A 72,089-nucleotide genomic window follows, 5' to 3' on the forward strand; every position below is an offset into this window, starting at 1 on the left:
CCATTTTTCGCCCTCTCCAGGCTCTAGAGGCTTTCTTGGAGCCTGGGGAGGGTGAAAACAGCCTTCCCCAACCCCCAGAGGCCCTCCAGAGGCTGGAAATGGCCTATTTCCCAACTTCCAGTGGGCTCGGAATGCCCGAAAATCAACTGGCCGATGCACGCTGGAGCTGAGCTAGGGCAATACTCGGGTGGCCACAGATACGGCTCCACTTGCCACCATCACAGGTCTAGCCCATATACTCTTCAGATGTTCTTGTACACAATGCCAGCTGCTTGTGCTATTCCGTATGTTGTTCCTGCATCTTATACCCTGCCACTATGTGTTAAACTCTTTCTGAGGCCTCCCTGCACAGTCTGCATTTCAGATCCTGTCTAGTGTGATAGATACTTGTTTCTACGGAATTTAGTGCCTGTTCTTATAACTTCTATGATCAGTGCCTCAATGCTGTTGTTTAGTCTAGCCACTTCCAGGCATTGGTAGGATTTCACAATGTCAGCCAAACTCAGCTATCTGTCAATATCAATTATATTACAACTAATTTGACATTTAGGTAGTAAGGACAAGAAACACTTCACTCAAAAAACTTCAAGGCCCATTGCCAGTTACAATAGAGAATGCTGCATTAGAATGGAGAAAGACTTGGAGCAGTTTCAGTTGTCCATATGCTTATGTTATAGTGAGGATCAGTTGCAACACAATAAACTAAACCATTATATTTAATCCTGTATAGGTCCAGAAAAAGGTCAATATACTGGATGTATTCTCATAACATGCTAAACTAAAAAAAGTTCGATTATATCACAGGTGGATTTTTAATGTTGCTTAAATGATCATTATTCTAGATTTTGACAAATTGGGGTTTTATTTACAGTTTGTCACAAGTTACAAATGCCTATTTCTACAAACTCAGAATGGTATCCATTTCAAGATCTAAAATGTGATAAATTATAAACATTGATTAAACAGCCATATATGATGGGGAAAGGTAGAAAATGGCAACATATTATCTGAACTTATTTTAGAGGATATTGTACAAACATAGTCATTATTTTATTAGAATTTCCATCATACAAAATTTTTTGAACAATCTATAATTCATCTAGCTGTAAATAGTAAGAAAATAAGATGTTATCAAAAGAGCTTTAATCTAATTTTAGTCCATCTTTTTGTCAAGATATGTGCCCTTGAGATGACCAAATTTACAAAACCCAAATTTGCAAGCTTGGTAAAAATAACCATTTCACTGGTTACTGAGATAGTTGAAGACTTTTTTTAAAAGGTAAAATTGATTCTAACTAGATAATACTATATATTCTTTCCCATTGCTTGATCTTAGACAGATGTCAGTATAATTTTTTTTAAAAAGCATGTAGCTGACAAAAACTATCTTCTAGTCAGGTCTGCTATTCTCATCATCTGTTTTGAGTTAAACATCAAACAGAGCTACGTCATTCTTTGTTACATTCAAATCTTTAACAGTGAGCCCTTGTTCAAGAAGAGGCAAACTATTGCTGCCAAAGCATGCTGGGGTGAATAAGTAAATTATTATATTTATGCACTATATACTTATTTAGAAAATAAAACATAAGAATAATAGGGTTGGAAGGGACCTTGGAAGTCTTCTAGTCCAATTTCCTGCCCATGGGAGGAGACCCTATATTCTTCCAGACAAATGGCTGTCTAGTCTCTTCTTGAAAAACTCCAGTTTTTCCACAACTTCTGGAAGCAAAACCATTCCACTGATTAATTGTTCCCACTGTCAGGAAATTTTGTCTTAGTTGTAGGTTGGATCTCTCTTTGATAAGTTTCCATCTGTCCTGCCCTCAGGTGCTTTGGAGAATAGGTTGACCCCCTATTCTCTTTGACAGCCCCTCAATTACCGTATATACTCGAGTATAAGCCGAGTTTTTCAGCACGTTTTTTGTGCTGAAAAACGCCCCCTCGGCTTATACTCGAGTCTACCCTTGCAGAGCCGACCCAGGGAGAGGGTTTTTTGCCCTCGGGAACAGCTGGGCTGGCAGGACGAGCCCAAATGCTGCCGGCATGCTTTGCCAGCTCGGCCGGCTCGTTTTGGGGCGGCGGCTGGCCTCCGGCGTTTTCTTCCGCCGCTTTTTGATGGCGGCGGCGGTGGTCGGCGGAGGGGCGGGCGGAGGGGCGTTGTCACGAATACATCCCAATAAAATGCAAAGGTTTCAAAGCATGTTTTGGAAAAGCAGCGAGGGATGGGGGGAGAATGCTGCCTTGAATGTGAAAGAAACGTGGAAAACTCCAACTACAGTATAAAAAAAAAACATTTGCACTCAGTACTTTTTATTTTATTTTATTTTTTGCCAAGTTTTCCCCAGGGTTTTTTTTCCCCCCTATGGAAATTGGGGAGGTGGGGAGAAAGAGGTGAAAAAGAAAAGCCTCTTGGAAAGCGGAGAAATACGGCAAGAACAAACGATTTCTCCCCCCCGCCCCTGTCCTTCTCTCCCGCCAGTCACACGGTTCAGTTTTTTTTCAGGCTAACTATACTTTGCGTTTCACTCCCCCGAGTGAACATTGTAACCCGAGACTTGCTCGTAAACAGTGAGCAAAATTACGGTAATCTCCTCTGCCAAATCTATTCCCAAACCCTCCCACCCCCAACACCTCCGCTCCAGGCAAGAAATGAGCGCGAATCCGAGAGGGGGGCAGGAGGAGGAGGAGGAGGAGAGATGGGGGCATTGCAAGCTAGGGTGGGAAGAAGGAGGAGGAAGAAGAAGGGAGGCAAAAGAAACCGACCCTCGCGCAGATCAGCAAATTATAGCTTTCCTTCTCCAAACCAATTTTTTAAAAGGTAAAATTGATTCTAACTAGATAATACTATATATTCTTTCCCATTGCTTGATCTTAGACAGATGTCAGTATAATTTTTTTTAAAAAGCATGTAGCTGACAAAAACTATCTTCTAGTCAGGTCTGCTATTCTCATCATCTGTTTTGAGTTAAACATCAAACAGAGCTACGTCATTCTTTGTTACATTCAAATCTTTAACAGTGAGCCCTTGTTCAAGAAGAGGCAAACTATTGCTGCCAAAGCATGCTGGGGTGAATAAGTAAATTATTATATTTATGCACTATATACTTATTTAGAAAATAAAACATAAGAATAATAGGGTTGGAAGGGACCTTGGAAGTCTTCTAGTCCAATTTCCTGCCCATGGGAGGAGACCCTATATTCTTCCAGACAAATGGCTGTCTAGTCTCTTCTTGAAAAACTCCAGTTTTTCCACAACTTCTGGAAGCAAAACCATTCCACTGATTAATTGTTCCCACTGTCAGGAAATTTTGTCTTAGTTGTAGGTTGGATCTCTCTTTGATAAGTTTCCATCTGTCCTGCCCTCAGGTGCTTTGGAGAATAGGTTGACCCCCTATTCTCTTTGACAGCCCCTCAATTACCGTATATACTCGAGTATAAGCGAGTTTTCAGCACGTTTTTGTGCTGAAAAACGCCCCCTCGGCTTATACTCGAGTCTACCCTTGCAGAGCCGACCCAGGGAGAGGGTTTTTTGCCCTCGGGAACAGCTGGGCTGGCAGGACGAGCCCAAATGCTGCCGGCATGCTTTGCCAGCTCGGCCGGCCCGTTTTGGGGTGGCGGCTGGCCTCCGGCTTTTTCTTCCGCCGTTTTTGGTTGGCGGCGGCGGCGGTGGTCGGCAGGGGGGGCGGGGGGCGGAGGGGGCGTTTGTCACGAATACATCCCAATAAAATGCAAAGGTTTCAAAGCATGTTTTGGAAAAGCAGCGAGGATGGGGGAGAATGCTGCCTTGAATGTGAAAGAAAGCGTGGAAAACTCCAACTACAGTATAAAAAAACATTTGCACTCAGTACTTTTTATTTTATTTTATTTTTGCCAAGTTTTCCCCAGGGTTTTCCCCTATGGAAATTGGGGAGGTGGGGAGAAAGAGGTGAAAAGAAAAGCCTCTTGGAAAGCGGAGAAATACGGCAAGAACAAACGATTTCTCCCCGCCCCTCCCGGCGCGTCCTTCTCTCCCGCCAGTCACACGGTTCAGTTTTTTCAGGCTAACTATACTTTGCGTTTCACTCCCCAGTGAACATTGTAACCGAGACTTGCTCGTAAACAGTGAGCAAAATTACGGTAATCTCCTCTGTCAAATCTATTCCCAAACCCTCCCCCAACACCTCCGCTCCGCAAAGGCAAGAAATGAGCGCCGAATCCGAGAGGGGCAGGAGGAGGAGGAGGAGGAGAGATGGGGCATTGCAAGCTAGGGTGGGAAGAAGGAGGAGGAAGAAGAAGGAGGCAAAAGAAACCGACCCTCGCGCAGATCAGCAAATTAGCTTTCCTTCTCCAAACCAATTTTTTAAAAAAACCCGTTCTACCAGAGCAAATGGCAAATAAGCAGCCCGTTTTGAGTCTGATTATTGTTTCATGTGGTTGCCCTCTCTGATCTCCTTGTACATGACAAGGCACCTCTAACCCAGCGCTTTGTGTTTGTTATTGGTAATTCTCCTCTCCTTCTTCCATTGGAGTCCTCTCCCTTCCTTTCGAGCAGGCGGGCGATTTACCTTCTCTGCCTCTTTTATTTTCCTGGAGGTGGAGGTGTATTCCTAAGGATGCCTTCAGTGCTGGGGAAGGAGCCGATCCATGGAGGGAGGCGGCGCTGCCGAGCCGCTGCTTACAGAGGCGAAAGAGCCAGGAGACCTTGGCATGGGTGGGCGGCTGGTGTAAGGCAGGGCAGAACCTTGACCCGCAAGGATCCCGGGAGGTGGGGGCGAAGAGAGGCAGAGAAGGAGGAGGAGGAAGGAAAAGAAAGAAAGGGGAGTGAAAATAAGAGCAGTCCGAGCAATAAATAAATATTGCTGGGCTGCTTTCCAAAATCCTCAGCACGGAACTAAAAGTTGCAAGTGTTTTGTGAGTTCAAACAGTCCTTCAGACTAACACGTTTCATTAAAAGATACAAAGTTTGGTAAACTGAAGCTCGCTCTGTCAATGCAAAAAATCATCATCATCATATAATAATAATAATAATAATGATAATAATAATAATAATAATGATGATGATGATGATGATGATAATGATAATAATGATAATGATAATAATAATAATAATGATGATGATGATGATAATGATAATAATGATAATAATAATAATAATAATAATGATGATGATGATGATGATAATGATAATAATGATAATGATAATAATAATAATAATAATGATGATGATGATAATGATAATAATGATAATGATAATAATAATAATGATAATAATAATAATAATAATAATGATGATGATGATGATGATGATAATAATGATAATGATAATAATAATAATAATAATAATAATAATAATAATAATAATAATGATGATGATGATAATGATAATAATGATAATAATAATAATAATAATAATGATGATGATTATGATAATGATAATGATAATGATAATGATAATGATAATAATAATAATAATAATAATAATAATGATGATAATGATGATAATGATAATGATAATAATAATAATAATAATAATAATAATGATGATGATGATGATGATGATGATGATAATGATGATAATGATAATGATAATAATAATAATAATAATAATAATAATAATAATAATAATAATAATAATATTCAGCCGTGCTTTGATGGCAGCCTGACGTAAAATGGGGGCAGGGGATACATACAGTTAGGGAAAAATAACAAAACAACGTTTTGGGCTCAATTGCAGTCTTAAATTGAGGACTACCGGTACTTGCAATTTGAACCTTATTGGACACTTCATTCCTGGAGGGTTTTTAAAGAACAGACTGGACAATCCTTTGTCTGAAACAGTATAGGATCTCTTGCTTGAGGAGTGGGGACTGGACTAGAAGATCACTGTTAGTTTGGGATATGTTCAGAGCCCACACATCTGATGACATAAAAAAATTGGCAAAGTCATCTCAAGTCACTTTGGCCGTTATTCCAGGTGGGCTTACATCTGTATTGCAGCCCCTAGATGTCAGTTTAAATAAACCTTTCAAGGACCGTGTGCGAAGGATGTGGCATGAATGGATGACATCTGGTCAAGCTCGTCTGACAAAAGTTGGAAATCTGAGAAAGCCAGACATAGAACTAATAGCACAGTGGGTTCGTGATGCATGGGAAGATATTCCAGAGGACATGGTGCAACGTGCCTTCAAGAAATGTGGCATTAGTAATGCTATGGATGGCAGTGAAGACAGCGCATTGTATGAGAGTGACAGCAGTGATGATGGCGACTGTGAACTCAGTGATGACGACAACGTATATCGGATAACATCACAGAAGCTGAAGTAGCTGAAGCTCTGTTTGGACAAACAGATGATGAGGAGGAGAACTCCAGTTTTGAGGGATTTTAGCTCTCGTTAGCTTGGTTGCTGTTACTTTTAAAGATACTGTATTTTTGATACCATATTCTTTTTGGGGACCCCCTTTTGCACTTTTATTGTTTTTCGTTCAAATAAATATTCATGTTATTTTACTTGGCTCTATCTTTATTTTTTACATTGACCAGTAGCTGCCTCATTTCCCATCCTCGGCTTATACTCGAGTCAATAGTTTTTCCCAGTTTTTGTGGTAAAATTAGGTACCTCGGCTGATATTCGGATCGGCTTATACTCGAGTATATACGGTACTTCTCTTCTCTGTAGCAACAACTGAAGGCTGCTATCATATCACCCCTAGTCATTTTCTTCATTAGATTAGACATACTTGTTTCCCTCAATTGCTCATCATATGGTTAGCCTCTAGAATTCTTATTATCTTTGTTGCTCTTTGCTGCACTCTTTCTAGGGTCTCAACATCTTTTTTTGTATCATGGTGAACAGTATTGGATGCAGTCTTCCAACTGTGGTCTAACTAAATCATGATGTAACCTAGAAAATGAAAGTAGACTGCTATTATATAATGGGGGGAAGAAGAAAGCTGCCCCAGTAGAGAAGATTTTGGAAAGCATTCAAATGTCTAAATTTAGAATGGGATGAATCTTCTCAGGAATCACCAGAAGCAAACAATTCCAGAGGACCAGTTTCCCTCTGAGAAGAAATAATGGCTATTTATATATCACCTTAATTAATGGGGAAATGTGCAGATTTATTCCACGCATTTTAATGATAATTTGTAGTGAATGCAACATTATTTTCTTATAATCAGTCATAATGTAGTACTACAAGTAAAATATCAGCTGGTTTATTGAAATCTCCCCATTACAGCACCTCTTCACCCTGCCTCAACCTCTAATTACATTCAAAATTATTGCAGTGAAGGTCTAGCAGTATTAAGGATTCCAAAACCCTTTAATATGTCTTGATATGGCTGGTATTTGAGGTTAAAGACTAAATTACACATTTCCCATAATCTCTAACAGTCATCACCTTTGTTAGTAAATGTTAAAAGTATTTCCATGTGGCTGGCAAAATTGGCTTATATGCCATAAAATGCCTTCTCAATTGATACAAGGCTACAAATTACATTTCCACATTGTACAGCTTAAGTGGTCCTTTCATTTAATTGACTTTACAAGCAATTATATTTTCATTTCAAGATTGGAGATTGTTTAAAAATGAAAGTGTTTTTAAACTTTACTGGGGTGGAGTCGCCATTTCTAGAGATCTAAGGAAATATAAAATTTTTCTGCACTAAAATCAAGTAGTTCATGAAGATAGGGGAAATTTTCCAAAACCCTTTAGCAAAATGACTATTTTAAGTTGAATTATCTGCATTTTCATTGGCTTCAACGTGACAGTTCAAAAAAATCCCAGTGGCAATTCAAAACACAAAATATAACTTTGTGAATTGGGGGATATTACAATTCACAAATACATATTTTTTTTCTGGGAGATCTTTTGTTCTGTATCAGAAAACCTGGATAATCTTCCATAACTTTTTCTTTTCTAGATAGTGAACTATAGATCCATCAAACTCCAGACAGCTAGTCACTGAATCGAATGTTAAACATCACTAGCTGTGATGAACACTTGAGCTTCCAGGAACACTTTCTGCAAAGAGAAGATCAAAACAGGCAAAATGGTGGCAACATAGGAGCAGGGGCTTCATTTGCAATGCAATGGCTGATATTTTGCCCTTTTTCAAACATATTCTAATCCCCTCTCCCCATGAATGATGGTGGCCTCTAGGCAAAACCCAGAGAGGAAATGTACTTCTAATCCACAACAGTATACATCCGAATTGCTTTTTTTCCCATGAATTTTTGTATAAACTGTAATTTCCTGAGCTTGGTTAAATTGTTGAACTATCATTTGGTTTTTATGAGAATGCATCTTCTGCAGTTTGAATTCATAAAGCATAGCTTGCGCAGCACGGTGCTTACATTCCTACAACATCAAAATCTAACACATCATATTACAATTCAATTGTCTATAACAAAAGAAGACAGGAATGTTGGGATTCCCTTTGCTTTTTCAGAGAAATAGAATTGTTTTGTAATTAATTGTTCAGTTCTGTTCCATAATGGGCAGAAATGATCAAATGTTGAATGACCTACACATAATGCTGAACCATAAAATTTGTTTTGTTTTACTGTTGTTTGAACAAGGCCATATAGCTTGTTCCATATAACCAGTGGTGGGATTCAGCCAGTTCGCACCACTTTGGGAGAACTGGTTGTTAACTTTCTGAACAGTTTGGCAGACTGGTTGTTGGAAGAAATCATTAGGGCAGAGAACCGGTTGTTAAATTACTTTAATCCCACCACTGCATATAACGTAGTTTATAATTACATTATCTGAGAATTTGGCCAGTGGATCAAATCATAGAAGCCCACTATGTTTTGCAGAAGACCCCCCCAAAGAATGAGTGGCTTCTTCACTAAGTTTGGAAAGGACAACTTCTCAATGAACCAAGGTTTAAAGTTTTCCCTTAAATTGTTCATTTTATACATCTTTTGCTCAACCCAACAGAATAACTGCAAACTGAATTAAGAACTAAAAAAGCTATCAGAATGCCAGCATTTGGTGTATTGTACTAAGCTACAAGCCACCACATAGATTCCAAGGAACTTTGACTCTCCTATAAAGGAATTATTTGTTGGATAACTGAAAACACCTGGGTGCATGGAATTTCCTGCTGCAGCTCAGCTTTAATTTCCTCATAGTTAAAAAAAACAAAAAACAAAGGTGGAAGAAAGCACCAATCAATCAAAATAAATTGCCAATGCACTGTAGCAATGGTAGTATTTTCAGTAATTAAATTCTAATCTCCACATGATTTGTTCTAAGTTACTTTTATTCAAACCATTCATCTGCCCCACCTTTGTGTTTTCAAAGTTTTTGTGTAGAACCTCGTAATTATTAACACCAGTTTCCCAGGCCATGATATTTTGTGCCAATTGCAACCATTCCTGGATCAAAAGGCCTTGCTCACCATGACTCACATCTTAGTCAGTTCCAGTCAGTGGTGGAATTCAATTTTTTTTACTATTGGTTCTGTGGGCATGGCTTGGTGGGTGTGGTGTGGTGGGTGTGGCAGGGGAAGGATATTGCAAAATCTCCATTCCCACCCCACTCCAGGGCAAGGATATTGCAAAATCTCCATTCCCACCCCATTATGGGGCCAGCCAGAGGTGGTATTTGCTGGTTCTCAGAACTACTCAAAAGTTCTGCTATTGGTTCTCCAGAACCTTTTAGAACCTGCTGAATTTCACCCCTGGTTCCAGTTAGATTACAGTTCCATACAGGCTTTCCTTTGAAAACCACTCACAAGTATTAACTGATGCAGAACACAGTCATACACACATTTTTTCTTTTAGAAAGAATGTTCAATTTAATAGCAATGCTCACGTTACAGTTTTTAAATTTTGTTCCAACAGTCTCTTCAATATCTTTTCCATTTCATCACCTGGACACAAATGAGAAACTGAACTTACTGTGAAGGGTTTCTTCAGTCGGTGATAAATGAAATGCATCAGTCAGTGTCAGCCACAGAAATTGGAACAACCAGATCATGATGCGTGATTCGAGTACCGTACACAACAGCTTTCAGTTAGTGATGTATTTGGCTGTTAAAGCAAGTTGTATCCTGAACTCAAGTACTATAACTGAAAAATTCCTCATATCCACTTAATTTTTGTTTCAGATGCTGTTTTGTACAAGAAGAGTTAACATAATAATGAACCTTTTACTTATATGTTTTCTTCTTCATCACAACATAGTTGTGTCATTTTAAATGCAAAGGAATGCCCTTTTATTTGTTACACCAACACCAAAATTTTGGCAGTTTATGGAAAAATCTAGAGAAAATTAATCTAATGTCAAAATATTGAAGCACTTTAAGAAAATCCATACAGTGCATGAAACCTAGCAAGTAATTGTTGAAAGTCTTATTATATTTCTAATACTCAATTAATCTGGATTATGAATTTCTTTTGTGGGCAATATTACACTCTAGTTTATTATATGTATTTAAAAAATTGTTGTATTTTTAAAATTTGTATTTTGTTATACTTGTCGGAATTGTGTAGGTGTCAGCGTTCCAGAAAAGCCCCCCTCTTCAACTAAAGACTCCATGTCCATAGCTGTGGACAGTAGGATCTTCTGCTTGAGCAGGGGCTGGACTAGAAGACCTCCAAAGTCGGCTGTCTTTTGATGAACACCTGGCGGCCGTCGCCAGGAGGGCCTTTTACCAGGTTCGCCTGGTTCGCCAGTTGCGTCCCTTCCTTGATCGGGATGCCTTATGCACGGTCACTCACGCTCTGGTTACGTCTAGGCTGGATTATTGCAATGCTCTCTACATGGGGCTGCCCTTGAGGTGCACCCGGAGGCTGCAGTTAGTCCAGAATGCGGCTGCGCGAGTAGTAACGGGAGCCGCTCGTGGCTCCCACGTGACATCGCTGCTCCGTAGCTTGCACTGGCTTCCTGTGGTCTTTCGGGTGCGCTTCAAGATTTTGGTAACTATCTTTAAAGCGCTCCATGGCTTAGGACCCGGGTACTTACGAGACCGCCTGCTGTTACCTTTTGCCTCCCACCGACCCGTACGCTCGCACAGAGAGGGTCTCCTCAGGGTGCCGTCCGCCAAACAGTGTCGGCTGGCGGCCCCCAGGAGTAGGGCCTTCTCTGTGGGGGCAGTGGCGCTCTGGAATGAACTTCCCCCCGGTCTGCGTCAAGTGCCCGATCTTCGGACCTTCCGTCGTGAGCTCAAAACATATTTATTCATTAAAGCGGGACTGGCATAATTAGTGATGTATTTTAATTGGGGTTTTAATATTTTTTAACTTTTTAATTTAAATTTTAATAATCGGCCTTTAAAATTTGCTCTTTTTAATTGTTGTTTTAAACTGTATATATCTTTGTTTTTACTTTGGCTGTACACCGCCCTGAGTCCTTCGGGAGAAGGGCGGTATAAAAATTTAATAAAATAAATAAAAAATAAATAAAGTCCTTTCCAACTCTGTTATTCTTTTATTTGAGGGGGGGGGAAAACATTTTCTAATAATATATGCAAGAGTGCACAGTGTCCTCTACTGGTTGAAAATAATAACTGCACTAGCACTATTTCTGCTAGCATTTCCCTTTTCAAGATAAAGGAGTCTTTTACATAGCGTATTGTGTACAGGTAAACTTCAACTTAGTTACAACGGCACTGAAAAAAACTAATTTATGACCATTTTTCACATTTACAACTATTGCAACATCCCCATGGTCATGTAATCAAAATTCAGACACTTGGCAGCTGACTCATATTATGCAGTGTCCTAGTCATGTGACCATTTTGCAATCTTCTGACAAGCAAAGTCAATGGGGAAGCCAGCTTCACTTAACAACTGTGTTACTAACATAACAACTGTGGAGGTTCATTTAACACTCATGGCAAGAAATATTGTAAAATGGGGTAAAATTCACTTAACAACTGTCTCATTTAGCAGCCAAAATTTTGGGCTCAATTGTGGTCATAAATTGAAGACTGCCTGTATTTATATTCATTTTGAAACACATATTGTTACTTTATATAGATGTAATATTCAATTGACATTTAGTATTGGCTCTTTTTTATCCTATATATCCTGCATCTTTTATTTTGATGTAGTTGGTGATTCATTTAGATTCTGCATATTCCCAGTCTGCAAGCTGGCCCATAGTGGGTAACAACAGAATAAGTTACATAATTAAAAAAGAAAAAATAACATAATTTTATGATGTTTATTATTCTATCTAATACTATAAGCAAGCACAATAAAGTCAAAAGACAATACAAGGCATCCTTCTTAAAACATAATAAAGAGCCTGACTGTTCTCTATGCCCCTTAATATGTTAATAACATAAAAAAGATGAAGTGTATGTTTGACTAGGCACAAAAAGCACATCAGAGGCTGGGGAAGCTATCAGAATTGGCAGAACCCCAGTACCATCTTCTTTAATTGCATGGAATCTACATTGGGGATTAAGACATGGGCTGGAGGGGTATGTCTCACTTCTAAACATATCATGCCCCATCCATGCTTTCATCTCTTTATTTGGAATATCCACACCTTTTTTATTTATTTATTTATTTACATTTATATCCCGCCCTTCTCCGAAGACTCAGGGCGGCTTACACTATGTTAGCAATAGTCTTCATTCTATTTGTATATTTATATACAAAGTCAACTTATTGCCCCCAACAATCTGGGTCCTCATTTTACCTACCTTATAAAGGATGGAAGGCTGAGTCCACCTTGGGCCTGGTGGGACTAGAACCTGCAGTAATTGCAGGCTGCTGCTGTTAATAATAGACTGCATTAGCAGCCTGAGCCACAGAGGCCCCTTTCATCTCTTTTCACCAGGCATAATAAATTTGTTCTAGAGCGTTATTATCACATCCAAATCCCCTCAGGACTCTATTCAAAACTTTCTTCTTTAGCTTCTAATCGGCTAACACTTCCAGTACAGGATGTTTTTTTTACCTTAAATGGTGGTTGTTGTTTTTTTGAACCCCTGATTTGCTTGGCCTTTGTTCTGATGATGCTAATGCTTGCTCCTCCAAGTCTATCAATAAATAAATAAACTCTTAATGGACTTTATTCTTTGTCACAAGGTACTATAAATGAAATCCTGAAAGTAGCCATGGATCCACATTGTAAGGTTTTTAGTTCTTGAATATTATTATTTCCTGCATTCTCACTCAATAACATGAGCTGCTGCTGCATGTGGAAAAATGCAGTCGTATCATAAAAGCACCTGAAGATCTTACCACATTAGAAACATTTGTATTTAAAACAAAACATTCATAGTTTATACATATATACATATATTTCAGCTAGATAGGTATAAAATGGATTTTTAAACTATGTACAATTTAATATTGAGACGACTTTAGGATATGTTCATTTGTTGCAATAGTAGCAATGTAAATCTAAACTCAGAATCTTCCTCAGGATTTTGCAAATGTTACATCGGCTAAATAAGTCAGGATCATTTATTTTGTTTCTGAATTTCTATTGCTGATCCCAAAAACACCCATGGTTTGGTAAGAAGAAACCCTAAGAGGAATGTAATCATATCAGTCAAATGGGATGAAACAAATTGCTTCTACAAAATATCACTGCAACTAAACATGGCTCTTATGAATCAATCCTAATGCCCTGAAAGTTTGACAGCTGTTCAAGAGGTCCAATTCTGAAACAGAACTCAGAGCCAAGAAGGGCTGGAACCAATTAAGAATCTGAGAAACAGAATCAGAAAACAGCCTAGATCGCTCAGGAAATAAAAGATTCACGAAAATCTGCAGCAGAGGGAAAATGTGTATTTTGCTTTCCCTCTCAGACTTCAACCTTTTCCCCAGTGATATACTCTAAACATCTAGATGGGCACTCCCTCCTCTGCCAGGGCATTATTGGCAGGCGGCCATGAGGGCCAGAGAGGTGCCAGCAGGCTTCATTGCAGGGGATTTAACTGCAGTCCCCTCAGCGTGGAGGCCTGACACCAGCGTCCCCCTCACCACTGGCTGCAATGCATTCCCCTGCTGGCTCTGAGAGTGTCCACTGTTATTCATGATCCAAGAGAGGGCAAGTGGTGGAGGGGGTCCCAGGTGGGAGAAAGGCAGGTGAAGGAGGAGGGAGCAGTGCTGCCCAGCAAGACTGCAGTGCTCAAAACGTCAGGGAACGGAGAGCCAGAGAAAGAAAGATAGGAGGAAGAAGGAAGGAAGGAAGGAAGGAAGGAAGGAAGGAAGGAAGGAAGGAAGGAAGGAAGGAAGGAAGGAAAGAAATAAAGAGAGGAAGGATGGAGGAAGGGAATGAGGGAGGAAGGAAAGAAGATGGGAATGAAGGAAGGAGGGAGGAAGGGAATGAGAGGGAGGAAGATGGGAATGAATGGGGGAGGGAGGGAGGAAGATGGGAAGGAGGAAAGGAGAAAAGAAGGAAGATGGGAATGAATGAATGAATGAAGGAGGGAGGGAGGGAATGAGGAAGGAAAGAAGATGGGAATGAAGGGGGGAGGGAGGAAGATGGAATGAGAAGAGGAAGGAAGGAAGGAAGGAAGGAGCTGCGCAGCCGAGACCGCCGCCGAACCACCGACTGAGCGCACCAAGGCCCCTGAGGCGGAGGAGGAGGAGGAGGAGGAGGAGGAGGGGATGTGACGAGCTCTGCGCGCTATGCATTGTGGGAGCGCTTGCACGTTCGCCCGAGTCGTTCCAGTTCACGCGCGACGGAGCTCAGAGGGGAGCGGGAGACGCCGGGGGAGGGGGGGGACGTACTGCTGCTGCCGCTGCCGACCCCGCTGCGCCGTAAGTGACCCACGCCGCGTTTCTTCCCCGGAGCCTCTAGGACGCGAACGCTGCCGGGCGGCGGGGCTCGTCCTTTGTATGCTCGCCGCTCTTCTCTCTCGCTCTCTCTTGGGAAGGTGGGGTTGGGAACGGCTGGCTCTTCGCTCTCTTGCCGTTGCAGTCCCGAGGGTGGCTGTTTTGCAGGAGGCGGCACCTGTCTTGCCTGCCCGGGAGTCGCTGTCAAGTTCGGCTCTTGGGCGACCTTTGGGAGAGCCCAGCCGCGACTTTCTTTTTGGGCAGCTGGGATCTGTGTAGGGGGGTGGGGCATAGGAGAAAGATCCCTTTCTCGATCCGCCCGAGAACGGGATCGACAGGGTTAAGGGAGAGCTGGAAGACTTCCCCGCTTTGCCCTTAAAAGAGAACCAGGAAACAAACTCTTCCTTCCATCCTAAGATCGTTGGATCTGCTCTCATTTTGACTTCAGCTCGAGCAGGGTCGGATTAGGAAGCGATCCGCAAATCCTGAAGGAAACAGCTCCTCCGTTGCACCAAAATGTTAAAACATTTTTTTTTAAAAAATGGTTTGGCTTGCTCCGGTTACGTTTCTCATCCCTCCCTCCAACCGTCCTTCACTTTCCTCTTTCATCTCACTTCGGGTCATTGGACAGATAACGAAAAGGGGTTGCAAATAGAAATGTTGGGGGGGGGAGTTAATGGGGGTCATGTTCCCTGTTTCAGGGCAAAGGATGCTCTGTCCTGGCCCAAAATTCTTTGCTCAAAAATAGCTTTTTAAACAGTATTATCAAAGGGATGGATGAAATAATGTGGAAGAAAATACCATTTCAGGAAAGAGGGGGGAAAAATAACCCCAAAATTTTGAGGGTATTTTAGAAATCTGAACCAAAGCCGAGATGCTGAAGGGGCAACATTTACCCTGCCTTCTGAAGCAGGCAGCCATAATAAAATGAATAATAAATGTGTTAGAAGAGCTGATTCTTGAATTGTGATATTCAGTTTATAAAAAGACTTTAAAAGAAGGCGAATTGTGGAAAGAAAAATTAAGTATCAAAGCCACTCATAGCCCATCCAAAAGAATAAAGTCCAAATTGTGGTAGTTCTGTTTGTTTAGGTATGATCTCCTGATATTAGTACTATGCAGTTTGAATCTGTTCAAAGTATGAAGTACACTTCTTACTGATTTGTATATTTCTCTGAAGTGTACATGCATGAAATTTTAAATTTACTTCTTGGCAAACGTATGTTGTCATTTTATATTTTAGGGACCAAATTGTACCCTGACTTAATTCATAACTCCATATGTAGATTTTTGCGATCTGAGCTTTTGTTCATTCTCACTAGAGTATTAATATTTATGCTTTACGCCTATTGGGAGAATGTCACTTAGCAACAGGTGTATGGGGACTACTGTAGTTTACATGCTTCTTCTGTTTCTTAGGGTTTGAAAAGAACAAGCCCCAAAGTCAGTCATTCTTTCAATCAGGCAAGAATTGCCTGAGTAGGTGAAGAGAAATCTTTAGTAGGACTCTAGATACTTTAGATTTGATTTCAAAATAGCCATTTGGAGCATACAGAGGAATAAATATAGCATCTGTGCTCAACTTTCTGAAGCAGCTGCATTTTCTACTGGTATTGCATGGCTGTTCTCTGTAACTGCTATATGAACCCTGGGAAAGATGTGACTGCTTTAAAGAGTTGTAATATTCATGCATCCTAATAATCCAACACAGTTTTTTGGAATTATATCCAAAACATGGCATAACCCTAATGTTTAGGACAGTCAGAAACTAGAATAGTAGTTACTGATGTCTAATAATACATTAATCTAGTAAGAAATTTCTGTTGTGGATTTGGACTATATTTTATTCTTGACACATATTCACCCATTATTTGACTAAATCTTTCTTTAGATTTACCTAAAACTATACTTTTCTTTCTCTCTCTAAGCAGATTCTATAAATAGGAAATGTGCAGTAATGCCTATACTTTGTGTATAATTAAATTTTTAATTGTAAGTATTGATTATTATCAACTACCCTATATATTCAACTGTTTATACTGTAGCTTTACATGTGTGTAATTGAGAACAGAATCTGAATAACTTGGTTCAAGTGACAGTGACAGATTTGGAGTTTGCATCTGAATGTGGTCTGTACATAGTCTTTGATTAGGAAATATAGCAGCAGTTGTAGAGTCATTGGAATTTAAGACATACAGTTTGGAATTCCGCCAGTCACATTAGTAGACTTTAAAAGAAGATAATTGGAAATAAAAGAGGTGTACTATTTAAAAATTAAAATAAATGTGTGTATGAAAGCACCATCCCAGAATATCAAAATGATTTAATAAAAACTACTTTATAAACTGAAGGAGGAGGATGAATAGATATAGAATAACTGTCATTGTGCTAAGCTTTTCCCTGCATTCTATGTATTTATGTTGTCTCGTGCTGAGAGTATATGTAAGCAAAATCTCACATTAAAAGAAGTGCATACATAAGTAGGCAAGTAGCCAACATATATCTTCAGCTAGAGCAGTTTTATGACACGGTTACAGAAAAATACAAAAGCATTGCAGAATGAGGAAGTACATAGCATATATATTTCAACCATAAATATTGCCAACAACAGCAACATTTTCTTTCCCTTTGCTACCCTGATTATACTTGGTTATGTTTATTAGCATAATATGTTTTCACTTCGGCAGAAAGCAATAAAATGGAAAGGCCCAGTTCCGCTTGTCTATATTGTAAGCCAAACCTTTGTTATTCTACCAAATATGCTTTCCGTCCTCCATGTGTGTATGTTGTTAATGCTTCGTTAATAGCTTCAAAAAGGCAGATTTATACTAAGCTCAAAAAAAAGATTGTGAAACTATAAGTACTTTACACATTCATTCTTTTTTAAAAAAAGTTTGCCTAAGAGCTATACACTGTAACAATCAATGGCTAGGTTGAGTATCAAATGTAAGTCTCTTCAACTGTGGTTTATTGATTTTAAGGGAAATTAAGATGAGGGTATTTAAACAGATTTGTTTTTGGTTCAATTTTTTTTAACAAAAAGAATTTATGTTCCATCAGGAGACTATGAAGAACAGGAATTAAAGTTGAGGTTGAGAGAGCCAGGGGTAGAGAATGTTTCTTTTGAATGTATTTAAATCTCAGTGCATCCTAGGATACTGAAGGAATGTTGATAGTCTGGCTGAAATAGCAATATCAGTAGCACTTAGACTTATATACCGCTTCACAGTGCTTTACAGCCCTCTCTAAGCGGCTTACAGAGTCAGCATATTGCCCCCAACAGTCTGGGTCCAATGTTACATATTACCTTTCAGAAATCTGCAGAAGTGGTTAGTACCAAATAAATGGAAAAATATAAAGCTCTCTATCTTCAAAGTCAGGAAAAAGGAGGAATTATAATGTGTGTCGTTTACAGGCACATACATACTTTTCTTTCAATTCTTAAATGGTGTGCCACTTTCCTTTCCAATTGTCTTTTAAAACGTAATGCTATTGATAGAATTCCAAACTGTATGCCACAAATTGAAGAAAATATGTGGGAAGAAGTAAGAAAAATAAAAGACAACTCAGTTCTGGAAAATGGGAAAGTGTGAGAAAGAAGCTCAAAATAACCCTACTTTGATTCTGTTAGGTATAAGATAGGGGAAGAGGGAAACTGCCAAAGTCTCAAGATTCAGTAGAATTCCTCTAATCTTTGCACTGTTTCATGACTTGGCCTACCTCAAAATATAGGCTCACATGAATACTGGGGAAGATTCTAGAACAGATTACGAAAAGATTTAAAAGCATTGCAAATTAACAAATTTGCAGATGACACCAAATTAGGGTATGTGTGTGTATTAGAAGGCAGAAGTACATTTTGGGTTATTTTGATGGGGTAGAGAAATGGGCTGAAATTGCAAAATACTTAACAGAGACTTATGTTTAGTTGTTTACATTTTTTTTAAATCAAATTCTCAGATGTAAGTTACTCAGCTTGGAAATAATACTAAGGAAAGATTTCTTGAAATATGTAGTGCAGCTGAATGTTTACTGAATATGAGTCAGCAGTATAATGTGGCTACACGAAAGCAAATGCAACGTGGGTGGCATTAAGAGAACGCTTGATCAGATCTCAACTTGAATATTGATTGAATATTGACAATCTCCAATTGCTTGGAGAAGTTGTGGAATCCCCGTCATTACTTAAGTTCAAGAAGAAGCTTAATGCCTGTATGGTAGGGATGTTTTAATTAAGATTCTTGCTAAACTAAACAAAGGATTGGACTTGATGGCCTAAGGCATGGGTCTCCAACCTTGGCAACTTTAAGACTTGTGGACTTCAACTCCCAGAGTTCCTGAGCCAGCTTTGCTTTGCTGGCTGAGGAATTCTGGGAGTTGAAGTCCACAAGTCTTAAAGTTGCCAAGGTTGGAGTCCCCTGGCCTAAGGGACCCTGGACTTTTTTCAGTTGACCTGAATCAGTGATTTTACACAAACCCTAAGCTAAATCCAAACCTTATTGTGAAGTACAGTGTGTGAAACAAGTCTCCACCGAACTAGGAAACTTTAAAAAGAAAATAGAGAATTTATGAAAAATATGCCAGTGCTTGGTTATCATTCCTGGTTATATTTTATATATCTTCTTGTTAGTGACTTGGGACTGAGGGCCTGCTATTGTACTCAGTTTGTGACCTACAACTTGGTGTCTAGATGGTCACCAAGATTCCTAATAAAATAACTCTTTTGTTTGACCGTGTGTTCTTAAAGCTTGTTCTTACTTGATTTTCTCAACGACACGTAAAAAGATGTCAGCAGTGGTGATTACTTTTTGTCAGCATTTAAACAGTTTAAGGAGAAAAATTGAGATTCTTTCATGTATGGGTAGTTCCAAAGAGATCTGCATCTTCTTTTGAAATTGCTAATTTATGATGGTCAGACAAAGTTTTCCTGTGTCATAATAATTAGTTGGGGCCAAATATACTGATTCTATAAATAATTTGAATATTCAGGGTTTAAAGGCTTTAAAGTTGCTTTGCTCTCACTGCCTTAAATATACAAATGATTCTGCATAGAGTTGGAAGTAGAACTTTCTTGAACAGTCTCCATAGTAGGAAGCTGAGCGTATATCTATCAAAATATTTCAAGTTCCACAATTCTTGGGTAGAACGACAGCTTCTAACATAGCCTCTGTAGCAAGCACTGTGTTTTAAGTGCTGAATAAAGAGGAAGGAAACAGTGAATGGTATTTACATTTTTTAAACACAGCTCCACTTTACTTTGAGTAATTTTCTTGATGCTGTTACACAACTATAGTGCAGTGTTAATCTGGGATTCTACCTTATCTGTCAGTAAGAGTGCAGGAGATAGCATTGCACTGTGGAGAAAAAACAGGAAATTCTGAACAGCAAAATCTGATTGGCAGTAACATATTGTTAAGGAACATAGTTCAGCTGAATAAAACAGAGAAATCAATGTGGTATCATAGATAGGTACACTGTTCTACACAGTGGAAGCTTGAATCTAAATCTTAACTTTTAGTTTGCAGAAATATTTTCTTTCCATAGTCAACTTCACATGGTTCTTGTGAAGATATCATGTGGTGGTTGCATCCCCTTCATTTCATTTCATTTCATTTCACACTACTAATATGGAGAGCCAATTAAATGAATAAGGTTGAAATGGTAGCCATTGGATGTCTATGAATTCATAGTCTGCTAGCTGTTCAAGAAGATGTAAATGTAGTTCTAGTTCAGCTTGGCTTTTATTGAGCCTTAGGATCTGATTAGCTAGTAGCAATGTCGTATGTAACAAAATCTGATATGTGTATGCAAGGAGTCATTGTCCAAATGCATCTCTGAAGAAACAAGCCACAATGCGACATAGACATTGAAAATGAACTCAGCAGAAAGATACCCAGCTTCTGAGGGTCAGCTGTCAGTCTGTTATTAAATTAACTTCCTTGCCAAATATGCTTCAAAAGCTAGTTTTGTCAATATGGAATATGTGACCCAAGTTGCTCATTGGTACAGTCTTCATTTGTTAAGACCATGAAGTGACATAGTGATATATGGAAGTGCCTTGGGAGAGGGGTGGGAAGGCTGCAGGTTGGACAATCAGTGTGTAAAAACTACATCAGCCCAAAGGAAGAGAAGGATGGGAAACGTTTCAGAAGGGACCCACCTTAGTTTTCTGGAGAATTTTATTTATTTATTATTTTTTTTATTTTATTATTTAGATTTTTATACCGCCCTTCTCCCGAAGGACTCAGGGCGGTGTACAGCCAGATTAAAACAGAACAATATACAGATTAAAACCATAGTTAAAATAACGTATTCTATAAATGGCCGAAAATTAAAACCGTCAAATTTGACCCATAAATAAAATACACCAGTTAAAATTATTAAAAATTTAAAAATTTAGAATATTAAAATTAAGCCAGTCCCGCTTGAATAAACAAGTAAGTTTTCAATTCACGGCGAAAGATCCGAAGGTCAGGTAGTTGACGCAAACCAGGGGGAAGTTCGTTCCAGAGGGTAGTGTCGTGTCCCACTCCTCCGCTGACGGCCGGGTCAGGGAAATCTGAATCAGGCGTGCCTCTGCAGCTCTGCCAAAGTCCTAGCAAAGTCCTCAGGGCAGGCAGGAGACCAGAAAGTGACTTCAGCAAGATATGTTTAGACTTTGCCTGACTCAGAGAATGCCAGAAAGCAGGTCCTTTATATAGGCCATGGGGTGTGGCTCCATGACTCAGCACTTATCCAGGCCTGCCCCTCCCTTCCTTCTGTTGCCTCCGTCTATCAAGTCTTCTGACGCGAGGGTCACTCCAGTCTGCAGCTGTTGGCAATTGACCTCCCTCAGGCTCACATGCTGTGGAGGAGGGGGAGGGGTCTAGTTGCTCCGTTTGCCTGGGCATGGAGCCAGAGCTGGGGGCTGGAGATACTTCCTCCTCTTCAGCCTGTCTGGGCATGGAGCCAGAGCTGGGGCCGGGAGGCATACTAGGACATTCCTCCGTGTTCGGAAGCAGATAAGAAGGCCCCGGCTGTGGTGAGATCGGACGAGACACAACAGGTAGGTGCTCCAACAGAGAAGGCCCTTCCCCTGGGGGCCGGCAACCGACATTGCTTGGCGGACGGCACCCTGAGAAGACCCTCTCTGTGTGAGCGTACGGGTCGGTGGGAGGCATAAGGTAACAGCAGGCGGTCCCGTAAGTACCCGGGCTCTAAGCCATGGAGCGCTTTAAAGGTGGTAACCAACACCTTGAAGCGCACCCGAAAGACCACAGGTAGCCAGTGCAGACTGCGCAGGAGTGGTGTTACCCGGGAGCAACATGTGGCTCCCTGAATCACCCGCGCAGCTGCATTCTGGACCAACTGAAGCCTCCGAGTGCACTTCAGGGGTAGCCCCATGTAGAGAGCATTGCAATAATCTAGACGAGAAGTGACAAGAGCGTGAGTGACCGTGCATAAGGCATCCCGGTCAAGGAAGGGGCGCAACTGGCGAACCAGGTGGACCTGGTAAAAAGCTCTCCTGGAGACGGCCGCCAAATGATCTTCAAACGACAGCCGTCCATCCAGGAGAACGCCCAAGTTGCACACCCTTTCTGTTGGGGTCAATGACTCGCCCCCAACAGCCAGCTGCGGTTGCAGCTGACTGTACCGGGGTGCCGGCATCCACAGCCACTCCGTCTTGGATGGATTGAGCCTGAGTCTGTTTCTCCCCATCCAGACCCCATCCAGAATAAAAGCAAAGGAGGAAAGAAATAACATTTTTTTTGGCATGATTTTGTTAATATAACCTTAAAATAAACATAGAGCTACTATTTCTGGTCTAGACTTCCTTGCAGAGCTGATATCCTTCTAGTTGAGCTTGATTTCTGGTGACTTCATGCTCTTGCCATTTAGTTTTGTGGCAATAATAATGCTTTCTTCAACATTTTTTTCCCCATCTGACTGGTAGTCTCAGTAATTCATGAGGTATTCAAATTCTAACCTAGTTCAATTCTGCTTGGTTTTTTTAAGATCCGTTGCATGCTATCGCTGATGTGGATACAATATTGTAGCACACCCAGTGAAATTAGATCTGATAAGATATGACTTTTTTTCAACTTTCAATCTTCTGTCTTCATTTCTGAGCTAGCAACAGAAGTTTAGCATTTTAAGGCTAAGATTATGTAGTCATGGCTCATTCTCTAAGAATATTATTTGAATTTAGTTGACCAAAACGGCTTGTTCCAATTCTGTGATTCTTTTGGAAAATGACAGATTGGACAGTTTTTTGAAAAATGACACATTACAGCGAGATATGTGTGTGTGTGTGTGTGTGTGTGTGTGTGTGTGTGTGTGTGTAAACTTTTAAGAAAATGTGTTAAATAATTTAACTTCAGGTGGCATCTCAATTTGTAATTGTTCTTAATAAACCAACCTCTTCTCAATAACTGGTATTTAAAATTCAATAGATGTAGCTTTAAAGTTGTTTTAAATGGTTTAGATTGAAATTTCAAAACAAAATATTAAAAATATCCATTACTACCGGTATTATTTTATTTAACGGTGAATGGTTTTATAATGCTCAATTTCCAGATTGACTGAGGCCTCTATTGTTTTTAAAGATTGGTAGAAGAGCCAGAATTAACCAGATGTTTTGTTAAGTTACATGTCAGTTTTCATTTTTATTTTAATTCCAAAATAAAAAGAATAATGGGATGGGGTGAAGCTTTTTAACTTTTTTTACAGTGTTTCTTTAAGTTTCTGAACAATTGTTGCTGTGATAAGATAGTATATTCAGTTAGGACTTTCATGATAGCCTCAGTTGAAATAGTACATCTGTTCTGAAATATAGATAAATTTCCATATATGGAGTAATTAAAAGTTTAACTACAATCTGTCTGACATTTCAACCTTGTAGGAAAACATTCATAGAAATGTTTAACTCAATCTGAGTAAACTATTCTATTTGGACATGCCTGTACTTGTGTTTTGATAGATGTTGGCTGCAAATACACAAAACACACAGTGAGTGAAATTTAACCACTCATTATGGGGACAAAAAAGAATGAAGAGCAAGCAAATCAAAAATTCAAAATAGAGATACCATTATTTAATAATACGGAAGAGAAAAGAAAGAGTCAGAAGAACTACTGTGAAATAATTTCATTTGATGTCAGATCAATTTTGCCTGAGGAGGAGTTTTCTTAAGGCCAATAAATGCCAACAGGTTTTCCTTTGGTTTATAAAATTTTGTTTATGGAACTGTCTATCTCCACACCAGTAAAGGAAAAAAGCCACAACTCGAAATCAAAAGTTTTAGTCTTTGGAAAGATTTTTTCTTTTAAACCACCATTTCCCAGCAGAGCCACAGTTTTTGAGCTTGTAAACTACTCCTCCCCATGGAGCTTTTTAGCATTTTATGGTAATGCCTATACTCTTAGAAAAATGCAAGGTAAAAATTACAGGCACTCCGCAGAATTATCCATAAAAAGGTTGTGCATGGTAGTAAATTAACTTGCAGGTTTTGGCCATCCTTCATGGGTGTCAAGTGCAATTACGTTTGTGGAAAGTAGTTGTCAGACTGAAGTTTATGAAACTCCATCTGGGGAATGGCATAAAAGTCTGGTTGGTGAGGAGATGAATTCCACCATTCCACATTCCAGGAATTTAATTGCAACTCTTTATCCTTTCAAAAAAGATAAAAGAACTATATATTGTATATGCAAGTGTTGTTTACAGGGCTTAGTAGGAAGTAGGCCTTGCTAGCCTTGGAATTTGCTTTAAAGGTCAGTCCAAAAACTTAAAAGATATATTGAAGACTAGTGTACTTTCATGTGAAAAGTGCCTATAGCAAACTAACCAGAGCCATACTATATATTCTACCTTTCTCCCTCCCTATTTCTTGCATCAATTGGAAGTTTCCATGTCTTTATAAAAACAGGAAGCAAAATTACCCATTTCTAGAAACAACTAATAGGTGGAAATATAGGCTACAGAAAATTAGTGTTGTATCAACAGGCTTTTCTGATCTGGAAATTAGTTGGGAATGTTATTGGCACATTGTCCAAACCCCAGACAAGTTTTATGTATTTGATACCATGTCTACACATATGTATAAGTTCGTCTTTTGAGAATTTTGAATTAAAATTTACTTTTGCTTTAGAGATTTTATCAGGCTTTTTTAAAATCTGTCTTCTATTGCATCTTTGTCACATAAACTAAAAAATCTACTATCCATCATGCAGTGAAATATTGATTATTTTGGAAGCTTTTTTTTGCTTACATACTAACAATGCTTAATTCCATTACTATTGTTGAAATACACTAAATATCCTGTATTTATGATAATGTGGCAATTGAATTTGCACAGTGCACTTAGAAACCACGGACCTTATTTAGCTGTTAATATTTTGTAATATTCAGGTCTTATTTATTATTTGGAATGAATATTATGGAACCTTTGGGTAGTCTTACTTTCTTCTTTATTTTTAGTGTGCTGATCCAGACCCCCTTGAAAAAAAATGTCCAGCAGGGGTGGAAAGAAAAAGTCAACCAAAACATCTCGCTCAGCAAAAGCTGGGGTCATATTCCCTGTTGGACGAATGCTTCGTTATATAAAGAAAGGTCATCCAAAATACAGAATTGGGGTCGGAGCTCCAGTATATATGGCAGCAGTACTTGAATATTTGACTGGTAAGTTCATTTGAATAAGACAATAGTGAAAAGCAATAAAAATATAAAATAATCATAAAAGGAATTCATGAAGAAAGTGAGGAGAAGGCCTGCTATAGAAATTGTGTGGGATACACACAATCCAGTTTGTCAAGTTTTAATCCAGGTTTCTTTTTTCCTAATTCTTGGAAGTACCATACCATAAAATTTGAGCAGTTGTAAAAAAAAAATTTTATTTGAATTTACAATAGATTTCTCTGAACATTTGCAGCTTTTGAATAATTGTTTGTAATGTTTAAATACCCATGCACCCATACTGCATGTAAACTTCTAATAAGAATCAAGGTCAGAGTGTGACAGTGATGTATTTAATGCGTATAAAGTTTCTGCTCATAATTTGATTTTACAAAAGAAAAAGACCACAAATAGAAATTTAAGTTAACTTTTTAAAATAGCAGCAACTATGGTAATATTTAAAAAACATTATTGTTTTAAAATGTACAGTAGTGAAAAAAAATTATTGTAAGTATCTTTAATCAAATTTTGTTCATTTCACTTGGGCTAAATTCTTCTGAGGTGTAGGTAGCTAGGATTAACAGGATTCAGCTTCGTTGTTCTTTGTAAGATTTTAAAAGTTAAACATACAACTTTTAAGAAAACTGAATTATGTTTATTTTTAAAACGATGTAGTACTGAGCTGCTTTTAAATATGAAGTAGATTAACATTAAATAATATAAATATAAAGCTAAAGTATTTCTACTATTCAATTTATGTGTCCTTAAGTTAACTCGATTACTGATTACATGGTTGCATTCATATTATTTCTTGATAAAATATGCAAATGGCTCTCCATTATTGCCTCTGGGATGGTTTTTTCCCTAACCTTTTCAGACCTAAGTCTTTCATCCAATTACTAACCAGGTTTGATCTTGCTTAACTTTTCAAAACCAACTACAGTCATCTAGAAATTGCGTCTTGTTAAGGTTGCCAGGTCTTCTGTTAGTCTCTAAATATGTCATTTGAGATCAAAATAATGTATTCTTGAGTTAGTATATTATTGTGATCTAAATATATAAATTAGTATCATTAGGCATTTTTCTTGGGAGTAAAAGGAACAATATCAGACATGAAATATAAATCAAAATATTCAAAACTGCATGTCCTTTTCCAAAATAATCTTCACCGTGTGTCTTATTTAAAAGAACAACTTGCAACAACATGTATTGCCAGAAATGTTTGTGAGCAACACATGCCTCCAATTATGTAACTGTTTTCCTCACTTCTGTCAGCTGAAGTATCTTGAGCAGAGAAATAAAATGAAGCATGAAGATCAAATTTGGGGAGGGGGGTTTGGAAAGGATGGGGGGGTGGGCAGAAAAATCCAGCAACTTGGGAATTTGTAAACATGGTCTGCAATCACTAAGGAAGGTATTACAGAAAGAACTGAGAAAAAGGCATTGTCTATTTCTAATTAGTTCCATTATATGGAACTGTGATTACTCTGTGCTTGTATTTGTGCACATGTTTTCTTTTAATTGCCTGCATAGTTTTTCTGTTCGACTAATTTTTTAAAGAAGCAAAGTTCAGAAAAAGACACTTTTATTTGACTGATTACTCTGATGGCTGTGCCCATCTAAAATTCATTATGATCAGAAGTTAAGATGTTTATTTGCAGTGGGAATGTGTTGTTTGCTTTTACAAAACAAACAAACAAGAAATACTCCATTTCATGGTCTTTTGAAATGTCAGTCTAGAGCATTGTGTTTCAATCTTAACAAATTTAAGATGCATGGACTTCAATTCCCAGAATTAATGCCCAGTTGAATGCTGGCTAGGGAATTCTGGGAGTTGAAGTCCACACATCTTAAAGTTGTCAAGGTTGAGAAACTAGTCTAAATGATCAAGTAAAAGTCATCCATTGTACAGCTTCTGTTCACTGTAAATAATCAGTAAGCTAGCAGTAAGTAAGCAAGCAAGCAAGCATTCTCTGTTGCAGCATGTGTCTTCTGCAACAGCAGCCCCTCAGAGGTTTACAGGCCTGCTCTAGATGATATCTTTTGAGTTCTTAAGGGTAGTGCTCAACTTATGGCCACAGTTTGGTACCAGAATTTTGGTTGTAGTCATAAAGCAAAATATCAGCTGACAGGATGACTTAGCCACTGCAATCTAGGGAATTCCCACCGCAGTCATTAAAGGAGAATTACTGGTTTTTAGTCAAGAACCATCCCAATCTAAGGCACTCCAAGTTTAGTCCCTCCCAGTCTTAAGCCTGTTGTGACCTAGGCCCAAGTAGTTATTACCAGACACAATCAGTCCTAAACAAACGTATTTTATTAGAACAGCTGAGAATTACTTCATTCTCAGTTTAGTCCAAATGAATTCCAAAACAAATCCTTCAGAAAAAGTCCTTCAGCTTTCTTACAAACCTTTGTCTTTTTTGGCACCCTGCCAAAGGCTTTTCTTGGCAAAGCTTCACGAAGTTCAGAAATGAGATGCTGACTAGAAACAAATGTAGCAACGTTACTTTCCTAAAAAGAGCCCAAGAACTGTTGCTGCTCTTTTAAGCCTTATGAGAGGGACCAGTCATCTCCTGGCCTTGCTCCTGAGTCATCCTTTTTGCTTTACCTGCTCTTGCCTTCTGGCAGCTCTTTGCATGCATACACTAGGAACAGTTTCCTCCTGTTCCTCTGCCTCTCTGCTGTCCACCTCTGGAGGCTCCAGAGTCCACGCATTGCTCCCAAATGGCCCTGGCCCCATCTCTGCCTCCGATGCAGAACTATTGTCCGGGCTTTCCCCAACTCCAGGACTGGCCCATTGTCCTCCCCAGCCTCCTCACTGTCCGACTCCGCTGCTAGTTCCGTGGGCTGCTGGCAGACCACAACAAAGTCTCAGTAAGGTAAAGAACTGTCTCCAACTCCCCCAACCCACCTATCTCTGTCCTTTGGCCACTCTGAGAACTATCTGGCTCTGAGGCTGCTTGTCATGCCCTGGAAGCTGCAGCAACCCAGCCAGTCCCAATCACCCTTGTCACCCTATGCTATGGGACCCCTACCACTCTGTACTCTTGTTGCCCCAGTTCACCTTTGTTTTTGTTTTTTGTTTTTTGCTCCTATAGCTGCTGAGGCAGGCCTAGCCTGGTCACTGGGTCATCAGTTGTCCTTTTATCTCTGAGAATAAATAGGAATCTGCCTTTCTCTACTCCTAGTCCAGCACCTTAACCAAAGCTGCTAATTTTAATGAACATGTTAAGATGCTTGTAAATTTAAGATTTTTAAGATTTTTAAAAATTCAAAACATTGAAAGAATTCAAGAAATGAGGTGATTGTAAATATCTTCTATATATTTCTTTGACATGAGAACTCATGACAGTTACAGAGTTTTTAAGTTTTGTTCAAAGAAGAGCTTCAAAATAGTCTTGGTCTATTTGTTTCTTAAATTCCAATGCCTTTTTCTGTTTCTTCTAAGATTATTGTAATTCTAGAACATTAACAAAATGTAGAGGCCCTTAGAGCCATTAGTTCATGATGAATAGATTTGTGACATACTATATTCATGAATAAGTCAAACATGATGCTGTTTTGTTTTTTTCTTTGAACTAAAATTATTTTACAGGAGTTTTAGAATGCTGTACTATATTAATGTAGTTCCATTTATGGTGACACCCTCCCTCCAATGTGTTTGTAAAACATTTTTTTTTAAAAATGCAGACAGAAAGTAGAAAAAACTTGTAGAGAAAGTTTAAAGACAACAGAAATGAACTTTATGGAAATTTCCATTAATTTATTGCTGTACTGAGCTGAAGAAAACTACAACAAAGAAAGAATGAAGTTTATAAAACTGCAGGTGATATATATACAAAACATACATTTCTCTAATATACTTGGATGTAGTTTGCTAGAAAAGTGCAGTAGGAAGAATCCTGGAACTGTCTGCTTTCCTCATTAACATTTTCCTCCATTGGAAATGACTTGCTAGTACATGCGTTTTATAAATTTAAAACAAACAAAGCAAAAAAAAAATCCCAGTATTGTAACTTCTTGGAATTGTTGATTTTGAAGTTTTGTTCTTGTGTGTTATTGCATCACCAAAATCCTTAAGAAGTTTCAGATAGCCTTAGTAGTAAAAAATCAGATTTCTGTTGAATCATAATTCATTAATAGGATGGAGACTTATGCTAAGTCATTGAATGCTTGAACAATAAAGCTCTCTCCTGCCAGTTTGTTTTACTTGTCATTTTAAGTCCTTATTATGTTGGTTGTCAGAAGTCATTATCTTAAACTCACTTAACCCACAATGTTACTTTTTTCCTTCTCTGGAAAAATTGAAGTAATTTAAAAACATGGGGTAATTGTATCCGAGTCATAAAACATAATTTTTAAAGGATGTTTATTGCAATCTCTGTGATGTGTAAAACTAATTTGATTTGATGAATAACATTTAAATGTTTTGCTTATTACTTAAAATGCATCATAAGAGGGAATAAAAAGTTTTCAGTGAAAAATGATGGTATCCTTTTGAATACATGTCATTCTGCATATGTTGTGTGTATGATTTCTATTTATGTTATGCGTGTCTGAGTTAAATGGATCAACTAAAACTGAAAACAAAATATACTTACTTGAAACATTCTCAGATTGGTACAGCCAACGAATCCCTTCATAAGTAGCAAGGATATTTTTCTGATAACAAAAGTCTAAAGTGGGCTCCATGTTATATGTGATGGAATGTTGTTGAAGGACTGAAATCTCTGAGCTCAGAATTGCTGACCGCCATCCAGAAGGCTTTCCACTGTAGTCAGATGATCCACCTGTTTTGAAGGAAATGACATAAATCAAGCAGGCACCAGAGAGCAGAACAGGAAGAGAAATTAGGAGGAAATGACAGAAGGTGATGAAGAAGTGAAATTGGGATGAGGAAATGCAGGGCTTCTAGGCAAGGATTGCCTTTGTGGAATTGTTGGCTCTGTGTGCTGTTCTCTAATGTGGCAAGAATAAGCAAAACATTTTTATAGTTAAAATTTTTGAAGTTGATTTGTTGCTGTCTTTGAAAAAGGAGTCATGTACCTGGTCTTTGAAGACCATTGTAGGTAATCTTTGATTTACAATCGTTTGTTTAGTGGATGAGAAGCAAAATATTTTCAAGAAAAAAAACCAAGAAAGCCCAGTTGCCTTTTGGAAAAGCACCCTTGGGTCATTTAGTAACCATTCAAAGTTACAGCAGCACTGAAAACAGTGATTTAAGACCATTTTTCACATGTATGACTGCTGCAGCATCCCCATAACATGCGAACAAAATTCAAATGCTTGACAATGGATTCATATTTATGACAGTTGCCCAGGATCATGTGACCACCTTTTGCTACCTTCTTACAAGCCAAGTCAATGGGGAAACGAGATTCACTTCACAATTATATTACTAACTTAGCAACTGCAATGATTCACTTAATAACTGTGCTGAGAAAAGTCTTAAAATGGAGCAAAAGTCACTTAACTACTGTCTCACTTAGCAATGGAAATTTTGGGTTCAATTGGGGTCGTAAGTTGAAGACTACCTGTATTCTATTATTGTTCTTTTGAAGTGAAAGCCAGTGGGGAAGTATTGGTTAGGTGCATTTACAGCTTTAAAAACGCACAAAACGAAGAGCTTTAGTTTGTTTTAATAATTACTTTTCTATCTCCTGACTATCTTGTTTGGTTTTCAGTTCTAATTCTTGTATTTTTATTTTATTTTATTTTGTCACAACAGTATACACAAACAATTATCATAGATAAAACAACATGTATTGAAGAAAATATATAAGTAAAAATATGCATCAATAATATTAATTTGATATAATGAAGGGAAGAATAGGACAGGAACGGTAGGCACTATTGTGCTCTTATGCACGCCCCTTATAGTCCTTTTAGGAATGGAGTGAGGTCAATAGTAGACAGTTTTTGGTTGAAGATTTTGGGATTTTGAGTAGAGACTATGGAGTCAGGTAGTGAGTTCCAAGCATTAACAACTCTGTTACAGAAGTCATATTTTCTGCAATCAAGTTTGAAGCGGTTGACATTTAGCTTGAATCTGTTTTTTTCTCTTGTAATATTGCGATTGAAGCTGAAGTAGTCTTTTATAGGAAGGATATTGCTATAGGTGATTTTGTGTGTTAAACACAGGTCATGTCGAAGTCGACGGAGTTGTAAGTTTTCTAATCCCAGGATTTCAAGTCTGTTGGTATAAGGTATTTTGTGGTTTTCGGAGGAGTGAAGAACTCTTCTAGTAAAATATTTCTGGACGCGTTCGATAGTATTAATGTCAGAGATGTGGTATGGGTTCCAGACGGATGAGCTGTATTCAAGAATAGGTCTGGCAAAAGTTTTGTATGCTTTGGTTAGTAGTGTAGAGTTTTTGGAAAAGAAGCTGCATAGAATTAGGTTTACAACTCTTAGGGCCTTTTTTGCTATGTAGTTGCAGTGGGCTTTGGCATTAAGGTCATTTGATATGAGAACTCCAAGATCTTTGACAGGGTGGGGGTCGTCAGTTAGGTAATGTCCATTAAGTTTGTACTTGATGTTAGGGTTCTTTTTTCCAATATGTAAGACTGAGCATTTGCTGGTTGAGATTTGGAGTTGCCAAGTTTTAGACCAATCGGAAATTAAGTCGAGATCTTCTTGAAGGGTAGAAGTATTATTAGTGGTATTAAATAGTTTGACATCATCAGCAAAGAGAACACAATAACTTGAGATGAGGTCACAGAGATCATTTATGTATAGTATGAAGAGTGTTGGTCCAAGAACACTACCTTGGGGAACGCCACTTTTGACAGGAACAGGATTTGATATAGCGTTGCCAATTTTGACCACTTCTTGTCTATTTAACAGGAAGGCATTTATCCAATTGTGAAGAGGTTTGTTTTCATCTTTTCCCTAACTTTTGTCCTGACTTTTCAACAACTACCGTATATACTCGAGTATAAGCCGAGTTTTTCAGCACATTTTTTGTGCTGAAAAACGTCCCCTCGGCTTATACTCGGGTCTATACGGCTTATACTCGAGTTTTTTTTTTTAAGCCCTCGCTTATACCGAGTATATACGGCTTATACCGAGTTGTTTTTTCTTTTTCACATTTTACCGGACGGAAGCCCTGCCGGTGCAGTGAGAGGCGGGCGGGGAGCCGCCAGCCTTCTCAGCTGAGGGAGGGAGGGTTTCCCCAACCGGTAGGTGCCTCATTTCCCACCCTCGGCTTATACTCGAGTCCCCAGTTTACCCCAGTTTTTGGGGTAAAATTGGGGACCTCGGCTTATACTCGGATCGGCTTATATTCGAGTATATACGGTATTTATCCCATCTAAAATTAGCAGTATTTCTGTGTTTGAAACATATAAATGCTGATGGATGCTGCATTGAGGTGTTTGAAAAACATAACAGCTTGCCAATGTCTCATGGTCACCTTGGTAGCAGGGTTAATAGATAATATAAATATTTGAGATTAGAATGTTCCCTGCTATCTAAACTAGTAACACTTTGCATTCAGTATCAGAATGTCTCTATTGCTAAATGTTAGATTCCTTCCTTTATATTCATCATATTACAAAAAAGTCTATCTTGCAAAAACAGATATATAAAAGCCTTATTTATAAGACTGATTTCAATTTGATTATTTTTTTCCTGATTTGATATTTCACTACTATGCTTCGATTTAATAACAGACTCTTGGGTCTTTTGGCAATGCATTACTATTGATTATTAAAATAAACTTTTATTTGAAAACTAAAATATTCTATATTTTTAGTGGTATATTTCATGTTGTCATTGTTTTTTCTTCGTTTTTGAAAAATTGTGTAGGCTGTGAGACAATCTCTCTCTCTCCCTCCCTCTCTCTCTCTCTCTCTCTTTCACACACACACACACACACACACACACACACAGAGGAATCTGCCTGATAGCTACACATTTCAATGTTCTGTTTCTGCTGCTTTTGAATTAACCTGGATCCTTAAGGTAAGGGAATCACTCTTTAGCCCTATTCCTGTGAAATACTTTATTAGGTCCATGAGGTTAGAAGTGGATAAGGTTCCCCTAGATCTTCCTGTGGTGCCAGCAACATAATTGTGCCACTGGTAACTTCTTTTTCAATTTTAATTGGGAGAAAAAAAGAAAGTGAAGCTCAAAGACTAGCTTTCTTTACAAGGCATAGATTATTGAAAAGTCTTGCCATTGGTAGTACAAATCCAGTTATTCCCAATTGTGTGATGGCAAATCTGTTACTGAGAGATTTGTTAATTTGTTCAAATCATGAAATAAGCACATAATAGGAACGAATGACTGTGGCTGTGGCTAAAGTTTCACTTTCTTTTCTACCTGTAATGTCCCCTTAAGCAAGTGTGAAAGAGGTAACCCTCTGCTACAAGGACTTGTTCAGCGTTGTTTCCAAAGAAATTAGTACTTTGTAATCATTGATGTTAATGCATACGGGGACACACATGCACTGTGATTGGTGTCTAATTTGTGTAATTACTAGTTTATAACAAATGCCCTTGGAACTTAAGGATGTAAACCAAGAGCAAATTTAAGAGCACAAGACCTGTCTTGAGTTGTAAACCAGTTGAGCCAAAATTCGCATACTGCTTTCACTCAAGCAACATCTGGCAGTTCTTAGTCTAATCATGTTTAGATGTATTTAAAAGGGGGGAAAGGCATGTGTAAACTGTTAAAGAGTAACAATGAAGTGTAAACTGGTAGGCAAAGGAAACACCATTTTACAGACTAATTGAGAGAAGGAAAAAGAAAGAATGGGGCCATTATGAACGGATGAAGATTTTGACTTCCTTCTATTAAGGTCTATAAAAAATAGCTTCTTCTTAAAATCATAGAATCATAGAGCTGAAAGGCACCTTGGAGGTCTTTTAGTCCAATCCCCTGCCCAAGGCAGGAGTCCTTATCCATCATGGATAAATGGCCATCCAATCCTTTGTTGAAAATCTCCAATAAGGGAGCACTCACAACTCTAGGAGGCAAGCTATTCCATTGATCAATTGTTCTTACTGTTAGAAAGTTCCTCCTTATTTCCAGGTTGAATCCAATGAGCTTCCACCCATTGCTTTTTGTCCTGCCTTTAGGTACAGTGGAGAATAAACGGGCACTGTTTTCTCTATGATAGCCCTTCAAGTATTGGAAGACTGCTATCATGTCTCTTATGAGACTTTTCTTCATTAAGTTAAACCTCCTAGTTCCCTTAGCTCAGGAGTGTCAAACTTGCGTGGATGCATCACATGCCGGCCCTGCCCCCGCCTGGTTTAGCAAAGGGGGAAAAAGTCCAGATACGTCACATGATGTCGCCATAACGGCACGAGTTTGACACCCCTGCCTTAGCTGTTCATTGTATGATTTAACCTCCTGACCATCTTTGTTGCTCTTCTCTGCACTTTTCTAGGGTCTCAGCATCTTTTTTGTATTATGGTGACCAGAACTGGATGCAGTATTCCAAATGTGCAGTAGTGCAGTATAGGTTCACTAAGTATTTCTTGTAGCTAAAGTTCAAAATTAATTTATGAGAGAAGAAGCTCCGTTGAACTAAACTAATATGATGTTTAATAGTCACATTCCCATTTGGATGACTTTAGCCAATTGATCTCTCTAAACCAATTTACTACACTAGGTTGTTGCAAGGAGAAAAATGGGATTTGAAATTTCTGTATTCTATCATGAATTTCTGTGAAAAATGTGATAGAAATGCAATAAATAATAATTGAATGTCTAAATATGTATAGGGTCATACTCCTGTTGTAAAGTTATTAAGACCTAGCATCAGACATATCAAAGAAATACAATTTGAGATTCCAACAAAATTGATGTGATGCTGCTTCCAGGTAGCTTCTACCATGTGCTTGTCCTTGCTTATTGTTGAAGTTTACAGGAGTCTTTGTGTCCTAGTGACATGAGATTCACACAAGAAACCTAAAATAGATTTCTACCTAATATTTTTTCCATGACTTCTTCTATAGTTAATTAAGATGGAAAGTAAAATATGGCTGAGCAAGGTATTTGAAAGAGGTGCTTCAAAAAGTACATTATGCTGAAGAAAGCACTCTCTTTGAAGCATTAAACCAACCGTGTCCTTGTATGACTTATATGGCTGCTTCAAAAGTTACCCCTGGTCAGTTTGCACGTGTGCTTTCACAGATATTACTTTATACTTCAAAGAGAAGTGTTTGGTTCACATCAACATGCTTTATAAAACACTTACCTGAATTCTATAGCACAGCCTTAAAAAAATAATAACATGTTCTTCCTTTACCTTCCTTTTTGCTTTCTGGAAGGTTACCTTTTAGAAACACCTGCAAGGTTGAAAGAAAGGATAAAATAGAAATTTGGCTTGGGGGGATTTTAATTCTGAGAGGTTTCTAAAGTGAAATTATAAATTCCATTAAACACTGTTCAGTCAGCTGCATTGTTAAAAGCTGTCCCTTAAACATTTAATGCACAGGCAATTAACTGGGTGAACAGGTTTGACAAGATACATCCTTGGAGTGATCATTATTGACGCTTAATTATGGCAAAGGTAAGCCTGATGTTTTTTAAAGAAGTATTTCTAGAGAAAAGAAGTACTTTTTTTCAAAATAAAAGAATGTTCAAGAAAAAAATGCTAATTCTGTTAAAATAATTCAAAATTATAAAATGATCAATTAGTCACTTATAGAAGTCTGTTTTATGTATGTGTGTAACAGAGAAAGGGAATAAAAATAAAGTACCTGTATGGATTAGAAATTGTTTATTCTATTTATGGTTTCCTTATTACCATTTGTTGTTTTTTTAAATTTCTGAATGCTAATGTCCCTCTCTTAGTTTCTGGAGTTTTTCTCGGATTTCTTTTTGGCTGAATGGTTGAGTTTCACACACTTTTTAGACTTTTCTCTTTTGACTTTTGGGGGTGTTAGAAATGCTGGCAACTGCTCAGCATGTCATCTGTTAGCTGTTACAAACTAAATTTTCTACATTATGACTTCATTGAAATGAAGTAAAGAAAGGCAAATGTTTTTGAAATCAGAGAAATGGTTTTACTCAAGACATAAAATTTCTACCCAGAAGAGGAAACAAAATTTAATCAGTCTTTGGATGAAGTCAGAATTCTTAGCTGTCAGGTATATTCACATTTGCATAGCAAAAGTCCAGGTCCTGAACACCTGACAATTACCAAGGACTTTTTGCTTGAGAAAAGAAACCATCATGCAAATTTAGCATTTAACTTGTCTTCTATAATGAACAACAGATTTGACTTGAGACTGACATTTAACCTACATTTAAATTTCAAAAATATGAAATTGCAGAATCATTCCATATAAATTTCCATAATATACATTAAACTTTGAGATTGATCAGTTACTTCCATTTCAGTACTGATGTTTTTATATGTAAGACTCTGCTTTAAAACACCATGGGAGTTCTACAGTATTTGGAACACCCATTGTGAAAAAGAATGAATGTAGTTTGTTCAGAGCTCTGACCTTGCCATATATCATGCAGCTGGTTGTGTATGTAAAAATATTCACAAAGATCACAGGTTGGGGTTTGTAACCAAAGTTGCTACAAAATTTCCCCCAGCCATTTTAGACTATAGGAAATAATAAGAGCATGGTTATTGAGAAAAGTACTATCCCACTTAGAAAATTCAAAATTTTCCAAATTATGATTATATCCACTTTGTATTTTCTATTTATTTATTTATTTTATTTATTTATTTATTAGATTTTTATATTGCCCTTCTCCCGAAGGACTCAGGGCGGTTCACAGCCAGAATAAAACAATAATTATGTGCACAATAAAACAATAATTAAAAAACTTATTTAAGGGCTAGGAGGTGGCTCAGGGGCTAGGACGTTTAGCTTGTCAATCGAAAGGTTGGCAGCTCAGCGGTTTGAATCCCTAGTGCTGCCGTGTAACGGGGTGAGCTCCTGTTACTTGTCCCAGCTTCTGCCAACCTAGCAGTTTCAAAAGCACGTAAAAATGCAAGTAGAAAAAATAGGGACCACCTTTGGTAGGAAGGTAACAGCGTTCCGTGCGCCTTTGGCGTTGAGTCATGACGGCCACATGACCACGGAGACGTCTTCGGACAGTGCTGGCTCTTTGGCTTTGAAACGAGATGAGCACCGCCCCCTAGAGTCGGTAACGACTAGCACATATGTGCGAGGGGAACCTTTACCTTTACCTATTTTCTATTTAATTTTTACAACAATGAATAAAACTGTGACAGACCAAAAAAAACAGGTTAGCATCTAAAAGAGGAGGCATGGAATTCTTAACAAATTTTAACCCTTTTAAAATGGAATCCTTTAAATTGTGACATTTTTTATCTGATTCCCGAGTAGGAAACGCTCCAATTGAGTTTTATGTGGAATTGGGAAATACCTGCATTTTAAACATTTGCTAGTAGCCTTGCAAAGTAGCCTCTGGTATATTACTAGTAGCTTGGATCTCAAGTTTTAGTTTAACCCTGATTTGAGAACTGACCATGACTATGGTTTTGGATTTTTGTCTCTCCCTGGATATGAACAACTACTTGCAATGCTGTTGTTACTGACTTTCTTCAAATTTGATCTGATTAATTGCTTTCTGTTCAAGAGCCCCAAACAAGATAAAATGCCCCCACCTCAACTCCTCAGAATTGGGCAAGGAAAAAGAACTTGGAGGGAAATCATAATTCCCAGCAACTGTTAGGCATGTTGTTGAAAAATTCTTAGGCATGTGTTGCGGAACAATGTCTTCTAAGTGTATAGTATGTATCTTTTTTCCTGTGATCCAATATACCCCTATTAAACCTTGGCATTTTAAATCTTGTAGGCTTTCCCTGCTCTTATATTTAATACATACTTTCAAATTGGGCTAGACTTGTGTCAAATTATATTAATGGAAATCTGGTATAAAAACCAGAAGGTTTCATGAGAACCAGTCAAACAGTTGCAGGTGTAAGTTACATGCGAAGTTTCCTGTTTGCTACAAGCTGGAAAAGTTCTGTGTGTCTGTTTCCTATCTTGAAGAAGTTTCTGGCTTGGGATTTCGGTTTTTAAGTAGTGGGTTGCAGGTTTGGTTTGCTTTTTGTAAAATCTAACTATTGGTCACTTGTTTGTATTAAAAAGAAAAGTTCCTCAAACTATCTCTAAAATTCCCCAAACTAGATGGAAAAATGTACTGTTGTTATGTTGTGTCAATCAAGGACTGTGAAAACGAGATGCATGTGTTTCTCTTCTGTCTTTATATTCTTTTTGCTATATCTCCAATTTAAACTGTCCAAGCATATTTACATCTTGTATCTGACAAGAGATTGAGATACCTCAAGATCTCAAAATGATTATTGTGGTGTGGGTCCTTTTTACAGAGGTCACTTTAGAAAATCTTAAGAGATGGATGAAGGACAAAAAAACAATTCCTATAGAATTTCAGAGAATACTTATAAACTGTATGATATGACTTTTTGTATGTTTATATCAGCTGTTAAGTGAAAATCTGTTCCTAGTCTCTAATGAAGGCAATGAATTGTTCAATAGCATGTACTTATTAATATAGTTATGGAAGAGAATCCTATCTCCAAATTGAGCAATGCAATTCATCATAATAGATATTGATAACAAGTACAGTGGAGTATGAATTAGGTACAAGATACAATTAGTAAGACTCATCATTTTGACTGTGTTCATCAAGTTTTTAGTAGTATTCATTGCTGCCCTTTTTTTAAAAACATTGAAAAAATATTTTGTTATTAATGAAATATATTCACAGATTTCCCAATAAACTTTAATGATCAGAATATTTGTAAAAAAAATAATAGTCCAAAAAATATCTGATAGTTGTGTACAGGCTCTGACATGGTTAAATATATTCCATACCCATTCATTACTGAATTTATATCTCCATTTTCATATATTCCAGTGCTGAAGCAGCTTATACTGAAAATAACTTTAAGATACCAGAAAACTGATATAACTAAAATAACATTAAAATGAGCCATTAAAATAATTAACAGAATTTCCTTGGAACATGGTGCTTACTTGAAGTTGTTTATATTATTGCTTTTTAAATATACCAGTAAATAAATACATTTATGTATACACTATGCATACTTTACTTATGTATTAAATCTTCTGTATCCATTGAATATTTTGCTTGCTGATTTTGCATTCTTTATCTATTCATTATCTTTATAATCATCTGTGTGGCTCTTTCCATTTAAATCTTCTTGCTTCCTTTACCTGCAGTTGCTTTTTAGTGTACATTGCCACGAAACATAGAAAATTTGGGTATTTCCATTGTTTACTTAGCTGAACAGCTAATCTTTGCTCTTTCTTTACATATGTTATGTATCATTTCTGTACACAGTCATTAATGTTTTCCAGATCAAGTTATTATTAGCAAAACCCTTAAAAACCTGGTTTATGTTCAAGACTGTCACATGTGTTAAATACATTTAAAATACTTTCTAAAAGTATTTTTGGAGAACAAGTTTGGAGAAAACTAGCACAGATGAATACCTCTCATGTCACATACATCTTTACATCCATCCCTATGCTGAAATAAGATGTTACCAGATTATGTGCAATTAATTCTTATCAAATGTCTTTTTCCATTTATTTATCCTTAATATTGTTGTAACAGTTGTAGTTCTTTTACTGATTTTAGAATTGCATTTTTTAAATTCCTGAATAATATTATGCATTCTAATTTGAAAAATAAGAAAGACGAATCAAAACAATTTTATCTTTCTTGGCAGCGGAAATTCTTGAATTGGCTGGAAATGCAGCACGAGATAACAAGAAAGGTCGAGTCACCCCTAGACATATCTTGCTGGCGGTAGCAAATGATGAAGAGTTAAATCAGGTGAAAATACATTCCATGGTTTTAGGGGTTCGTTCTTCTTTCTTTTTTAAATTCCTGCTTATTCTGTCTAAAAATGTACATATTTTTCAAAATATGAGACACACTTTTTCCCCCTTAAAAGAGGGTGAAAATTTGGGTGAGTCGTATATACCAAATGTAGCCCCGCCTACCCGCAGGCCCCCACCCTTTGGCCTCTGCCTCCCAGCAATTTGCCTTCTTACAGCAAACAGCCTGTTTCAGCTTCAGCACAGCCTGATTAGCACAAGCAGCTGGGATTGGCTGCCCAACCATCAGCTGTATCAAGCTGCAGTGATTGCCATTGCCTATTGCTGCTGTTTGCTGTTTGCTACAAGGAGGCAAATTGTTGGGAGGCAGATTTTTTTTTTCCTTGTGCTAATCAGGCTGTGCTGAAAATGAAAATGAAAATGAAACAGGCTATTTGCTGTTTGCTGCAAGGAGGCAAATTGCTGGGAGGCAGAGGCAGATTTTTTTTTTCTTGTTTTCTTCCACAAAAAAGGTAGGTGCGTCTTATAGTCCGGAGCATCTTATATGTCGAAAAATACAGTAACTCATGATTTGTTAAATAAGTCGAAATTGCTTCAGTTGAATGATATCTTTAGAAAATATATCAGCAGTTGTTAACTCTAAAATTGACATAGAGTCTCGACATATGGTAGGGAGCTGACTCTTAATTTGGGTATTTCATTATCCTTTTCTTCAGAATCAAAGTCTTAGTTTCTTCAACTTTTAAAACCCCTTAGAGATACCTTTTTGTTCCATTTCCTTTTAAGCTGTTGAAAGGTGTCACCATAGCCAGTGGTGGTGTATTACCAAATATTCACCCAGAGTTGTTGGCCAAAAAGCGGGGTTCAAAAGGAAAATTGGAAGCAATCATCACTCCACCCCCAGCTAAAAAAGCAAAGTCACCATCACAGAAGAAAACCACAACAAAGAAAGCAAGCACAAAGAAAGTAGCAAGAAAGTCTAAGGTATATCTACATTTTTTTTTGCCTACAATTTTTTTTTTTGCCAGTCTTATGCATCTTTGCTCAGAAATAGAGTAAGCTGCTAGATGACTAGTAAAATATATCTCCAATCTAATGTAAAATAAAATGCAATTGCACTGAATTTATTCTGGTTCATAAGAATATCTACATGAGATCTAGGTATTTCAAGAGTGGATATGTGAAATATTGACTTTTCAGATACATAGTAATAAAAAATCAATTTCTTTTATAGATTTAGAGGTATAGATAGAATGCTGTGCAGAGTTACATTTTCAATTCTGGTTTATCTGCACATTCGTTTTCTTAAATTTTAAATTTTTTTAAATTCACATTCGTTCTATAGCGTCCAAAAAGCCAGCTATTTTTAGTGGTGTTACACCAATTACTGTTTATTTTTTAACATAGGAAAATAGATGCTGCTCTTGAAAAAAGATGTAGGAGGGACGATCTTACGTCAGCATTTAAGTTCTAAAAATCAAGATTTTGCTAACTTTCTTTCCTCTCTGGAATTTTCTCATCCCGACATATAGCTGCTATCTCTATCTCTCTGTATATATGTATGTGTATGTATGTGTGTGTGTGTGTGTGTGTGTGTGTGTGTGTATTAGTTATGTAATGTTTATTTAAAATTGGATTTGCTAATAGGCTGATTGGTTAACTGTTTTATATGTGAAAAGAAACAGGGAGAAGTCAGTAAATCAGCAAGTGCTGACAGCACAACAGAAGGCACCCCAACAGACGGTTTCACTGTCTTATCCACCAAAAGTCTATTTCTTGGGCAAAAGGTAGGTTTGTGCATTTATTCAAAATATTCTGTGTGTTTATGCTTGTGTGTTAATTGAACCTAGGGATGCATTTCTATGAATAAAAGGGAATATTCTCAATTTATTTTACAAACATTGTAAATGATATATATTAAATACAGAATGCCATCAATTTATAAATTGCAAAGGATTTAAAAAAAGGCCCCATTCCAAAAGAGAGTAAAATTTAAACATTTAAGATTAATAATAACATTTAAAATTAATAATAAATATGAACAAATACAGTTTGCATACTTGAAACTCATTTAAAATTGGAAATAATGATTTGGGGTTTAATCCAATAGTCTCAGAAAAGGCAGGTCTCTAGGGCTAGGGGTCTCCAATCCCCAGGCTGTGGACAGCATGTGAAACCACTTTCCCACCCCGGTCCACAGAAAAATGCTCTCCATGGAACTGGTCATTAGCACTCAAAAGGGTTGGACAGGGGAGGTGGAGGGGCACTGCTCTAGGCATTCAAAAGAGGAAGACATACTGCCTTATATTTATTGAGCAACCCAAGAAGAGACCGATAGGAAGGTAATCTTCAAATGGATGACCCTGGAAGAGTAGAAGGAACCAAAGGCTAGGCAGAAAGTTTTCAAAAAAATAGATGAAAATACAGCCATGAAAAAGTAATGACATGGCATTTATTTTGATATAAAACAGAATGAGAATCTTGTAAAGGGTACCGATGAGGAACACCATTTGGCCAAATAAATGATTCATAAAACTAGAAAAAAAATGGTAATGATTTAATAAGAGATAAAAAGCCTAAATTATAATTGTAAGAAAAAGGTTTCAGTAATCCAGAGTAGCAATAATTTAACACAAGAGAAAGAAAGAGGGGAAGTGGATGAAATCAAGCTTAGAATTAAAGTTATCCTCCTGGAAATAATTTGCAAGCATCAATAGAGACAGGAAGGGATTGACATAGTAACCCGGAGTCACAAATTAACATAAATAGAATGCATGGGCAGTAAAAGAAATATGCATCAGTTTCTAAAAGAGTTGTGCTCCTATACAGTAAATGCTGGTAAGGGGAGGGGTATTGCAAGAGGATTCTTCAGCCACAATCCAAAGAACTTCTACATAGGCTTAAGCCAATCCCAACTCATACACTGTATGATCTAAGGAAAGAAAGAATTTGGGAGAACATTGGGGGGATTGGTGGGTTAGAGAGACATTAATCAGTTCATACCTGATCTCCCCACTTCTTAGTTTTTTCAAGGCATATGTGGACTTAAAAACTGCATATTTGACCATTCACATGTTGCTACATATTTCCCTTGCAAATGAAAAGTTAAGGCCAATTTTCTCCAACCTTAATTACATTTAAAAAATAACTAAAAATAAAGTGTGCCATGTTTGATTACAAAAATTGTAAACACATTTCTTCTGGTGTCATAGTGTCATATTTCATTGGCTATTTATATTGCATTGAAATAGTTGAGTTTGATATACATACAAGAAACCTCCAGAAAGAAATTTTCACAGGAATAGACGATTGTAAATGTGTATAGAAAAGAGTTACCTTTTAACATGTATTATATTAATATGACTTCTAATCTTATTATTCTACTGTATTGGCATAATGATAATTGAAATTCTTCTTCAAGACACATCCATAAATATTAAGAGCTATTTGCTAAAGGTTGAACAATAAATACTGGTTTATAAATAATGATGTATGGAGAAATACAAGATAATATGAGACTCTATCATAGCAAGGATCCATATATTCGAGTAGATAAATAATTTTTTTGTCTCTAAGAAGGCTTTGCATATATATTTAGCAATATTTATAAAGTTTAATCCTAAACTTTCCATGACTTACTGGTATTCTAAGTATTATTGATTGTTATCACAAGCTTTGATTACTGAGCTAAAATATATATTATATTATATTTATTATATTATATTATATTTATTATATTATATTATATTATATTATTATTATATTTACTTTATTAGTCTGTGTGAGGACAAAAAAATGTATGTTATGTATTGATAGTGGTTAAATGAAAGTAATGTCAAAGACTGTTATGTGGAGAATTCTTAATCTCAGCCCTGTAAACCTGTTAATGTCATAGTGTTCTATCCACATTCGTTTCACAAGCTGCTAGTAGCATACATGGAAGCCCCTTAAGAAATCTAAGAAATGTATGGTTCTTGGAAAGACAGTAATCTGAAATGGTGGCAGCAGTTAATAATAGGAATACCTCTCTTTCTTAAATTGTTGTATAATTGGAATTATATCATGTACAGACTGGTTTTGACTAATGTTTATCCATGACATCATCAATCCATATAGCTATCATGTGCTGTGCAGTATAAATTAATATTGAACAGAAAAACGTCTTTTGTGACAGTGGAGGGAGCCTAAGGGACAATATTGCCATCTGCCGTGCTTCCATTCAAAAGAACTCCTTTCAACAAGCAGGCAAATGTTCTGCTGTCTAATGTGGGGGGGGAGGGCAGGGAAATGTTACGTACCAACCGATCATTTCCTTTGAGAAAAGAATTGTTTTGCACGAAATACAATTTGTTGTTTACAAGCTTAAGTGTGCAAACTCTCCACTAGACATACAACAGGCTAAATACATTTTCTTTTCCTTGAGTCTAAATGCATAATTGGAAATTTATTTTCAAATTAAGATTTTCTCTTACTGGATTTGTACAGTAGGCTGTCTTCCAGTATCTGCTTATTACTTGTGGCATTTTGAAAACAGTGGAATATAAGCAATGGATTGATTCAGACATAACATGCATTGATTTAACAGAAGTTCAGAAAGCAGGAATAAATGACTGGATTTCCATGCTTTCTTTGCTTTAGGCAAGTCTGCTAACTTGCCTTTCATTTAGTTACAAATGGAATATTAAAATAATAATTAAGACTATAAGCCAGCCAGATTTTTGTACATATATAACAGCATGAGCCCTTCCTTCATTAATATTTTATTTTCTCTTTAGACGAGTCTGATTTTTTTTTCTTCTCCTACTTCTCCTCCACCTTTTTTTTTTTTTGGCAATCTTAGTACAAGTTTCAAACAACAGAACATGAAAAAAAACAGAAAATATTAGAAATGAATAAAATAATTTGCCATACCTCTGGTGATCTTTAAGAATGGATATTTGTATCATTCATCTTAATTCAAAAGTAAAATTGTAGAATGGAAGTACTACAGTCAAACTTTTCAGGGCATCCCTGAATTGTTTACAGTGCAGTCCATCCCATATCTACTGGGTATTACATCCTACTGGCTTCAGCTGAAATTACTCTTGAGTTTTAGGATGCTTTTACTGATTAACTCAAAATTACCTAGTTGTACTCATGCAGTCTGCCAAAAATTTGAGCGTAAATGATCTCTCTACCAGTCACAAAAAATAAAACATGAATAATGTGAAGGAAGGCTATTTTCACATCAGTTTAAATCGATGCTGTATAGCATAATAATTCTGCTATTATAATGAAGTGATGTCCTTGGGTTGCATGCACAAGAAGCTTGAGGTTGTAGTAGCAATTCCTAGCAACTTTGCATCCTTGGGCTTTTGGAGACCCTGCCCCATCTGGTATTACAATTTGTAAACTAAGCCGTGTTCTGTCAAATTTTGACTTCCCACGTGGAGAATCATGTTAGTGTCTAGAGTTTGAAACATTCTATGTTTATTTATAAGCAACCTTTTTTATGACCTGCTGTTTATTTTTGCACATTTGCCTTCAGAGATGCTATCCTCATCTATGTTGCAAAGCTTACTTTTACTGCAGCTTCTCTGTGATTTCCCAACTGTCCTGTTGTTATTTCCCACCTCATGCTTTTCTTTTCAGCTGAACCTAATTCACAGTGAAATCAGTAATTTAGCCGGCTTCGAAGTGGAGGCCATTATCAATCCCACCAATGCTGACATTGACCTTAAAGATGATCTAGGTAAATGGGGAATGGGTGGCTATAACTAACAGTCACATGAAAATTATGGAATTTGCAGATTATTTTCATGTAATAAATTTGATATTTTATCGTGAAACTCAGTGCATGTTCCTCAGATACAAATCCCATTTGATTGCACGGGGACTTAACGCAGGTAAGAAGATAGAAGAATGCATCTTTAGTACCCAAAATATATAATGGAAAGACTATTAATATGTGTAACATTCTCCAGATACTACTTGCATGAAAATGACGCTCTGAGTAACTCTGAAATCATTTAAATGTTGTTCCATAATAATCAGATGTGACTGTTGGTTCCCTTGGGAATATTTTGCATATAAATTCCGTGGGGATTGAAATAACTCTTTATATCATCAAGTTGGCTTCAAACTAAGCAGTTTCTCCATTCTGATTTCAGTTTTCTATTTTCCTTGTTTTAGCTAAAGACAGAAATGGATAGACAGAGAGAGTTAAGGATGTAGTCCTACACAGGCTTACATAAGAACAAGCTCCATTGAATACAATGGGAATTCCTTCTGCGTACACAGAAATACTAAAAGTTATGTATTTGATGTTTCTTTAGCTTCTCCTTTCACTCTTCCTTTTCTCAGCACACACCTGTACACAGACTCTTAGACATTTTTCTGAAATGCTGTCATGTATATTAATCTGCAGAATATAGGGTTAAAATATTTTTTTACTCTTACATTTGCCTACACAGAAGCAGTTGGTTAGGATTGCACTATAAGCACCAGATCCTTCTGGAGTTTTTGCTCCACGCAGCTGTCTTATCAGCTGTGTTATACTTTTTTAATGTTAAAATGATCTATGTTAATTGTAATTTTAAGTATCATTTTATCAAAGAGAAGTTACTAGGCACACAAATTTCTTTTTTATATGAGAACCAGGTAAGAGAAAGAATAGTATTTAATTTCCCGCATTATATGGGAGTTGATTAAAGTGAAAATAGTAGTTTGCCTTGATTTAGGTGTTTTATAAATAACTTCTCCAACCACATTTACCATCTTGAATGAGAGATTGGATTCTACGGTTGGAGCATTCCATTTCAGAATATTGATCCTAAATCCTTGATCCTAAATCCTTGTTATTTGTGATTTTAAAAAAAACCATCTATTCATTGCCGAGGGTAATCAAGTGCATTTTATTGTACATCCTGATTGAACTTTTAACGAAGATGTGAAATTAATGTTAACTGCTTAAACATTTTCCTGAAATGCTACTAATCTGCAGAACATAGGGTTAAAATTATTTTTATTCTTACATTTAACTTATACATTTAACTTAAAAAATAAACTTAGAAGAGGCATGATAAAATTAAACACAAATAATTAAAATATAAAAGCATCATATTTTGGAACTTAAATTATGAAATTAGCACTTTTTTCTCAAAGAAGAACTACCATAGTAAATTCCATATAGTCCTATGTTTCTGTTTATTTAGAAGCTATAGAACAAATATTATGCTGAGATATCTACATATATTCATTCTTGAATCTTTAGTTCCCTAGTCATAAATTCTACTACTGGGAACTCTAGAGTTAAGGCACCTTATAATCAATCTATTGTTTGCAAATTATTTACATCCTTCAAAGACCCAGCTTTGAAGTTGTATAGTTGTTTCCTATTATTAGTTTCAGAGGGAGAATTTAAGAATTTTGCCTCAGGATAACACGGCCGTTGCTTGTTCAATGAGTCCAAAGGTCTGTCAAAGCAAAAGGCTGTTTCATTTCATCCCTTATCCCCATGCCCCTTTCAGTGGGGTTACATATTCAGCAAGTAGTTATAATATTGCAAGCTGAAGATGCTCCCAGAACTTCTGGGGAGTTAAAGTACACATTGATTTCTGTAGGTCTTAATGCGTAAATATTCCCAACATGATTAATAAAATCATGTTGACAATATTTATAAAAATCAAGGAATATTGTAAAGATAGTGTATCAGAATGGAGAAACAGTTGCTTTGTTAGATTGGATGAGCCAGACTGGATGGTGTTATCATCATGTTTTTTAAGATTACATTTTTACAGGTTCTGCAAAACCAAGAAGATGCTAGCCGTTCTTTATACTTCCTTCCTGAAATGCAGTGTTTTTGACCTATTGGTCAAGTATTAAAAGTTATGTATTTGATGTTTCTCTACCTTCTCCTTTCATTCTCCCTTTTCTCAGCACACACCTGTACACAGACTCTTAGGCTTTATTGTGATGGTTTATTACACATATTTTGGAGCCCAAAAGGTAGGATAAAGAAAGATGTTGGTATGTACATAAATGTAGATCCTGTTCTGGGTCTTTGACCAACATGGTTGATACACATTTGTTTACCTGTTGTAGTTGCAAGTTGTTCAGGCTGACATTGCCACAATCGACAGTGATGCTGTCGTTCACCCGACAAATTCTGACTTCTACACCGGTGGTGAAGTAGGTAATGGAGAGTTCAGTGCTGCAGACTTTGTGTGTGTATGCATGACCAATCAGCAGCAGCAACCTTGTCCCTGCTCTGCAGAGCTGCATTCTTTTCTCACTTCCAGCAATCCATATCAATTCCAGAGCAAATTCCAAATGGTTACCTGAAAAAAGCTCTTTGATCAATGCAAAGCAACCTTGACCAATCTTGGGGGCGGGGGGAGGGAGGGAACTTAAGCAAAGTTGGACATGATTGGTGCTTAGATGCAAATCCCTCTGAAATTCACAATTCTCTACAATAAACAGACAAATTAATAATAAAAAAAGAGTTCTAGAAAAAAACACAAGGCAAGAAAATCCAGATGTGTTTTTGTAGTTACTAATCATTAATTTATTAATTTTGGGAGGTTTCAACTTTACCTCTATTACATAGACAGTGATTCTGCCTCATTGTGTAGTAAGAGTTAAGTCTCTGAGCATACAATTTAAGAGACGACCTTGCCGTGAAAACTAAAGCTACATGTGGAACACTTAAGAGAGGCACCTCATCTCATCAAAGTGTAATTTTTTGAGAGAATGCTAATTTCGCAAGCTTAAATCCAATTTTGATTGTTTAATTATGTGACAAGTCAGTGTGGACTCTTAAAGACCACACATAGGTATTAACCAACCCCAATATTAATTATTAATACTGCAATGGGCCTGTGGGAAGCATGGAATGACAGCCTACAAATGTATTATCAAATTAAGGGACCGTCAGTATTAAAATATTTGGGAGGCAAGGATTCATAGCATAGCAAAGTACAATGATGTAAGACCTCCCTCCCAGAAATACTAGGAACCACTGTAAGATCAAGATACAATAACATTAGTTCTTGAATGCCAATAGCTTTAATCTCCTTATATCAGCTATGTTAACAATCTTATCCTGGTGCATTTACTACCAGGTATTCTAATGCTTTAATTCCTGAGCCTCTTAGTTCAGAAAATATATGACAACCTAATCAGGGATGCCATCTCAGTGAGGCAAATAAAACATTTAAAAATAAAAATCCATCATAAAATATACATTCTCGATATACGGTCACGAAACATAAGTTTGTCTTAAAGAATCCCTGTGGTAAAGTACTGTAGGTACCTGATTCTTCAATACAAAGAATATAACTGGTTACATTTGGAAAAATTCTATCTCTATAATTTATCAGTTACAAAATTACAGTTTTGAGAACCCATGTAATTTTTCATTAAGCTACCATATCCAGTTCCCACCTTTCCCCCCCCCCCCCTGTATATCGTAAGGATGCAGGAAAAATGTCTAAAACTAAGTTTTGTGCAGAATTTCACACAGAATATCATAGATCAGAAACCATATACATTTTAAAGTAATGGTTTGATCCATTCTACCTTAATGGTGCTTATTTCCATTGAAATTGATGGAAAAAATTACATATGCAATATATCCTTTATTTTGATTTGCAGAACCCATAATTTCTAAAAATAGCAAGATGTGCTTGAGTATCAATATTTGATTTGGGAGAGAAAGACCTGAATTGTTTCATTCAGTAACATATGGTCTTCTAAATGCCTGTGGCTGCTGGAAGAAAGAATAGAAGTGCATACATGCTTAGCTTCAAATGATTAACTTTTATTTCTATAAAGACCCTTCTAACTGCAGTGTATGTTGGGGAAATATTTCACAAATTTTGTAGACATCTGCTGTTGTCACCATTATACCAATGCCTGCTTTGACAGCATGAAATAGTGACATTATTCTATGGGAGTTTCACATATATTTATGCTCGCTTTGAGCAAAGAGCCACTCAGCTGAAAGCTGTAGAGCATGCTAAAAGGAGAAAGACACCTCCCCACATCTAATGTAAAATGGAGACAGCATTTCATTCCTTAAATACAGTTAATGCTCCTGCAATACAATTATGTATCCATCAATTTAAAAAAAAATTCTCATAGGTTTTAAAGTCATATGAAAATGTAGATCCAGGAAGATTTTAAAAGATAATTTTAAAAACTTTGTCATCCCAGCCTTAATTGGCAAACCATGCGTATAAAAATTGCCTTAGGAAATGGATAAAAGCCCTCTCCACATTCCTCCAATCAGCCAGCCTCCCATTTTAAAGTAACAAAAGAAAAGTAGAAATACATGTTCTTTAAAATCATTTCAGACTTTCAGAACCGATGCTTGTGAATGTTTGCATTTGGCCAAGATAGCATCTTTCAAGGACTATGTTCAGTTGTACTATTGCCTTATACACTGTAAGCCGCCCTGAGTCTTCGGAGAAGGGCGGGGTATAAATGTAAACAAAAACAAAAAAAGTCACCTTTGAGGAACTTAACAGTACATAGTTCCTTTATAGTCAGTGTGATCACTTCCTAATGGTCACTGTTCCCAGAAACATTTCTGTCAAATTTACTGAAACTGAGTCAACTTGGATTGAGTCAGAACATTTCATTTAGAGTTCTGTGCAATGAGTGTCAGAAGCTTCATACAGTTCCTATCTTTTAAGGTCTCCCTGTCTTTTCAGATATTAGGGGAAAAGCATGGAAGCTTTTACATGCAAAACATATGCCTTACCATATGACAGACAGTCCTCATTTCTATTTGCTATTACTACTGCAAAAATTGTTTGAAACTCAAAAGAGCCTGTTTATTATTTATTTATTAAATTTTTATGCCGCTCATCTCACCTGTAAGGTGACTGTGTGAGTCAGTCTGTTGATCTGGAGTTTCCTACCTGTAGTTCAGCAGTGGAATCTGGAGTTTCCTACCTGTAGTTCAGCAGTGGAACAGAGAAGCAGTGCAAACAAACAAATAGGATCAGGAGCCATAGCTTATGGACTGTGGACTAACAATTAATAGTTTAAAAAATGTGTGAGTCGTTCATATTCTTTTCATTCAATAACTTGATGTTGCTACTCCCAAGGTCAGTTTTCCAGGAACTGAGGATGTATGGCTCTCATCCATGTTTGAAGAAGAAAATACTTGGGGCCCTACTTAAGGATAGAATGGGTCTGTGATAGAAGGAAGGCAGGATATGCATGTATTATATCGGTGTTTTTCAAACTTGTCAACTCCCAGAATTCCCCAGCCAGCCAAAATAAAACCAATAGGCTGATATCAAGTAAAGCATAATAGATTCCCAGTAGTTCTAGATACTTGGTTTCAATATGTACTGCCAAGTTAAGAAATACGTTTCAACGGGCATATAATATGTGGACTTCCATTAGAAATTACAGCCCTCTCCCCTGTATCAGTTGAGTGAATTCATTTTGGAAATATTGTTCTAAAGTACCAAAAGCCTGACCCTACGCATGTTTACCTGGAAGTAAGCTTTGCTGAATTTGGCAAAGGTTTGCAACCTAAGTCATTGTTCCTACGTATCGTCACAAAATTCTCTTGAAATAAGCCCTGAGTTACTTACTAAGTAAATATGTTTATGGTTAGGCTGCAGAGATCAATTTACAAAGTTACTGCTTTAATCCAGAATTAATCCAATGTCACTGTCACTGTTTCTTTGCCTCGCTCCTTGTATAATCATGGAACAAATGCAATGTGATTTGGGTGCTTCCTTAGGAATGAACCTTTTCCAGCTACGTTCTATTTCCTCTGTATTAAAGTAAAGCTGCAAAATAAGATCTAAACCAGTTCATGGTGGACTGCCTTGGCGCAAACCTCAGCCCGTAATGGAAATGATGCAGCTCCCTTCCTAATTCGAGCAGCATTTGTTACACTTCCGTAGCTGTAGTGAAAGCAATTCAGTGGAGGGAAGGGGGTACCCTAGAGAATCTCCTTATTTCTGAGGCTCTTCCTCTTGGTTAAAGGTGGTTCAACAAGCCGGGCAGTTGTCAAGTAAAGCAGCCAGTTGCACTCACAAGACTGTTACACTCCCGGGGGCCACCTGTTGGGGTCAGGGATGAAGATGAGGTGAGTTTCAAGTTCTTCTTATGGCAACTTTGTCTTTAAAGCAGTCGGTAACAGAAAGGGGGGGAGGGCCTTGCCCTCCATGGGAAAGCCTTGGTACAACAGTCAAGTCTCATTGCGTTAGCCCGTTCTCCAGAAGGCATGTCTACTGCTGGTTCTATGGAAGCAGCAGCATGAAATGTCACTGCCCTGCTGGTTGGCATTGCAAATTGCATCGGGATAAATCTGGTGGGAGGGCGAATTTTTAAAAAGAGGGAAGATCAAGAGGGAATCGTTACTTATGGACCAGTCCTCAAAGGTTTAGATCTTACTTTGCAGTCCCCCACCCCACCCCCATTTTTTGCTTAGAGAAATCTGTGATGTGTAGCCACCTGAAGTAATAAATGCTCTGTGGATGTGGAACAGTCACCGCTCTGTTCTTACACAGGGAGCACATTGGAGAAGCGGGGTGGAAAAGAATTCCTGGAGGCTGTTGTTGAACTTCGCAAAAAGAACGGGCCATTGGACACAGCAGGAGGTGCAGTTTAAATCCTTGGGAAATGGGGAACATTTTATCTATGTGTACCGTAGATGGTAGTTCAGTTTAGTTTGGATTCTTTTAAATAGCCAGAATGCCCTCAGTATGTCATTGATGAGGATTGTATCAAAAAGGCCTTCGGACTTGGGTTTATAAGAAAGTGTTAACACTACACTGAAAATAATAAAAAGAAGAGAAACGGGGGGAAAAGAAAATAAACTATACATACGTTCAATTTTAAATCGCTACTAGCATATGCTCTAATTCAAACTACTATATTTGTAAAAAAAAATAAAAAAATAGAGGCATATAGTCCTACGCAAGTCAACTGCATGTGGAAGTGTGAATAGGAGTATAGAATCCTAGGTAATCAAAAATTAAAAACTAAGTAAGTAGCGCTTACTTATATAATATTATCTATATATTAATAGTAAGCATACCATTTGAGGGGAAAATCTGTGTGAATTTGTAGTGAATTTGTATTTCACAATTGATCTAATTTATGTGAATATGACGAAAGAGTATAAGTATGTAGACTATAGGGCATGTTGGTCCACCCTTCCTTCCCCAGCATCAAATTATAATTTAATGTTATGTCCAAATTTACTACTGGGCATAAATCTAGTCACATTCAATGTGCCGTGTAGGTGATCATTGGAGTAAAGAGCAATTCCTTCATTGCTGAATTATACTGTTCCAATAGTATTTTCCAAAATGTTAAACACAGTCTTATTTTTTTCCCCTCAACCAGCTGTTGTCAGTTCAGGACATGGATTGCCTGCAAAGTTTGTCATCCACTGCAACAGCCCCAGTTGGGGTTCAGACAAATGTGAGGAGTTGTTGGAAAAGACAGTGAAAAACTGCTTAGCACTGGCAGATGAAAAGAAGCTGAAGTCAATTGCATTTCCTTCCATTGGAAGTGGCAGGTAAATGTGGATTCCACCCAGTTTCTCCCCAAATCTATATTCACACAACATGCTAGGCAATAAAGTGATTATTTTTTGTGGCTTGGCAAAATTGTGGTTTATAGTCCAAGGATTGTGTTTTAGCATAATAAATTACTTAATTATAAAATTCAGCAAATCATGATTTGTCAATATGATCTCTAGCAGTTCTGCTGGCTTTTTATTGCTAACCACTTATGATGGATTATATTAAGTCGCTATTTCCTTCTGTTGATTTAAGATGAAGTCCTTATAATGTCCAAATTTAGAGTTGAAAGGTATTTTTCTTTTCTACAAAACCTAAATTCATACAAATGTGCCATAGCTATGATGATCCCTTACGGTGGCTTTTGTATCTCAATAAATGCTATGTTGCAAAATGATTAAATCCTTGCTATTTATATGTTACAGCTTACTATACACTACTCTTTAATGTTGGCTTATTGCTTCGCCATGCTTTGAATGCCACTTAGTGAGACAAATAATTAAGCTGGGTGACTCAGCAGTGCCCTTTTTATCTTTAGCAGTGCAAACAATAATGATGCCATTCATTTCTGTCTACAATCTCTAGTGAGGTCAGATCTATCACCTTGGTAACATTTTAGCCATGGCTAGAATGATTAAATTTTAGGAAATGATGCAGTTAAAAGAGCCAATATTATGAAAAACATTTTTGCAGGTAAAATCTCTATAAAACAATATTGTACTGTTTCCTTGATGGAGTTAATTTTCTTTTCTTTCTTTCTTTCTTTCTTTCTTTCTTTCTTTCTTTCTTTCTTTCTTTTTTCTTTCTTTCTCTCTCTCTCTCTCCCTCTCCCCCTCCCTCTCCCTTTCCCTCCCTCCCGCTCCCCCTCTCTCTCATCCCAGAAAGTTTTATATTTTAAGAAATTGTCCCAAATGATCAGGAAGAGGAATGTATTAACATTTTAAATATTAATTACAGCATGAAAAAATGTTTACTATTTGATAAAGTTCTCTTATGTGGGACTGTGTATGTATATAGAGTGGAGTTTAAATGGTATTGAATCAGATTTACATTCCAAGTGAAAATGTGTCCCTTTAAAGAATAGCATACTCATCTTGTCAGTTCAGTTCAACAAATCTGAAGAATGGTAAATAAAAATCTTAAAACATAAAAATGTTTTTTAAGAGTAGTATTTTCTCAGTCCCAACACATGTACACAGCTGTTACAGTACAGACATCTGTCAACCAGACATTACTCGTTAAATCTATATAAACAGTTCTGTCCAATTTTATGGATAAAACATGAATTTACATGGGGTGATTCATTATAAGTGCGTGTGTTTCAAGAAAAGAGGGGAGTGGGGAGGAGGCACAATGAGCAATCTATAATTGTTATGCCAGATGTTCTACAATGTCTAATTTCAGCAAAGCCAAATTTGTAGAATGGCATTTTAAAAGTTCAAAGTTCTATATACTCTTCTCCAAAGCAATAAGTACCCTTGTTTAAATGTAGACTTCAGAGCATATCTTCAAAGTCCTTTAAAGCTTGCCTTTTCAACCATTGGAACTGCTCAAGAATCCCCTTTCTCCACTGCTTGTTCCTTAGGATTTGCAATCAATCAGTTAGTTAGGGATTCCCTGAAAATATGCAAAAACGTACTTGAGTTGTTTCCAACCATAAGTTCAACATTACTGTAGCATAATGGTACACAAAATTTTTAGGCCAAGAGGATAAGGACATACTGTAGACACCCCCCCCCCAAAAAAAAATAAATCCACAAAATAATAATAATTTGTTTCAAATTAACACACATGTTCAATTTAACATGACATTAAATAGTTAACTAAAATTTAGTTTGGAATATTTTCCCCTTCTGTCACATTAAAGATTACAATTCATTGAGAACATTTGGAGTAGGTTTGGAAAGGGGGGGTTGACCATAAATGTCTAGGATCCACTAATTATATACTGCTGCCTAAATAGAATTGAGCCCTGCTTTTCCAAGCTTTTCAGTAGCTTATGTTTGGTTATTAGCAATGGCTGCTTTACAAGCCATGGTGGTTTAAGAAGCCAGTCTACAAAGAGAAGATAGGAAGGAAAAGGCTGCCATTTGTGTTTGTCTCTGCTCTTCAGATAAGTGAAAAAAGAACCAGAGTCTCCCTCATTTCCTTTTGAATCTCACCCCATGTAGTCCTCCTTCAAGTTTCTGCAAGATGCACAGCACATGCCTGTATAATATATAATATCGTACATATGTCTACCCAGCGATTTTGGTGGACATACTCCCAAGCATGCAGATATAGGAATTCATTATAAAAGTCATTACAAAATTCATTGATAGGACCTTTGGTACTAGGAAACTAATTTTGTTGCAAGCCTCATTAGGATTTTGTCACATTTTTTAAACATACAATGAGATTCCTATGCCACTTTCAATTTTTATTAAACAATAAAAGCAATCAATTGTTTTATTAATGTTTTATTAATGTATTATTGTTTTTGTTAATAAAAAATAATAGTTTTGCTATTAATTATCTTTTCTCTCCAAAATTCTGTGAATAGGAATGGTTTCCCAAAGCAGATTGCTGCTCAGCTGATCCTGAAAGCCATTTCCAGCTATTTTGTATCAACGATGTCCTCTTCAATCAAGACAGTCTATTTTGTTCTCTTTGATAGTGAGAGTATAGGGATTTACGTGCAAGAAATGGCCAAATTGGATGCCAACTAAGTCTAGAAAGCAAATGATACTTGCCTCTTTGCCCAGCCCCTCTCCTTAAATTCCTCATTGTAAAACAGAGAGCCCCTTATTTTAAATTTCATTCATCTAGGGAATAAATATGGGCTTTTTTTACTTTTAAAAATGTTTTCTGTTGGCACTGATAGTTGATATTACTGCTGTTTAATGCACTGTATTCCAGGCATTGTCTGAATTTAGTGTAATTTAGAAGATTTTATAGTTTTATTTTAATGAATTATGGACTGATTGGAAAGTTGTTAGCAGTACGTAGTCTTTTTTTTTTTTTTTTTTTGGTGAAAGAAACCGGCAGATCCTATTTTGTAACAGTGTTGTGGTGCTTTTATCAGGTGGCATTCCTTTCTCATCTTTTTAAAGAAAGAAAATAATGCTACATACCTAATTTGTGTTTATTTCATGTCTTAATGATGAATCCAAGGAGAAAAGTACCCCATTGCCCTTAATTATATTTGCAAATTGGAATTTGTGTGAACTGATTTAGTAAAATGTTTGAAATGGTCTTGGTGTTGTCTGAATTAATGATTTGTAAGTCTTAGGTAAAAATGGTGGGGGGCGCAATGGTCAGCAGTTAAAGATGCTTAGCTTGTCAGCTGGAAAGCTGACAGGCCGGGTTTGAGACCCGAGTAGCACATGATAGAGTAAGCTCTCATTACTTGCCCCAGCTCCTGCCTATCTAGCAGTTGGAAAGCATGCAAATGTGAGTAGATAAATAGGTACCATTTTGATGGGAAGGTAACAGCGTTCTGTGCTCCTCGCTGTATAGTCATGCTGGCCACATGACTATTGAAATGTCTACAGCCAAAGATGGCTGGCTTCCTCGGCTAAGAAACCGAGATGAGCACTGCCCCCTAGAGTCAGACACGACTGGAGAGGGGAAACTACCTTTATCTTTAACTAAAACTCTGTAGCAGTCTGTTTGGATGTTACCAAACAATGACTGAGTGATAACATATTTCAGTGAAATACTCATATTAATTCTTTCCATAATAGCTTATGGAAAGAATGGAGGTTTGTGCCGAGTACCCTGCCAGGATAATGCATGTGTGATACATGTAGAAAGGGGCAAATGTTTTGATCATGTGATTATGACCAGCACACACACACACACACACACACACAAAGTGATACCGCTTTTCCTCTGTTTTTTTCTGTCTGTTGCTTCCTTGAGCTAGTGGAATTCTTAAGGAAGAGCCCATTAGATGAGATCCTGATTCTGAGACAAAGCAAAATCATTTGGATAAAGTGTCCATCTAATCAAGAAACCTTCTTCCAAAATGGTCGCCCAATTGATTCTGGGATGTCCACTGCTGAGTTAATAAACGGGTTTTAGGTGTCCGGCAAGAATATTTAGTTCAATTCTTCTTTCCAATTTATGCAATAATTCCCGATAGCTTTTCAAATTTTACACTTGAAATAGTGGTAACCTATTATTTGTCCCTAATATTCAATATACTTACAAATCAAGCGTTTGTTTTTATTATTAAAAAATTATAGCCTATTATTCATAATATTCTCAATGGTATTAATGTTAACAATATATTAGCAATTGAAGCCATTTGGAAGCCAGTTGGCCTGAATTTATTTGACTCTTGCATATTCCAAAATTCAGCAAAATCAATAAAAACAGTATAGAATGGAATCCTGCCTTTCCACGTGCTTAATTGAAGCTCCTGTTCAAGTCAGTGCTTAAAAACTGGATCCAGCCCATAGATCTGAACTGGAAATCTAGGGCTCACATAACCTTTAGCCAGGCTAGCCTGTTAAGCTTAATGACAAGATACAAAGTGCCATTGTTTTGACAAGAAAACACTAATGGTCAGAGTAGGCCAGATTCTCTTACCTCTCAAAAATAATTCATAACCATTTATTTATTAATCAAATTTATATGGACGCATATCTCATATAAAATAATTCTGGGCTGTGTACAACAATCCACTAGTCCAATAAATCAATTCCCATTAACGTAAAACAATAGTTACTTAAAATCCATTATATAATAATACTTGTTTTAAAAGCTATGAAAGCAGAACTAAAAAAAGAAAGAGATGAAAGGGTGCTAATGATAATGGAGCCATCCCTTGGCCATAATTGGTCTTGTTGGCTTTTAAATTGCCTCTTAAATTGCCTATTAATTTTGGTTACATTGCACTATTGTGGAAGTTCCCATGTAATATAATAGTTTATCAGATTAATTGAAATTTTAATTATATCACTCTCTTTAATACAAAATGTCACATGTTAAAATCTATTTAAAAGTAGATTACTTAACAAATAATAATTTGCTAGCATAAGCTGTTATATACAGGTATCTACTTGTATTTGATCCTCCAAAGTCCACTAGATGTCACTAGAGGAATTGTAAGAATCTGGAAAATATCAGTTACTGCTTTGGAATATTTCCTATAAAAGGCCAAATTTAGTTTGTCAGTAGCTTTCAGATGAACATTATATTTTCAATCTTCCAAACGCTAATGGAGAATTGGATGTCTTATATGCTATTTGCAAAGAAAATGCTGCGGGTGTGAGAATTTGAAACCATGTCAGTGTCAGAATTGTGAAATAACTGGATGCCGTCTTACATCATTTTTTAGCCAGTAAATGAAAAGCAAATGTTCTTCCTTCAGCCCAGCCTCATTGTACAATTCAAATACAATAAAGAATAAAATATAGTTTGTAATATCCTGCAACCTGAATACATTCTTGAATACATATTCTTGATACATATGTGTATTTCTACAGTTACAAGGACTGTGAGGATATTGAGAAATCTCAAGCGGTTTTGAAACAGACATTTGGCTGAAGTTAAAAATACCTACAATATATATTGAGATGTTTGTATGGAGTTCCATTTTTGACAGAAAGATATGTGTACTATTTCTCTCATGCACACAAATAACCTAATACAGTTGAGTCAAAACTTATATATAACTAAAGGGGAGAATCTAGCTCTCGAGTCGGCTTCCATCAGTTTGCACCAATACTTGTCTTTAGGGATCACAAATACAATGAATGCTCTGGAGCTGACATTCACAGTAGAAACTGTGGGGTTACCTCCTTTTTTTTAGCGTTTGTAAAACGTAGCTTGTCAGTCAGCTCCAACTCACTGCTTTCACTTTGTACATTGTCCCCCCAATGTGTGTGTGTGTGTGAGAGAGAGAGAGAGAGAGAGATAGATGAGGGGCTATATAACTATATCAAACAAATAAATAAAACTCAAACCAAGGTGTACTTATTTTTGTCCAGGCCCATTTTTAACCATTACTCTATGTCAGATAAAGCAGGGCCATTGGAAAAGATATCAAGATGTTGCCACAGTTTCTGTAGGAGAACAGACTCGCATGGAGCTTTGTAGTGTAGAAGAATGACAGTTCACAGAAACACCTGGGGTCACCTAGTTGAAAGAATTTGCAATATGCTCAAGAGAATTGCCTTACACAAGGCCTACAAAATTTAGATTTGTTTATGACCTCTCTTGTGGAAATTAATAAAGGATAGATTTCTTAACCCCCGTTAGCTGGAGAGACTAATGATGTCGTATAATTCTCATACTATATGCCACCATAAAAAAAGATGAAAGCCTTCACCTGCAAATGTTTCTAAGCAGAGGCGTTTGTCTTAATGAGGTTGGAAATGAAATGTTGAGTCAGACTGATATTGATTGGACCTAGTAAAAACAAGCCTTGTGTTCTTGGATTGTATTCAGTCTTACTAGTGGGAAAGAACATGAGGTAAGAATTAACTGCTAGGGTTTGCACAAACACTAGAAGCCCAACTGGCCCAAGCCACACCTACCCCAATGAATGAGAGAGTAATGAAGTAGTTTGTGCGTATAAAATGAAAGTATTGGGACTTAACAGCTACAGAAGAATAACGAGGTTTGCGTAAGATCTAGGAGCTTTGTGGTTGCTGGATTATTCTGTTGACTTACCTCTCGAGAAAGGTTGGCTGTTGTTTTTACATGCCTTTATTGGTCATGGTAAAAAGTTCAGGATGTTTTTTCACATATTTATGGCTTGATCACATAGTTGACAACATTTCCTCCAACATATACACATACAAATATTTTGAATGCTGTTTACTCTCCACTTCAACTGGGAGGATAATCCAAGCAGATTTATTGCTGTGACATTAGTCCAGGGGTGAAATCTACTTACCTTCCCTACCGGTTCAGAAGTGCGTGCGCCATCGTCAGGTCCTACTGTAAACTCTCTGTGCATGTGCAAAGCCTTCTGCCCATGCACAGAGGGTTAAAACCAGGAAGTTATGATGGGTGGGCGGAGCCTCACACTGCTGCCACTACTGGTTCTCTGAACCACCTGCTGCCACCACTACTGATTCGCCTGAACTGGAGCGAAACAGTAGCATTTCACCCCTGCTTTAGCCCCATTCAGGCATTGTCTTTGCATGTTCAAATATCCCAGATGTTGGATTGAATATCCAGAAGCTATGCCTTAACAGGTGACAGAGTTTTTGTCCAGTAAGCAGGGTTATTAATATCCACTGATATACTCGGGTGCTTGAATAGGAGAATGTGGTTTTGTAAGAACAAATAAGGCAATAGGATTTCCTTCTACAAAATTGTAGGCAAAATTAAGAGTCTTTTCAGAGCCAGAATAGACATGAAAAATAGACATGTAATTCAGACAGCAATGCATTCATCCTTCAAATCCTATTTGTTATGTTATGACAAAGGGAAAACAGCTATTTGAATTCTGCAATTTCATTTTCTACAATTCTAAAATTAAAACATTGCAATGTACTTTTTCTCCCTTTGGGGGATATTTTAGTTTAACATGAAGTACATTCCTGAATAAGAATTGAATAAATCTGACTAATTCAGTTTTGTGGATTCCAGTAAGACCACTATATGCATCCTGTAATTGTTATGTTTTTGTTTTTAACCAAAAGTCAAAGTAATTCTACAGCTTTGTTTCTGTGGCTATTTTCCTTGTAAGGTCATGACAAGGCAAGATATTCTTTTTCATACTGGGAACTGAATGTGTATTTTCTGGGTGTTTAGTGTGATCCAGCAGAACTCTCTTATGTCCAGAGAATTTGAAGATAAGGTACTCCACAGGGCCAGATTAAGACCAACTGATGACATAAGCACAGCCCAACCATGATGCCCTCCACTCTTTCCATTGCTTGATTGACTGGATATTAAAACCCAGTAAAACTAAGTGTAACAATGAAAGAGCATGATAGTTGTGGTGCCCCCTTTCCATTAGTGCCCTAAACATTAAGCCTTTGCTTAATGGATCATCTGAGGCTGGTCCTCGTGTTTAAAAAAGTTTTATTTTAATATTTATCCAATAACATATCCAATAACATATTTAATGTACCATCATATACAATTAATCGGATCTGCCCGGTCACCACCCCCTTCCTTTTACTCTCCTTCTCTACCTTCTTCTACTTTCCACACCATCCTCCCCCTCTCTTATCTACGTCCTCTCCTCCTTCCTCCCTACTCCTTTCTTCTCCCTCTTCTATCCCTCTTCCTTCCTTTCCTCTTCCTCCTCTTCTCTTTCCTACCTCCTTCTCTCTTCTACTTCCTTCTTTCCCATCATTCTGAAGTGGTAGCCGGGCAACTCCGATCTTACATTAATTATACATCTTCAATCATCTTTGTACATTAACTATCAATCCCTTTTCTACCCCCTCCCCCTTTCTTCCCCTTCCTCCCCCCACCCCCCGGGACTTCCGAAAACCGAATACAGGGTATAAAACTAACAACAAAAATTAAAATATAATACAAATCATAATCCATAATCATTCCTTAAAACCTCCACTCCCCTTCCAGAGACAAAGAAGATACTTTTCTTCCAATCCATTATATATCAGACCATTCCACTCCTAGAGTTCTCAGAAATTTCCGATTGAGTTAGTGTTTGTCCTTGAATAAAGTACATACTTTTTAATATCCAACCTTCATCAATCAATATCAAAACAACGTTCCATCTTCCAATATTCACCAAGGGTTCTTCTAAAATGTCTTTCTTCCTTAAGCAGTCTCTCAAGAATAGTGCGGATTTCCAACCTAATTTCTTTAATTTTCTGTCCAACCTTCAAGAGTAAACAATAATCCATCTTTTCACATCTTTAACATTTATATACAACAAATAATATTACAAATATCCAATATATCAATTGTAATAATTAAAATCTTCACTTTACCTTACTTATATCAAATAACATTATTAAAATTACACCTATAACTTATCCAAAATATATCTATTATAACAATTACATTCTAATTAGCCATATAACAACATTACATCCATCTCTTAAATATAATATTTAATCCAAATTCCTAAATTTTACTATCTATCCTCCAAAGTTAAACAATATTCCATCTTCCTATTCCTTTATACCTTAAATATATCAAATAGTACCCCTAAAATTACACATTTATATCCACAATAAATCATTTACAAAAATTAACCATAATCATATATAATAAAGTTAAACATTCTCCCTCCCCTTCTTCTGTCTTACATTTTCCACCATCTTTTCACCATTCAACTTAACATCTATTAATAAAGAATTCCCAATCTTTAATACATTAGTATAAAAATCTCGTGCTTTACAAATTGTATTGAGAAAATACTTTCCTTCCTTTATAATTCACTGTTAAACCAGCTGGAACCTCCCATCTAAAATATATCTGATGTTTCTTAAACTCATCCACCAAAAAGGCAAATTCTTTTCTCTTTCTTAACATTTTAGGAGGAATTTCCTTCATCATTATTATATCTTGTCCTAATATTTGAAATTTATTTTCATAAAATGCTTACAAAATTCCATACCTAATCTTCTTATTTGTAAAATAAATAACCACATCTCTCGGTAAACACTTCTGCCTTGCCCACCAAGAATTAACACGATAAATTTTTTCAATATTAACTTCAAAATCTTCTGGTTCCACTCCCTCTATCTGAGCAAAGGCCTGAATAAAAATCTCTTTCAAATTTTCTTCCTTACACTCTTTTAATCCTCTCACCCTTATAGCATATTCCATTAATTTATATTGTAATATAACTCTTTCTTCATGTGCCTTATCAACCTTAACCTGAATATCGTCTATTTTATTTTCTAAATTCAGATTAATTTGAACTTCATCTATTTTCCTTTGCAAATCTAAATTAATTTGGTTAAATTCATCCAGTCTTTCTTCTGTCTGTGTGCTAGATAACAATAATGGGGTAATTGATTCCTTTAATTTTTTCATCTCCCTCCTCTGCTCTTCCACCAGATCTTTAAAATCCAGTATTTCTTTCTCCATTTCATTAAATTTTTGATCTATTTCTGAAAGATGAGCCTCCATGAGCTCCTGTAAAAAATTCCTTAAACTTTCTTTAATATCCTCTCTCAATTTCCGTACCTGAAGTGAAGAAATTTCCAATATTTTAGAAGTGGTTAAATCTCTTTGCTTAAAGGCCATTTTTAAACTAAGTAAAATCAAGAAGAAGAAGAAAAAAAGGAATAAAAAGAAGAAAAAATTAATAAACTTTTCTTCTTAAACACTATAAGAAAAAGATGATAAAAAAAAGAGATTTTAAAAAAGAAAGAATTCCATTTAAAAAAAAAATAAAAAAATCTTGTTATATTCTTCTTAAAGGTTCCACGCCAGCAATTGTAATCAGCATTTCCTTAGCTTTCGCTTATCTTAGCTTTCACTTTCAAGAACGCCATCTTTCATCATCTCCACTCTTAAATACAAATACCTTCTCTGTCAGGGAGTTAAAATCATCTTACAATCAAATGTCAGCCCTCCTATTTTTCGGCTCTTTCCGTGTTGGCAATCTATCAATAATCCTTTTCAGTCACGGAGATGGACGCTGCGTTTTGTTCTGCTTTTGCAGAAGCGTTCTGGATTCTGGAGCTTTTTTTCGAGCTATAGAAGGAGCGTTCCCAGCAAATCATTCTGGGGGCTCTACTTCAGCTCAAATGCTCATCTCTCCCTTTTTGCCTGAGGGCAGAGATTTACGAGCTGTTGACAGCAGATTAACGCTGTCTAAACAGCTCTACAGAATCACACAGAACTGGCGGACTGAGATCGCCCGCCATTTAACGAAGCGGAGCCACCCGGAAGTCGAGGCTGGTCCTCAATAAAAGTGCTTTGGCCTTACTGAGGACACTGAATAAGCCAACACAGAGACAATTGAAGACTTGTGATAGATTCAGCGGAATGAAGGCGCTGGAGATTCTACTGCACAAACTGTACAGAGTAAGTTATCATTCAGGAAGAGAGCTGTTGTTCAAGCCCTTATCTGTGATCAGCTGAGATTTTAAGTAATGTCCAAGTAATATTTCATCTTGGCTGCTATTGCCATCTAGAACAGGGGTCACTAACCTTTCAGACATCAGGGACCACTAAATTCATAATTTTAAATCCCACGGACCACTAATATGATCTGCCTAGTGACTGGCTGGGTGGACGTGGCAAGGTGGTCATGTGACTGGGTGGGCCTGGCCAACTCAACGTCACTCACGTCGAGGGGCGCCTTGCCAGCCTCTACTAGCTACTCCTTGCCTGCCCGCCCACCTGGGCTCCTTAGGGCCCCAACAGGAAGTAGTTGCTGGAGCTAAGCAGCCACCATGAGAAGGAGTTGGCAAAACAGCTGGCTCAGTTCAAATTGGATCTGACCGAGAAGGAGACTCAGCAGAAGCATCTCATTGAGGACTACAAGCATAGGCTTTCCAAGCAGAGGGAAGACCTGCGGGAGTGCAAGGCCAGGTACCGACACCTGGAGGCTCAGCAGGTTGAGATGGTCAGCTAGTTCCAGGCCATGATGCAGTCCCACTGGAACGAGGTCCTCCAGCTCTTTGCCACCAGCAGCACTTCCCTCCAGCCTTCACCCAAAGCCCCACACCAGGAGGCTGAAGCAGACCTCAGATTGGAATTTCTGCCCCCCTCCGATCCACACAAGAAGACCCCGAAGGGGGAGACTCTCTGCAGCAACACAAATGTTCATTGCACGTATCTGTCCCAGGGGCCGTAGTTTCAGGACCTCTAATTTAGTGCAATATAAAAAATGCAAATAATTTTTCTGAGGGCCACCAAAAAATTTTCACGCACCACCAGTGGTCCACAGACCACCAGTTAGTGACCGGTAATCTAGAAGAAAAAGGCCCTTTCTAAGCTGAGATTCCTGAGAAAGTTCAGAAAAAAATATGGAGGAACACTTGCCTAAGCAATCAGATAATGGGAAGACTACACACAAAAGTTGCACGATAGAAAAGATGAAGGTATTTTGAATTGCTGGATAAAAATGAGTTCAAACAAGCAAACTTGTGTTGGGAGTCTCCTGCTATACCTGTGCTTTGTATTCAGGCATTTGGACTACATGTTTATACTGAGCATCTCACTTGTTTTTGTGTGTGTTTGAAATGAATTTCTGTTAAAGCAGAAAAAGGAAAAAGATTTCTGTCTTGGCAACCAGACTTTACACTATTAGATATCAGATTCTTGAAAAAATTACTTTTCATTAATTTGCTTTTGTGCGAAAATGGCTTTGTTGGAAGAGAAATGATTTAAGAGAAAAGGTTCTGTTCAGTGGTGAAATCCTGCCGGTTCTGTCCGGCTCGCATGAGCCGGTAGGGTCAGCGGTGCGTGGTTCGGCAAATCGGTAGCAATGGCAGCGTGAGGCTCCACCCACCCACCTGGACAATGTTACTTCCTGGTTTTTAACTCTGCACATGCGCAAAGCCTTCTGTGCATGAGCAGAGGGTCAAAAATCAGACGTGAAAATGGCGCGCACATGAGCAGAGTGAGCGCATTTCGGTATGGAAGGGAAGTAGATTTCACCACTGGTTCTGTTATACTGATGCTTAGACACTCCTAACCTGTTTTTCATTGTCCCAGATGGGGAAAAAACATCTCATTTGTTCTTATGCTTATGATATTTTTTCACGATACTATGTATATGTCACTATATGTTGTTGTTTTTTTCAAGATCTTTTACTACCTTATTTATCTTCATATGAAACCTGCATCATCAATATGAACCTTTACATATAATTTGTGTGTGTGTGTGTGTGTGTGTGTGTGTGTGTGTGTGCGTGTGTGCGTGTGTGTACACATACATATATATGCAAGTTCTGTAATTTCCATTCTCATGTATAGTTTTGAATAAATATGTTAGGACTTGGCATTTAAAGAATTTAATAGGCAGCATAAGTAAATATTAAGTGAAATTGTAACTATTAAAAAAAACCCACCACAAAAAAGTAATAAATTAAGCTTGGGAAGGCACCAAGACCAGATGGCCTTACTACTGAACTACTAGAATCCCTGCAAAATGAATGGAATCTCAGAGGTAAAGGCAATACCACATACATGGGAAGAAGTACATATACTTCTTTGGTTCGTAAAGAAGAGAAACCAATAATATAGTCCTTATTGAATGTTGATTACAAAATTTTCACTGCAGAGTTAGCAACCATCTAAAGAAGTGATACAACAGAGATGCATCAGACACGTTATATTCTCAAGAGGACCAGCCAGGACAGCAGTGAATCCATAAAAAACACAATAGGTTATCGATAAAAAGGTGGAAACAAACAGCAATAAATTTTTTGGATGCAGAAAAGCTTTTGAGAATTTGGAATGGCACTTTTAGTTGCAGTACTGAATAATAAATGCCATAGTACAATTTAAAGCATGAGTTAAATATATATATCAGTAACACAGAGCAAAGATTATAGCTAGAATGGAACTTTATTAATTTTTCAATCAGTAAAGGTACTAGATAATGATGTTCAATTTCTCCTCTATTTCTAGATGTATTAGCAAATATTAGAAAGAAATACACAGCAATATTCAAAATTTAAAGAAAACAAGCATTTGAATTGACACACCACACACACACACCTGTTTTTTCTACTAGAATCTTTCCAGAATAAATTAACAGAAAATATCATAGTTGATTTAAGATCACACTGATAGCTGCAAAGACAAATTTGGTTGAACATTGGAAAAGCAATAGCTTGTTGACAATATCAGAGTCAGAAAACAAACTCGAGGAATATGCTGGAATGGCTAAATTAACTGTCTGACTAAATTTAAGCAAGAAGAGCTTCCCGATATATTACATATCACTCAACAAGTTAATTTCAAACATTTAGATTATGGTTTTTAAGGAACAAATATTCAATGTAAAGGTGATAACCAGATGCAATTTTAACATTTATGAATATTTGATATAATCACCAGTCAAGCAGAGCAGAATGTAATTTAGAATTTAAATTGTTTTTATTGATTCTTCTTTATCATTTATTCATTTTTCTTTTCTTTTGAACAAGGTCATGCACTTTTTTTATAAGTAATGATAAATAGTGATATCTAAATAAATATTAATAGAGTTTTCTAGTGATTTTCAATTATTTAAGATGATATAATGAATGCTCATACATATTCAGTTCATTATTTAATCAATCAAATGATGAATTTTAAATATTACAATTGTAAATTCTTGTTCATTTACTGAGATTTTATTTTCTATCCATTATGTTTTTAATATTTCTTCTTTTTTCCTTTAATGCAGTCATTTATTTGATTCCTTCAATGTTTTAAGATACGTTTTAATTTTTTTTTAAAAAAGATACTGTGACTGGTATATAAAATCATTCATTGAGTTTTGTGGCTGAAAAAAGACTTCACTTTTTATGTTCTCTGTGCCTCCAATGTTGGAGATTTAAAACTAATTTCATATATTATACCAAAACTTTATACTCTACAATTCAAGTAAGCGAAAATGAAATGATTGCTTTGCTCCTGAGAATTTTGTTTTGTTTTAGAAAAAGACCACAATTTGCCAGCTGTTATAGATGCAGAAAGAGATCTTTTGAATTATAGAGCTTCTGCAAGAAGACGAAAAGGGAAAAAAACAAATTCATGAAAAAGTATTAACAAGTTGGTTTCTAAATTTCATCAGTGTTCTGAACTTGTGTTAGCCAAGCCATGGGGAGATTGTCTTCTCCATGATTTGAATGGAATGCTTTTCTGCTGAATGAGTCTATTGATTCTCAAGGAGTGTGCTGAACAAAATGTAATTCAATCAAAATAGAGTATTGATTTGTTTATTCATTGAGATATTTTTCTCTGAAAAGACAGTTTATGTTTCAGTACATTGGGGACCTTGGAATCCTGCTGGTTAATAAATCTTTCTTGCACCAAATCACTTGCCTTCTCATCATTTTTCTAAATCTTGTTTCCCGAACATTGGGAGTTAGTTGTACTGAGGCCCAATATCATTCTATCTATCTATCTATCTATCTATCTATCTATCTATCTATCTATCTATCTATCTACCTACCTACCTACCTACCTACCTACCTACCTACCTACCTACCTACCTACCTACCTACCTACGTATCTACCTATCCATATATCTCTGTCTGTCTATCTTTTTTTACCTTTTATGTTAATGTATATAGTTATTATATTTTATCAATGAGAATAAAATACAAAACAGAAAGAAAACAGAAAAAAACATACATCCAACAATAACAAAACAACAAAAATGTGTACAAAAAAGAAAAAGAAAATGACCCAAACTTCCAACATTAAATATATATTAAAAAAATCACCCTGGCTGGATATTGAAAAGAAAAATTAAAAAAACCTGATAAACTTTCCTCCTCTTACATCAGGGGTGTCAAACTTGCAGTGTCACATTGTCATGTGACGTATCATGACTTTTTCCCCCTTTTCTAAAATACGGGTGGGTGTGGCCAGCGCGTGATGCATCCTGTCTGCAGGCCGCGAGTTACATAATGTCTTACATAATGGGTCTATCAGTCAAAAGACTGTAATAAACTTATTTGACTAATGACTTGACTTGACTAATGGGTCTCTAAATCAGGGGTCTCCAGCCTTGGCAATTTTAAGACTTGTGGATTTCAACTCCCAAAGCAAAGCTGACTGAGGAGTTCTGGAAGTTGGTCCACAAGTCTTAAAAGTTGCCAAGTTTGGAGACCCCTGCTCTAAATAGTTATAAACCTTTTCATTCTTATTTAACAAGAAAATATATAAACAAATATTTCAGATGAGGAGGGTCTCTAATAATTGAATTGATCTGTCTGTCTGTCTGTCTGTATACGTATGCACCCACACCCACACAAATGTTATTTGTAAGCTTTATATTTCATTTTATTTCTGTATTATTTATTGGCATAGAGAGAACATTTGGCATGCACTTCAGTACATGCAAAGCATTACAGAATTAAAACCAAAGTGTTGTGCCACTCTTCAAAAAAAAAAAAAAAAGTTTGGACTTGATGAAGCTGATTGAAGTGTCAAACTGAAGAGATTCATGAACTGAAGGGGGCGGATGTGCTTCAAACGAATGAATCACATCAGGGGGTTACAAAGCACTATGCGGTCTTTTGATGTCCTTGGTACATTCAGTGGCTTTTCTACTAATTCCTGAATTGCAATTAATATTATACCTGATGCTCTCCTTAAGCAAATGCCACTCTTTCCCAGCACTGACACATGATGACACCATCACAGGTGCCATTGTTTGCTCCTCAGTTGACCACCACAGGAGTTAGCTATGGCTAGACTACTTGACAAGGCCTCTTATTCTCTGCTAGTCTATTTATCCCATCATGTCAACCTACTTCTGCAACCAACCTGCTTTTGCCGATTATCTAAATAACATAGGGAGCATTGCCAGCAATGCTGCAACTTTGCAAGTAAGCTTTGAGGTGCCTTATATGATCCGCCAGTGAGGAGGGGACTCATCCCCCCAAAAAAGCAATCAGCTTGCCAAACAGCTGTGCCAATTGTTCTGGCACCCCAGAAATGAGATTCAAGAAAGCAAGCAGTTCCATTAGAGAAACCAATGTTCCTTTTTTGTGACATGTCAAATCCAATATCAGAGATAAAGCAGTGGAAAAGTTAAGAACTTAATTTTAAAACAAGTTTTTGTTCTAATATGTTATATTAAGTTGGGATAGGACATTTGCTGCATGGGTTCTATATAATTTGATCTCTTTACTGGACAATTTGGATGCTGATCAATCGTTTCTACCCCAGCCTTAACGAGGAGCTTTCAAAGGTGTATTATTATTATTATTATTATTTTATTATTTATTGGATTTATAAACCGCCCTTCTCCCGAAGGACTCACTCACTCAATTTAAAGCATGAGTTAAATATATATATCAGTAACACAGAGCAAAGATTATAGCTAGAATGGAACTTTATTAATTTTTCAATCAGTAAAGGTACTAGATAATGATGTTCAATTTCTCCTCTATTTCTAGATGTATTAGCAAATATTAGAAAGAAATACACAGCAATATTCAAAATTTAAAGAAAACAAGCATTTGAATTGACACACCACACACACACACCTGTTTTTTCTACTAGAAACTTTCCAGAATAAATTAACAGAAAATATCATAGTTGATTTAAGATCACACTGATAGCTGCAAAGACAAATTTGGTTGAACATTGGAAAAGCAATAGCTTGTTGACAATATCAGAGTCAGAAAACAAACTCGAGGAATATGCTGGAATGGTGAATTCCTTGAAAATATCCAGCTGAATCAAGGCTGGGTTAAGGCCATCTAAGTGGTCAACCTTCCCTGCTATTTTCATTTCAATCTGTCTAAACTTCATCGCTTCCCCATTGTAGATCACAGTTCATTTTTCTTTTTTCAGGTTAAATCGTGAAACTTAACACAATTTGGATAAAATTGCAGTTAGCTGCTGAATTAGAACCAGTAGTGGGTTTCAAATTTTTTTACTATCGGTACTGTGGGTGTGGCTTGGTGGGTGTGGCATGGTGGGCGTGGCATGGGAAGGATACTGCAAAATCCCCATTTCCTCCCAATCAGCTGGGACTCAGGAGGCAGAGAATAGATGGGGTTGGGGCCAGTCAGAATTTTTACTACCGATTCTCTGAGCTACTCAAAATTTCCGCTTCCGGTTCTCTAGAACTGGTCAGAACCCGCTGAAACCCACCTCTGATCAGAACCTCATACTGAATCATTCCCTTTTTAACCATGTCACATCAAGGTCTGCAGGAGAAGCAAAAGAAAGTCAACATGGAGGTTATGGTAGCAGGCCTGCCCTTTGGTATATTTGTGTAACATCAATACATACAGGAGGAAGAATTGCTTGGTCACCACAGTGTTGCTTTTTGTGAACTCTCCACGGATGCTCTTGAATCATACTGAAACCAGGCTTAAAAACTAGCAAAATGATTAAAGTCAAAACAAAGAATTTATAGAAGAGGAACCTGAGAATACTGTTTTCCACTGGCTTATTATCAGCTTGCAAAATTGTGCATTGTGAACTAACATAGCTTGTTCATTAGAAAGAGTAGCTCTCCTGGTGTATGTTTTTTTTTCTTTTTCTAAATGTAAGGCAGATGAATTCTGTGGAGATGGGTCAATATCTTCCTAAAATATGACACTTACTCCAATTCTTCCCACACAGAGTTTTATCAGCCCTTCAAGGAAGGCCACAAACTTTTTAATTCTGCTTTTTTTTGTTGCAGAGTGTAATAAAAAACCCCAAATGTATGTTCCCCTCTCTCTCCACTCTTAAATCAAAATAGAGCATCTTAAGTTT

The 72,089-nt window shown here is 37.1% G+C and overlaps 1 protein-coding gene across 13 annotated transcripts; it reads left to right on the forward strand.

Annotated features, from left to right (window-relative positions):
- The first annotated feature begins 14,603 nt into the window (after positions 1-14,603).
- Positions 14,604-56,996, forward strand: LOC131190165 (core histone macro-H2A.1). 13 transcript variants are annotated; one of them, XR_009153245.1, is made up of 9 exons: positions 14,604-14,719; positions 25,190-25,390; positions 40,113-40,219; positions 41,011-41,208; positions 41,904-42,011; positions 48,307-48,397; positions 52,216-52,318; positions 52,743-52,832; positions 53,584-53,628. XR_009153245.1 is itself a non-coding variant. In XM_058167221.1 (9 exons), exons 2-9 carry the CDS (start codon positions 25,219-25,221, stop codon positions 56,468-56,470), a joined length of 1,116 nt encoding a protein of 371 aa, XP_058023204.1. In that variant the 5' UTR covers positions 14,604-14,719; positions 25,190-25,218; the 3' UTR covers positions 56,471-56,996. The 13 variants fall into 13 exon arrangements, 5 of the variants coding, with proteins under 5 accessions (XP_058023204.1, XP_058023207.1, XP_058023205.1 ...); XR_009153243.1 differs by lacking the exon at positions 48,307-48,397 and adding an exon at positions 45,856-45,955 and having other exon boundaries at positions 53,584-53,621; XM_058167221.1 differs by lacking the exons at positions 48,307-48,397; positions 52,216-52,318 and adding exons at positions 45,856-45,955; positions 56,305-56,996 and having other exon boundaries at positions 53,584-53,758.
- The last annotated feature ends 15,093 nt before the right edge of the window (positions 56,997-72,089 follow it).

The sequence above is a fragment of the Ahaetulla prasina genome, chromosome 2 (assembly GCF_028640845.1).
Source record: "Ahaetulla prasina isolate Xishuangbanna chromosome 2, ASM2864084v1, whole genome shotgun sequence".
Taxonomy (NCBI): domain Eukaryota; kingdom Metazoa; phylum Chordata; class Lepidosauria; order Squamata; family Colubridae; genus Ahaetulla; species Ahaetulla prasina.

Excerpts from the sequence above, each read along its gene's own strand:
- LOC131190165 (XM_058167221.1), top strand. The coding sequence starts at position 25,219 with ATGTCCAGCAGGGGTGGAAAGAAAAAGTCAACCAAAACATCTCGCTCA. Across the intron at positions 42,012-45,855 it reads GTCTATTTCTTGGGCAAAAG|CTGAACCTAATTCACAGTGA; the intron begins GTAGGTTTGTGC and ends TTTTCTTTTCAG. Across the intron at positions 45,956-52,742 it reads TGACCTTAAAGATGATCTAG|GGAGCACATTGGAGAAGCGG; the intron begins GTAAATGGGGAA and ends GTTCTTACACAG.